The sequence below is a fragment of the Heterodontus francisci genome, chromosome 3 (assembly GCF_036365525.1).
Source record: "Heterodontus francisci isolate sHetFra1 chromosome 3, sHetFra1.hap1, whole genome shotgun sequence".
Classification (NCBI taxonomy): domain Eukaryota; kingdom Metazoa; phylum Chordata; class Chondrichthyes; order Heterodontiformes; family Heterodontidae; genus Heterodontus; species Heterodontus francisci.
The window spans coordinates 88,268,560-88,340,648 of record NC_090373.1 but is presented as its reverse complement, the minus strand read 5'-3'; the positions used below and the strand labels follow the sequence as shown (position 1 = coordinate 88,340,648).

At 44.9% G+C, this 72,089-nt stretch overlaps 1 protein-coding gene across 1 annotated transcript; it reads left to right on the top strand.

Moving 5' to 3' along the window:
* Nucleotides 1–15,693: 15,693 nt before the first annotated feature.
* LOC137367118 (retinitis pigmentosa 1-like 1 protein) lies at nt 15,694–52,950 on the top strand. The gene is made up of 10 exons (XM_068028555.1): nt 15,694–16,323; nt 27,914–28,091; nt 28,840–28,956; nt 35,130–35,387; nt 38,586–38,731; nt 40,130–40,231; nt 41,576–41,750; nt 42,050–47,953; nt 49,232–49,309; nt 52,898–52,950. Exons 1-10 carry the CDS (start codon nt 15,694–15,696, stop codon nt 52,948–52,950), a joined length of 7,641 nt encoding a protein of 2,546 aa, XP_067884656.1.
* The last annotated feature ends 19,139 nt before the right edge of the window (nt 52,951–72,089 follow it).

Here is a 72,089-nt window from a genome sequence, read left to right as displayed (position 1 = left end):
ATACTTACCTCTCCACTAAAGGAGACACAGAGAGGGGGTTCTTGTAGTTGTATATAGAATACTACATGAGACAATTTATTAACTTTTATAATATTTAGTTATGATATTAATCATATTTAAGTGGCAAGTAACATTCGTGCCACACAAGTGCCAGGCAATGACCATCTCCAACAAGAGAGAATCTAACCATCTCCCCTTGTCATTCAATGGCATTACCATCGCTGAATCCTAAAGGCTACCATTGACCAAAAACTGAACTGGAGTAGCCATATAAATACCGTGGCTACAAGAGCAGGCCAGAGGCTGGGAATCCTGTGGCAAGTAACTCATCTCCCCCAAAGCCTGTCCACCATCTACAAGCACAAGTCAGGAGTGTGATGGAATACTCTCCACTTGCCTGGATGACTGCAGCTCCAACAACACTCAAGAAGCTCGACACCATCCAGGACAAAGCAGCCCACTTGATTGTCACCCCATCCACCACCTTCAACATTCACTCCCTCCACCACCAATGCACAGTGGCAGCAGTGCATACCATCGACAAGATGCACTGCAGCAATGCACCAAGGCTCCTTAGTCAGCACCTTCCAAACTCACGACCTCTACCAACTAGAAGGACAAGGGCAACAAGTGCATGGGAACACCACCACCTGCAAGTTCCCCTCCAAGTCACACACTATCCTGACTTGGAACTATATCACCGTTCCTTCACTGTCGCTGGGTCAAAATCCTGGAACTCCCTTCCTAACAGCACTGTGGATGTACCTACCTCACACGGACTACAGTGGTTCAAGAAGCCAGCTCACCACCATCTTCTCAAGGGCAATTAGAGATGGGCAATAAATGCTGGCCTAGCCACCAACGCCCACATCTCATGAATGAATTTTTAAAAAAAGCGCGGAGGCTCATTCGAATCACGGCACCGAGCTGCCCTCCCCGTATTACGCAGGGAGAGGCGGGACATTCGGCACAGTGAGAGTCTTTGACAGCTGTGCAGCAGGCTCTGGGGCCCTATTTTAAGCGCCCCAGCACCTGCTTCCTGACAGCTGTCAAAGAAATACTTACCTGACTACTGAAGTGTGGGGCTGCTGTCAATCTGGCAGCAAAGCAGAAAGTGCTGCTGAAATCCAGCAGTTCAGGCAGCATCTGTGGAGAGAGAAGCAGAGTTAACTTGTGCAAGTTCACAAACCTGAAAGTTAACTCTGCCTGTCTCTCCATAAATGCTGCCTGACCTGCTGAGTGACCCCAGCACTTTCCACTTTGCTGCCACATACTTACCCTGCTGTGTCCCAGTGTCCTGTGAAGTTGCAATCCTCTTCTCCCACTCAAGTGTAACATTCCTTCTTGTAGGCATGCCGCATCTGGGTGAATAATCGTAATTTTGCACATTCCAGGACATGAGACTTAAATAGACCGATGTTGGGCCTTCAGAAGAGCCATCGTATCCAATAACATCATTGCCATGACACCATTACTCATGAGCATCTCCACTCAGTGACATGGCCATTGGCTCAGTCAGCTGCTGCCTCTAATGGTTTTCACAGGGATGCTGTAGATGTGGACTGGTGCACAGCAGGTGAGCGAGGGTGATGTCTGGCTTGCAGAGCACATGTCGGTTCCTATGGAGCAGACAGTCTTTGTCTGATAAGCCACTTCCGTACATCCCTAGGCCACTGCTAGCCCTGCGTGCAGAGCTTGGGTGCCATCTGCTCTCCGATGGGTGTTTCATGTTGTAGGTCCTCAGCGTCCTCATAGTCCGAGGAGGAATCCTGTGGACGTCTCTCCTCATCATGCCAGGCCTGGACGCTATTAGGTGTGTAGTTGTGCGGAGCAGCAAAGAAAGGAGCTGGCCTTTTCGGCCCGTAGTACAGGGAATCACCCTATCTATACAGGCATTGGAGGTGCTCTTTCAGCATGCCGATCTCCTGCTCAATGATGGCTCATGTAGCTCAGTGGCTGGCATTGTATCTCTCCTCTGCAGCAGTGGTGGAGTCTCTCACTGGTGTTGGGTGTCATGTCTGCAAAGGATAGCCCTTATCTCCAGACACCCCTCCATCTGAGCCAGTTCAGTGAAAAGCGTTGGCAGCCGGGACTGGCGCAAGACCCAGGTGTCATGGTAGCTGCCTGAGAAGCAGTCACACATTCAAATCAAGCATCTGCAGTGATCACATACCAGCTTCACCTAGAATGAGAGGGCTCCTTTAATGGTGACATCTGCAGGTGTTAGTCTGGTGGGAGGCTTGATGGCCACATGAGTGCTGTCTATGAACATTACCACCTATGGTTCTCCAGTAATGGTGCCAGAACCAATGCAATCTGGGCCTGGCTGTGAGAGTCCGTCCTCAAGCGGACATAATCATTGGTCCTCCGGTGCAGGGCATTGGTGACCTCCCTGATGCAGTGGTGCACTGCTGACTGTGTGACCCCACAAAAGTCTCTGGTGGGCCCCTAAAAGGCTGCAGAGGTGTCAGGCTTGAGAACCGCTGCCACTATGAGGAACAAAGGCATGGGATGTCCACTGGAACCCATGGGCTGCAGGTCATCCTTGAGCAGATGTGTCTCCACCCTCTCTATATGTGCAATCTCCTCTGACACTGGTGCTCTGACATCCAATGGCATGTCATGTGGGGCGTGTAGATGCACGGCAACTGTAATGGCGGGCTCCCCTTGGGGGCTGCTGCTCACGACCGGGGGCCTCTACATGGATCACACCTGCCTGTTGGCATTGCCTCTGGCGCATACGGATCCTCATGTGCAGAGGATCACACAATGTAGGATGAGCCATACCTATAACCATGTGATAGATAAGGTTGAACCCTGCTATTTTCAAAGGTTTAGTTCAGTTTTAGTTTAGAGATACAGCACTGAAACAGGCCCTTCGGCCCACCGAGTCTGTACCGACCATCAACCACCCATTTATACTAATCCTACACTTATTCCATATTCCTACCACATCCCCACCTGTCCCTATATTTCCCTACCACCTACCTATACTAGGGGCAATTTATAATGGCCAATTTATCTATCAACCTGCAAGTCTTTGGCATGTGGGAGGAAACCGGAGCACCCAGAGGAAACCCACGCAGACACAGGGAGAACTTGCAAAGTCCACACAGGCAGTACCCAGAATTGAACCCGGGTCGCTGGAGCTGTGAGGCTGCGGTGCTAACCACTGCACCACTGTGCTGCCCATAACAGCGCATGGATTGGTGTTGACGGGTACATCAGCTGCTTTCCTGGATCAACTATGTGGCGTGCCATGGCATTGCCCATCTTGGCCAACACTCAGATTGGCACAACATGACCATATCAAGATCCTACCAGCTAAAATGATTGCCCCCACCATCCATATAACATTAATGCTCCTGCCCTTTCTGGCACCCTCCCCACAAACAGGATGCCTAGTGTGCCATTGCCCCCTCACAAACAGAGTATACACTGGTACACAGTACCTCCCTTCATGCCAGCACAGCTTTCCCTCCAGTAATTCCTCCTGGATGGGTTGCATCTGGGCAGGACCGGGACCAATTTCCTCAGGGATGTGTGCTAGTGCTGTCGGGGGAAGGTTTAAACTAGAATGGCAGGGGATGGGAATCTGAACAGGGAGACAGAGGAGATGGAAACAAAGATAGAAATGAAAGACAGAAAGGTAAGAAGCAAAAGTGGAAGGCAGAGAAAACAAAGGTGAGAAACAAATGGGGCCGTAGTGCAAAATAAAGCTAAGATGACTAACAATATTGAAAAGACAAGTCTAAAAGCATTGTGTCTTAATGCATGGAGCATTTGCAATAAGATAGATGAATTAAGAGCGCAAATAGATATAAATAGTCATGATACAGTAGCGATTATGGGGACATGGCTGCAAGGTGACCAAGGATGGGAACTGAACATCCAAGGGTATTTAATATTTAGGAAGGACAGGCAAAAAAGGAAAGGAGGTGGGGTAGCATTGTTAATAAATGAGGAAATCAATGCAATAGTGAAGAAGGACTTTGGCTCAGAAAATCATGACGTGGAATCTGTATAGGTGGAGCTAAGAAACATCAAGGGGCAGAAAACGTTGGTGGGCATTGTCTATAGGCCCACAAACAGTAGTGGAGATGTAAGGGATGGCATTAAATTGGAAATTAGAGACACATGCAAAAAGGGTACAACTGTAATCATGGGTGACTTTAACCTACATATCGATTGGTCAAACCAAATTAGCAATAATACTGTGGAGGAGGATTTCCTGGAGTGTGTATGTGACAGTTTTTTAGATCAATACATTGGGAACCAACTAGAGAACAGGCTATCCTAGACTGGGTATTGTGCAATGAGAAAGGATTAATTACTAATCTTGTTGTGCGGGGTTTCTTGGGGAGCAGTGACCATAACATGATAAAATTCTTCGTTAAGATGGAGAGTGAAGTAGTTGAATCCAAAACTAGGGTCCTGAATCTAAATAAAGGAAACTACGAAGGTATGAGGCACGAGTTGGCTATGGTAGATTGGGGAACTTTACGAAAAGGGTTGACAGTGGATGGACAATGGATAATATTTAAAGAACGTGTGCATGAATTACAACAATTATTCATTCCTGTCTGGCACAAAAATAAAACCAGAAAGGTGGCTCAACCGTGACTTACAAAATAAATTAGGGATAATATTAGATCCAAAAAGGAGGCATATAAAATTGCCAGAAAAAGCAGCAAGTCTGAGGCTTGGGAGCCGTTCAGAGTATGAAAGTAAACTTGCAGGGAACATAAAAACTGACTGTAAAAGTTTCTATAAATATGTGAAGAGAAAAAGATTAGTGAAGACAAATGTAGGTCCCTTACAGTCAGAAACATTGGAAATTATAATGGGGAACAAAGAAATGGCAGAACAATTAAATACATACTTTGGTTCTGTCTTCACGGAGGAGGACACAAATAACCTCCCAGAAATGTTAGGGAACCAAGGGTCTAATGAGAGGGAGGAACTGAAGGAAATCAGTATTAGTAAAAAAATAGTGCTAGGGAAATTAATGGGGTTAAAGGCTGACAAATCCCCAGGGCCTGATAATCAGTGGATGCATTGGTGGTCATCTTCCAAAATTCTATAGACTCTGGAGCAGTTTCTACAGATTGGAGGGTGGCAAATATAACCCCACTATTTAAAAAAGGGAGAGAAAAAACAGGGAATTACAGACCAGTTAGCCTTACATCAGTAGTGAGGAAAATGCTGGAGTCTATTATAAAGGATGGGATAGCAGAACACCTGGAAAGCATAAACGGGATTGGGCCAAGTCAGCATGGGTTTACAAAAAGGAAATCATGCTTAACAAATCTACTGGAGCTTTTTGAGGATGTAACTAGTAGAATACATAAGGGAGAACCAGTGGATGTGGTGTATTTGGATTTTCAGAAGGCTTTTGATAAGGTCCCACATAAGAGGTTAGTGTGCAAAATTAAAGCACATGGGATTGGGGATAATATACTGGCATGGATAGAAAATTGGTTGACAGACAGGAAACAGACAGTAGGAATAAACGGGTCTTTTTCCGGGTGGCAGGCAGTGACTAGTGGGGTACCACAGGGATCAGTGCTTGGGCCGTTAATTTCCCTAGCACTATATGTTAATGACTTGGGTGTGGGAACTAAATGTAACATTTCCAAGTTTGCAGATGACACAAAGCTGGGGGGGAATGTGAGCTCTAAGGAGGATGCAAAGAGGCTCCGATGTGATTTGGACAAGTTGGGTGAGTGGGCAAATGCATGGCAGATGCAGTATAATGTGGATAAATGTGAGGTTATCCACTTTGGTTGTAAAAACAGAAAGGCAGATTATTATCTGAATGGTGATAGATTGGGAAAGGGGGAGGTGCAATGAGACCTGGGTGTCCTTGTACACCAGTCGCTGAAAGCAAGCATTCAGGTGCAGCAAGCGGTTAGGAAGGTGAATGGTATGTTGGGGTTCATTGCAAGAGGATTTCAGTACAGGAGCAAGGATGTCTTACTGCAGTTATACAGGGCCTTGTGCAGAGTATTGTGTGCAGTTTTGGTCTCGCTATCTGAGGAAGGATGTTCTTGACATGGAGGGAGTGCAAAGAATATTTACTAGGCTGATTCCTGGGATGGCAGGATTGACGTATGAGGAGAGATTGGGTCGACTAGGCCTATATTCAATAGAGTTTAGAAGAATGAGAGGGGATCTCATAGAAACCTATAAAATTCTAATAGGGCTAGACAGGCTAGATGCAGGGAGGATGTTCCCGATGGCTGGGGAGTCCAGAACCAGTGGTCACAGTCTCAGGATATGGGGTATGCCATTTAGAACCGAGACGAGGAGAAATTTCTTCACACTGGTGGAGCAGGCCTGAAGGGCCGAATGGCCTACTCCTGCTCCTATTTTCTCTGTTTCTATGTTTTTTAATCCCTGTGCCCCCTCCCTTTCAGAATGCAGAGTTAGACGCCTGCATATTAAGGGTAGTTAATGGCGTAGTGGTATTATCACTGGACTAGTAACCCAGAGACCCAGGGTATTTCTCTGGGGACAAGGGTTTGAATCCCACCACAGCAGAAGGTGGAATTTGAATTTAATTAATAAATCTGGAATTAAAAGCTCATCTAATGATGGCCATGAAACCATTGTCGATTGTTGTAAAAACCCATCTGGTTCACTAATGTCCTTTAGGGAAGGAAATCTGCTGTCCTTACCTGGTCTGGCCTACATGTGACTCCAGACCCACAGCAATGTGGTTAACTCTTACATGCCGTCTGAAATGGCCTAACAAGCCACTCAGTTGTACCTAACCGCTACGAAATCAATAAAAAGGAATGAAACCGGACGACCACCCGGCATCGACCAAGGCACCGGAAACGACAACGGCAAACCCAGCCCTTTCGACCCTGGAAAGTCCTCCTTCCTAACATCTGGGGGCTTGTGCCAAAGTTGGGAGAGCTGTCCCACAGACTAGTCAAGCAACAGCCTGACATAGTCATACTCACGGAATCATACCTTACAGACAATGTCCCAGACACTGCCATCACCATCCCCAGGTATGTCCTGTCCCACCAGCAGGACAGACCCAGCAGAGGTGGTGGCACAGTGGTACACAGTAGGGAGGGAGTTGCCCTGGGAGTCCTCAACATCGACTCCAGACCCCATTAAGTCTCATGGCATCAGGTCAAACAAGGTAACCTCCTACTGATTACCACCTACCACCCTCCCTCAGCTGATGACTCAGTACTCCACCATGTTGAACACCACTTGGAGGAAGCACTGAGGGTGGCAAGGGCACAAAATATACTCTGGGTGGGGGACTTCAATGTCCATCACCAAGAGTGGCTCGGTAGCAGGCCGAGTCCGAAAGGACATAGCTGCTAGACTGGGTCTGCGGCAGGTGGTGGGGGAACGAACATGAGGGAAAAACATACTTGACCTCATCCTCACCAATCCGCCTGCCGCAGATGCTTCTGTCTATGACTGTATAGGTAGGAGTGACCACCGCACAGTCCTTGTGGAGACGAAGGCGCGCCTTCACATTGAAGATACCGTCCATCATGTTGTGTGGCACTATCACCGTGCTAAATGGGATAGATGTCTAACAGATCTAGCAATGCAAAACTGGCCATCCATGAGGCACTGTGGGCCATCAGCAGCAGCAGAATTGTATTCAGCCACAATGTGTGACCTCTTGGCCCGGTATATCCCCCACTCTACCATTACCATCAAGCCAGGAGACCAACCCTGGTTCAATGAAGAGTGCAGGAGGGCATGCCAGGAGCAGCACCAGGCATACCTCAAAATGAGGTGTCAACCTGGTGAAGCTACAAGATAGGACTATCTGCGTGCCAAACTGCGTAAGCAGCATGCGATAGACAGAGCTAAGCGATCCCATAACCAACGGATCAGATCTAAGCTGTGCAGTCCTGCCACATCCACCCATGAATGGTGGTGGACAATTAAACAACTAACTGGAGGAGGTGGCTCCACAAATATCCCCATCCTCAATGATGGGGGAGCCCAGCACATCAGTGCAAAAGATAAGGCAGAAGCATTTGCAACAATCTTCAGCAAGAAGTGCCGAGTTGATGATCCATCTCGGCCTCCTCCTGAAGTCCCCAGCATCACAGATACCAGACTTCAGCCAATTCGATTCACTCCGCATGATATCAAAAAACGACTGAAGGCACTGGATACTGCAAAAGCTATGGGCCCTGACAATATTCCGGCAATAGTACTGAAGACCTGTGCTCCAGAACTTGCCGCGCCCCGAGCCAAGCTGTTCCAGCTACAACACTGGCATCTACCCTGCAATGTGGAAAATTGCCCAGGTATGTCCTGTACACAAAAAGCAGGACAAGTCCAACCCGGCCAATTACCGCCCCATCAGCCTACTCTCAATCATCAGTAAAGTGATGGAAGGTGTCATCAACAGTGCCATTAAGCGGCACTTGCTGAGCAATAACCTGCTCAGTGACGCTCAGTTTGGGTTCCGCCAGGGCCACTCAGATTCTGACCTCATTACAGCCTTGGTTCAAACATGGACGAAAGAGCTGAACTCAAGTGGTGAGGTGAGAGTGACTGCCCTTGACATCAAGGTTGCATTTGACCAAGTATGGCATCAAGGAGCCTGAGCAAAACTGGAGTCAATGGGAATCAGGGGGAAAATTCTCCGCTGGCTGGAGTCATACCTAGCGCAAAGGAAGATGGTTGTGGTTGTTGGAGGTCAATCATTGAGCTCCAGGACATCACTGCAGGAGTTCCTCAGGGTAATGCCCTAGGCCCAACCATCTTCAGCTGCTTCATCAATGACCTTCCTTCAATCATAAAGGTCAGAAGTGGGGATGTTCGCTGATGATTGCACAATATTCAGCACCATTCGTGACTCCTCAGATACTGAAGCAGTCCATGTAGAAATGCAGCAATACCTGGACAATATCCAGGCTTCGGCTGATAAGTGGCAAGTAACATTCGCGTCACACCAGTGCAAGGCAATGACTATCTCCAACAAGAGAGAATCTAACCATCTCCCCTTGACATTCAATGGCATTACCATTGCTGAAAATCCCCCACTATCAACATCCTAGGGGCTACCATTGACCAGAAACTGAACTGAAGTAGCCATATAAATACCATGGCTACAAGAGCAGGTCAAAGGCTAGGAATCCTGAGGCGAATAACCCACCTCCTGACTCCCCAAAGCCTGTCCACCATCTACAAGGCACAAGTCAGGAATGTGATGGAATACTCTCCACTTGCCTGGAATGGTGCAGTTCCAACAACACTCAAGAAGCTCGACACCATCCAGGACAAAGCAGCCCGCTTGATTGGCACCCCATCTACAAACATTCACTCCCTCCACCACCGACGCACAATGGCAGCAGTGTGTACCATCTACAAGATGCACTGCAGCAATGCACCAAGGCTCCTTCGACAGCACCTTCCAAACCCGCGACCTCTACCAACTAGAAGGACAAGGGCAGCAAATACATGGGAACACCACCACCTGCAAGTTCCCCTCCAAGTCACACACCATCCTGACTTGGAACTGTATCGCCGTTCCTTCACTGTCGCAGGGTCAAAATCCTGGAACTCCCTTCCTAACAGCACTGTGGGTATACCTACCCCAAATGGACTGCAGCGGTTCAAGAAGGCAGCTCACCACCACCTTCTCAAGGGCAATTCGGGATGGGCAATAAATGCTGGCCTAGCCAGCGACACCCACATCCCATGAATGAATAAAAAAAAACATCCCCCATCCCTCCTCCCTTTAAGAATGCAGTGTTCGACCCCTGACTATCCCCCCCCCTTCCGTAATGCAAAGTGAGACCCCTGAATATCCCCCCCTCCCTCCTCCCTTTAAGAATGCAGAGTTAGACCCCTGAATATCGCCCCCTCCCCCCTCCCTTTCATAATTCAGAGTGTGACCCCTGGATAACAGAACTTACCTTCACTGGTGACAACTTCTGCCTCTGAGAACCCGCCGGCTTTTCAATTCATGAGCGGGATGGCACGTGACAGCCGTCCATTCAGCGAAAAATCTGGAAGTGTCGGTGGAGAGGCAACGGGCATAATCAGCACAGGTAAGTACTCCTTACAATATGCTAATTGTGGTGCTGCCGCCATGGGGCGGGTGGGGGGGCCGCACCGAGGTCCCTCTGCCGCCGGAAATATGCGGCGGGCCCGTCTCGACATCGTGGGTCGAGGAAGGCCTCCCCCCACAGCATTTTACCGGCCCCTGCGCAGCGACCCACATCATCGAGGGGCCAGTAAAATCCAACCCCTTCAGTGGATACATATATCACAATATCAAATATCAATAAATTTAATATTATTAAAATCCATACCTTTAATTATCATTTCCACTTTTATCTGGTTAAAATATTTATAATTGTGTTTAGTTGACCTCTTGTTCCTGTGAGTACATTTTCTATAATTGCCTTTTTGTGTGGTACCTTAAAGCAACCTCTGGAGCTGACCTGTCTGCACAAACCAATTAAGTTTGTTGTTACCTCTTACTGACAGGATATTTCAATGTCTATGTTTATCTTCCAGGTCCCTGACAACAGACACACAAATGGATTTCCCAACTTGTTCATAACAGGGACCTTGAAATTTTCTGACTTCTTAAAAGGGAATTTCAGTGAGTTCTAAAAACTGACCATCCATTCAATCTTTACTTCTAAAGGCATAATACACTAACTATTTCCAAATGCTACCTGTTAAGCCAATTATATCTATATTCCATCACAGAGGTGCAACGAGCAAAAAAAAAATTAAGATTTGTTTTTCTGGTCAAGGCAGCCCTCTAAATTTGAAACTCATTCTCCACTCCCTTTGTGACATTTGATACGAGGATTGCAGGGCAGTCCCGATGCCTAGCGTTTCTAAGGCATTTTAAATCTTTTGGATGTTATTGTCCTGGCACTAACTTCTAATCTGAATGCAGCCACTCAAATCTGGGCAGATACATTCAACACCTACTGGCGAAAAAGTTTAAAAGTGATAGACACCAAGTTGGTGATGGAACACTTCCGTGGGTCATTGGGCAGCAGGGGTGCAGAAATTCCATCCCCTTGTGTAAATGCGTTGCAAAGATATCCACAAAAGATCCTTCAGATCTGCTGTAAAAATAAATCATACAAAACCACATAATAAAAGCTTTGAAGGGTAGCAGGGATAATCCAGGTAATTATAGACCGGTGAGCCTGACGTCAGTGGTAGGGAAGCTGCTGGAGAAGATACTGAGGGATAGGATCTATTCCCATTTGGAAGAAAATGGGCTTATCAGTGATAGGCAACATGGTTTTGTGCAGGGAAGGTCATGTCTTACCAACTTAATAGAATTCTTTGAGGAAGTGACAAAGTTGATTGATGAGGGAAGGGCTGTAGATGTCATATACATGGACTTCAGTAAGGCGTTTGATAAGGTTCCCCATGATAGGCTGATGGAGAAAGTGAAGTCGCATGGGGTCCAAGGTGTACTAGCTAGCTGGATAAAGAACTGGCTGGGCAATAGGAGACAGAGAGTAGCAGTGGAAGGGAGTTTCTCAAAATGGAGACGTGTAACCAGTGGTGTTCCACAGGGATCCGTGCTGGGACCACTGTTGTTTGTGATATACATAAATGATTTGGAGGAAAGTATAGGTGGTCTGATTAGCAAGTTTGCAGACGACACTAAGATTGGTGGAGTAGCAGATAGTGAAGGGGACTGTCAGAGAATACAGCAGAATATAGATAGATTGGAGAGTTGGGCAGAGAAATGGCAGATGGAGTTCAATCAGGGCAAATGCGAGGTGATGCATTTTGGAAGATCCAATTCAAGAGTGAACTATACAGTAAATGGAAAAGTCCTGGGGAAAATTGATGTACAGAGAGATTTGGGTGTTCAGGTCCATTGTTCCCTGAAGGTGGCAACGCAGGTCAATAGAGTGGTCAAGAAGGCATACGGCATGCTTTCCTTCATCGGACGGGGTATTGAGTACAAGAGTTGGCAGGTCATGTTACAGTTGTATAGGACTTTGGTTCGGCCACATTTGGAATACTGCGTGCAGTTCTGGTCGCCACATTACCAAAAGGATGTGGATGCTTTGGAGAGGGTGCAGAGAAGGTTCACCAGGATGTTGCCTGGTATGGAGGGCGCTAGCTATGAAGAGAGGTTGAGTAGATTAGGATTATTTTCATTAGAAAGACGGAGGTTGAGGGGGCACCTGATTGAGGTGTACAAAATCATGAGAGGTATAGACAGGGTGGATAGCAAGAAGCTTTTTCCCAGAGTGGGGGATTCAATTACTAGGGGACACGAGTTCAAAGTGAAAGGGGAAAAGTTTAGGGGGATATGCGTGGAAAGTTCTTTACGCAGAGGGTGGTGGGTGCTTGGAACGCGTTGCCAGCGGAGGTGGTAGACGCGGGCACGATAGCGTCTTTTAAGATGTATCTAGACAGATACATGAATGGGCAGGAAGTAAAGAGATACAGACCCTTAGAAAATAGGCAACAGGTTTAGATAGAGGATCTGGATCGGCGTAGGCTTGGAGGACCGAAGGGCCTGTTCCTGTGCTGTAATTTTCTTTGTTCTTTGTATTTATGGGCACAGTGCTATCATTCAAATGTTTTTCTATAACATATGCAGATTAATGTGTGAAGCAATCATACTCTAAGATATCTATGACACTCAGCATAAACCAGTCATGAACAGAAAAACCTTTCTTTACATCCTCCTTCTGCCGTGATACATTCTATCAGTGCATTATTGCACAAGAAATCAATTTGATGTGGTTAGCATTTTTGTCTAATTTTCTTCTCCCTCCCCCATTGAGCCATACCACCATAAACACTGACTCCCGGTGGAGTACAGCACTGAGGGTGCTGGCCACATTCTGCTGCCTTTCCCAGGTGGTCCTTCCTAACATGTGACAGTAGATGATGAATGCCAGCAGGCCATTTCACTGTGGATAGGCAATGTCGATCCTGGATACCCAAATAGGGCTCTTCCCAGCATGGCCACTGAATGGAGACCGATGTGGAAATCCTTTCTGATTTCTTTCCCCCCTCCCCTAACATTGGAATAATTGTGGTGCACCTGCTACCACAGTGATATTAATTAACTCTGTCCAAACTAAGAATGGAATATAGGGCCTTTCTGATCTGTATGGCCAGCTCTAGGCTGGGTAGTGCATTTCCACTTGTGCTATTGAGGGGACTCCATAGATTATATTTTATTATATGTGAAATGCAGCTTATTTGTGAAGTTGGTTTTAAAGCATGTTGTTGGACTGGTGTTGGGAGCTCCACTCTACAAGTAGCATCCACTATTTCTACTTTATCAATTCTTGATTCTGACATTGAATGCCTAATATTGCAATGTATTAATTTCAATATTATGCATCAACATCCCTCATCGTAATGAGCACAGAAAGAAGCATCAATTGTCACTTAAAATAGGTACAGTATGTTCCCCAACTTTCAAGAACCTTGATGTTTAAATTTAACTTAAAACTCATCTATTATTGATTATATTACAGACAAGTTCTTGCCAATCATGACAGCAAAAACCTCAGCAAGAGTAATATTTTGTGCAGAGATTTTCTTCATGATGAACCTACCGATGCAGTACTGATAGCATTTCAGCAGCAAAACAAAGGGGAAATAAGAGTCATACTGGCATTGGGGTGGGGTGAGAGAGTGCAGAACTCTACATGCACATTCAGATGCATGCAAGGTGCACTATTTGCACCAGAATAAATAAAACTGAGAAACATACAACCTGTGGCGGGCAAGTGTTCTGAATCAGCAGAAATTGAAAATCGGCTTACTCTAATACCAGCCTTTTTTGTGTGGGCTTTGGAGGATTCCCTGGCTCCTGTTCCCTGCAGGTATATATTGAAATACTTAACAACACTCACTGTTCAGACTAGCAGATGGAGAAGACCTGCTGGATCACTGCTGGAGAATATTCTGCTTGTAAAATAAATATCACAGCGGAACCAACAACTCTCCTTATGTTAAGACATGTCTGCTAGAGGACCACTGGTGTCTGTGGCACGGTATCTAAAGTAAGCCATCAAATTCAGAAGTTGAGTGGATGGTGATGGGGAAAGCAACTGGCTTTACTGGTGACGTCGTCAAATAGCTACACAGCAGCAAGCCAATACTGTTTAGATATGCTAGTTGTAAAATAATTATCACAGTTGGAACCATTAACTGTCCTTATGCTAAGACATGGCTGAATTTTTTCACATTTAATTGAGCAGTTGTATTGTAGAGCTAATAATTTTCATTGGCAATATCTACCCTTTGATAAAATGTAAAAAATGAAGCACAGCTTCTTATTAGCCTGTTGGGGCTACCATTGTCAGACTCACTTATCTAATTATTTCAACTGAACTTATAGCGAAGAAGGGCAGTTGGGTTAGGAATACACAATATTAAAGAATAAATAACAGATGTTTTAAAAAATGAGAGTATATTTCACCTCCCAGAAAATTCAGCCCACAATGATCAGGGTTGTCCAACATATGGCCCGCGGGCCAGGATCCAGCCTATCAAAAGTTTCCATTCACTCGCGGATGTAAATTGTACCCGGCCTTTCCTCATCCTCACCAGGGGTCCGTGACTGGTAATTTCAGGGATGAGAAATTTCCTCTTGGCTTCTTCTTCCAGATGGGCTTTTAAAAAAATTTGCACTGTCCATTTCACAGCTGAATTGAAATTTCAAATGCTCATTAACATTCCTTTCCACATTCACAGCTGGCAGGTGCTGGGAGTGGGAACAGCAGTTTCCGAACTTTGGACAGTTTCAGTGTTTCCTGGCGGGTTCCGATTTTTTTTAAAAACCCGTCGGAAAACCACGAATCTGTTTGAAATTCGGAAAATGCAGTCCCTGTTCTCAGCAATGGTCAGAGAGAGAGAGGGACAGAGAGAGAGAGGAGGCAGAGAGAGAGAGAGAGAAGGGGGCAGAGAGAGAGAAAGGGGGGCAGAGAGAGGGAAGACAGAGAGAAAGAGCGGACACGGTGGGGGGGGGGGCGACACACAGAGAGGGGATGACACACAGAGGGGGCAGTGACACAGAAAGGAAGGAACAATACAGAGGGGGGATGATGGGGAGGGAACTCAGAGAGACAGAGAGGGGGAACACAGAGAAGGAGGACAGAGAGAGAGAGAGGAGGGAGATAGAGAGAGAGAGGAGGGAGAAACGCAATCTAGATCACTCCTGACAGATGGACATCTATCCAGAATACTCCGCATCGCTACAAGAAGTGTGCGGGCAGACATTGACTACTTGTGCAAGCAAAAAAATGCCAGGTATCTCACTAAATCAGTGTCTAACATAGTGACGAGTAAGTAAGTCTTCTCATTTAAAGATTCTTTACAAAAACACACATTTGTTATGTTTTGATTAATGGTAAGATAAATCTTTATTGCCTTTATCTTTCCAAAATTGTCTCACCGCCCTCTATGTAAGACAAGAATTCTAATATGGCCCCTCACATGAAAAGGTTATACAACCCTGGTCTAGGTTCATGTCTGAACAATGACCAATTGAGCAAATTACTGATGGACTACTGGTCCAAGCATGAGTCAACACTGTTTAAGAGAAGAGAAAAACAATTGGGGTAAAATCTACTAGTAAAACTGGGATTCACAGAAAGTGACTTCTTTTGAATTAAGATCTAAGAGATGTAACTCTGTGTTTCTGTTTTCAGGTCTATATAGCAGAGCAAGATGAACCAAGCTTCTCTGGGTTACTCTCCTGCTATCTATCCATTCAATTTTAAGAAGCCTCTGCCTTCGGCTACCAAGGTCACCAACCTGACTGAGGTAACTCCAGCTAAGAAAATAACCTTCTACAAGAGTGGTGACCCTCAGCTCACTGGAGTGAAAATGACCGTAAACAAACGGACCTTCAAGACCTTTGATGCCCTCCTGGATGATCTCACCCAGAAGGCTTCTCTTCCATTTGCTGTGCGGACAGTGACAACTCCTCATGGAGTTCACAACATCAACAGTTTGGAGCAGCTGGAAGATGGAGGCTCATATATCTGTTCCAATAAAAAGCATGTCAAGCCAATCAATATGAACATAGCTGGGAGAAAGCCAGCTACATGGCAGGACAATAACCCAATGAGTGCCAGCCGACATACCACACAGAGGGCAAGGCAGGAAGAGAGTCACATGCATCATACTCATATGGCACATAAAAAAATAATACTTATAAAAAATGGGAATGTTGACATTCATTACTCCATTGTTTTGCACAAGAGAAATACACACAGCTTCAGAAGTTTTCTCGATGAAATCTCTGAGCTCATGCAGTACAGTGTGAGAAAACTTTATACAGTGGATGGAAGAAATGTAAGTATTTACTTAGTTATTCCAAATGTTACAGTTTACAGTTGCAGTGTAAATGCTGAATATCACTATTCACTTAATAGAATTAAACAGAAATATGAGGAATGGGATGGAAGGTAGAAAATAGTTATGCTGACAAAGGTACTTGATACATTAGACAGCAACCCAGACTTTGGGAGCAAGGATCTCCATGCTTCCCAGTCCTGGATGCTGATCCTAGTTTTTCAAAGTAATGGATGAGTCGACTGCAACAGGGTTAACTGAATGTTACATAGCCAGAGCAGATATTGGTTTCTTTTGTTTTCTTTTGGAACCGCAGATCAATGTTCAGGACCAATGTGGATGTAAAATATCATAAGAATATAAGAAATATGAGCAGGAGTAGGTCATACAGATCCTGGAGCCTGCTCTGCCATTCAATAAGATCATGACTGAACTTCTGCATCAACTCCAGTTTCCAGCCCGATCCCCATTTCCCTTGATTCTTTTAGTGCCCAAAAATCTATCGATGGCAGTCTTGTAGATAGTTATCAAATGAGCATCCACAGCTCTCTGGGGTAGAGAATTCCAAAGATTCACAACTCTTTGAGTGAAGCAATTTTCCTCATCTCAGTCCTAAATGGCCGATCCCTCATCCTGAGACTATACTCCTTAGTTCCAGCCACTCCAGACAGGGGAAGCAGCCTCTCAGCATCTTCCCTGGAAAGCCCTTGAAGAATTGTACATGTTTCAATGTGATCACCTTTCATTCTTCTGAACTCCAGAGAATATAGGCCTATTCCACTTAATCGCTCCTTCTATCATCCCAGGAATCAATGTGGTCAAATTTTGCTGCACCCCTTCTAAGGCAGACTTCTTTTCGGGATGCTTTGGAGGCCTACCACCTTTATTGGTGTGTCCTTCACCACCAGCCACTTCCTGCACAGCATACGCATCATTGCAGCAGGAGATAGGTGCACACGTGTGTGTCCCCTGTGTGCACTGGAAGGCATTGAATTGGCGCTTTCCTGATATCACACAACCCAACCGGCTGATGTGATGTCAGAATTCCAGATTTGGGTATGTATTCATTCATCACTTCAAAGATCAGGTGTGAAGCTGCAAGTTGGGCCTGAACTCACATTCCTTAAAGGGCCAGGCACCCAAATTGCAGGTAAGGTCATTTTTCACAACTTTTTCTATTGAAAGGTGTCTGGCAGTACTCTGGAGTGTTTTGGAAGGTCTTTTGTGTTGAACCTCTGGATTTGTTGCAGAGTGTAGCTCCATCCTCACAAAGGTTGCAACAGGTATGGGGGCAGTATTTGCAGTGCCTCTGGGTCTGCAGGACAACAGGGAGATGGAGCAAAGGCTGCGGAGAGGGCAAGCTCTGCACAACACCCTCTGTCAATTTGGAGCCAGACTCTTCCATTCTCCTTGACAGTGATAGGAGGCTGTCTGGAAGGCCAACCAATGTACCCAGTATCTTGGTGTGCATGCTCATCAGCGTTCAATGCATGCCACCCCGTCAAGGTCCTCAACTGAGTCCTCTGCAGCAGAACCTGTCGGCAACCTCAATCCCCCAACTCCCATCCCACCCATCCAGCCGAGCTAGCAAATGAACCATCCTTTACCCCTGACCTTGCTGCAGGTCACCTGCGCCCGATGACTCACCAAGTACTGATGCCAACTCTATACCAGCTTTCAGATTACATGCAGTAGCACGAACTGAGCCGGTGGATGCAAGTGTCAGATCAAGTTACGGGGCCGCATCATCAGTGATGTGCTGTTGTTTTTTCTCTTCCTCCTTGGACTGCTGAAGCTGGGCAGGCAGCAGATAATGGGTGTCTGAAAGCAGGAAATCAGAAGGGGAAGCATGGTGTGAGGCAACTGAGGGGTGGTGTGGTATAAAGCAAGAGGTCCATGATCGCACTATCAGCATCTTGCTCATCATGTCAAAGAGCAGGATGAGGGTGTACTAAGAGTTGAGAAGGAGCATAAGTCAGGAACATACCATCATTCTCAATGTTCTCAGTGATGTAGGATGCCAGGGGCCTTACTGCAGCTGGCACTATAGAACTCAGGAGCTGCAGGCCTCCTTCTCCCCCACTGGTTCTGCTCTGCTCCCTTCTGCTGTGTCCCACCTTGTCCTGGAAGAGAGAGGGCAGAATGTCAGTAGTTGTCTCGTGCTGCGTTTGAGAGATGTGTCTGCCATAGCTGAAAAGATGGAGATATGTGGAGGCAGTGAGAGCTGGATGTGAGGCTGACAGCATTGGTAGGTGTGTAAGGGTGAGTTGGAGTATCTGGGTGTTAAGCATAAGTGCCAGGGAGTGCTGCTGAGTGAGAAATGGGGTGTATTGATCAGTGTGAGAGGTTGGTGTTGTGATGGGTAGGAGATTTCATGTGAAGATGCGTTCACTGATGTTAACCACAGTGAGGTCATTAGACCTCTTGTGGCACTGCTACCAGGTCCTCAGGTCCATACTCCAGGAATTGACCTCCTTGGCCACCTACTCCTATGCCCTTTTGAGGTTGATGCATGTAAGCCTCCTGCCCACTTCCACCAATAATGCCTCTAGTGTTGCATCCATCACCCTTTCTGTGCCCTGGTGTTCAATTTTCTATGTTTTAAGTTGCAGCAATTTTCTTCAGTGCAGCTTCTCTTTAAGGGAAGAGCCTTGAAGAAGAGCAGGCTGGCTGCACCACGTAGTTGTGAATAATGCCACTTGACTCCCCTGCTGCGTGCTGAAGAGGTCGGCAGCATTAAGAGGAAGGAAGCAACACGGGACCCACTCGCCCAGACACTAGAAGCATGCAGATGAGCTGGGCACATCAAGGCTGGGATTTTATGGGCAATCAAGGCTGGGATTTTATGGGCCCCCCCCCCCGCCCCCCGAGGCAGAATTGGAGGCGGGGGCATGGAGTATTACAATGAATGGCAGGGGTGCGGTGGGTGGAGGGCCTGTCACCTCCTCGTTGCCAAGGTCTTCCCAGGGGCGGGATAGGCCAAATATGGTCTTCCTGCCCAGAGGCCAATTAAGACCCTTAAGTGGCCTATTAATGGCCAATTTGGTCCCACCAACGCTGGGATCTTTCCAGAGGCGGGGTGCCTCCACCGTGTGGGGAGGACGCCTTGCAACATGAGGCACCCTCTCTATGGGCTTGGTGGAGGGTCCCTCTTCCGTGTGCAATTTGTGGCCCAGGGAGGATCCCCACCAGGAACAACTATACCCCCAGGACACCCCTCCCACTGGACCTCACGACATTGCTCCCTCACCCCTATCCCCCTCGCTAGGGCCTTCCGGGCTGGTCCTGGCGACCCCACCTCACCTACCTCAGGACTGGGGTTCCAAAGCTGGACCTGTGTCGAAGGCATCTGCAGTACCAGCAATGGCCACCACTACCGATAGCACTGCCAATACTGCTGAGTTGCCGATCCTCTGATTGGCCGGCAGCTCATGAAGGTGGGATCACTGTCTTTAAAGGAACGAGGATCCCGACTCATGAATCTTTAATTGATAAATGCCAGAGAGCTGTTCCGGGGAGGCTGCGAAAATGCAGAGGCAGGGCTCCCCCCGCCTTTTCAGCCTGGTGCCGGGATGCCCTGCCTCCTACACAAAATCCAGCCCCAAGTTTGAGTGTTGCCAACCTTGATCTGAACGGGTGCGGGCAGGTTGCAAATCGCAAACCTCACACACAAAAAATGGGGCAAACCAATTTTTAGCCCCTTTATTGTTATACTCCAAGCCCCTTGCAATAAATTATATCATACCATTTGCCTTCCTAATGGCTTGCTGTACCTGCATATTCTGTGATACATGTATGAGAACACCCAAATCCCTCTGTTTACTAACATTTACTAGTCGCTAAGCATTTAAAAAATATTCTACTTTGCCTTGCAACACGAGGCGCCCTCCCTGCAGGCTTGGGGGGAGTGCGGGGGTGGGGGCAGGGGCCCTCCTCCATTGCCAATTTGTTGCCCATGGAGGACCCCCACTGGGAACATCTTTTTTTCCCAGGATCCCCCTCCCCCCGGACTTCACGACCACCCACAACCCCACCCCCTCTTGCTGGGGCCTTCCGGACTGGCCCGGGCGACCCACCTCACCTACATCTTGTCCAGGGTTGCAGCACTGGGCCTGGGTCCAAGGCCTCTGCAATACCAGCAGTGGCCACCGCTTTCACATTTCTCCACATTATACTCCGACTGCCTCCACGCATAATTATTTCACCTGTCTATATCCCTTTGCAAACTCTTTATGTCCTCATCGCAACTTACTTTCCGACCAAGCTTGTATCATCAGCAAACTTGGATATGTTACACTTAAACCTCTCATCCATGACATTGGCATAGATTATAAATAGCTGAGGCAGAAACGCTGATCCTTGCAACACTCCACTAGTTACACCCTGCCATTCTGAAAATGACCATTTATTCCTAATCCCTGTTTTTAGTCTATTAACCAATCCTCAATCCATGTTAATACAATACCCCCAATTGATGAGCCCTAATCTGGCGTTAAAAACCTCATTTTTGGCACCTTATCAAATGTCTTCTGAAAATCCAAATATGCTACATCCACTGGTTCCTCCTTACTACCCTGCTAGTTGCACCCTCAAAAAACTTAATAGACAATGAGAGGAGCTCACTGGTAAAAAAAAATTATACTGCTGGGGAAGCTAGCGAAAACCATACTATAATTTTTAAAAGCAACCAACAAAGGTTTGGATCGGGTGAAAAATGTCCATCCTTGATTTTTGATAAAGCTTATCTGATTATTTCAGTTGAGTATGTTTCACACAAAATGTATTTTTCCATGAAGTCCCTGAAGTGTGATGAAGTTATGGGGATCCAACAAATTTCGTAGAAGTTTCCTAAAATGTATGCAAAAGAGTTCTATAAAATTAATCAGGTTCCCTGACTGTGGAACTTTAGGCACACTGGAAAAAAATACAGCCCTATCTATCCAGAAGCTAGATGGATATTATCTTCAGTCTTCCATCCAACACTTTAACCTAATGTAAAAAATAGTTTTTAACTTGCACAGAATTAGAGGACACAATGCTAAATTAATAAGCATCCATCAGAACCAGTTACTCGGCAGATTATGGAGTGACAAATTGCTATTTTAGTGCACTTAGCTATATATTGGCCTTGTATCTTTCTCTGCTTCAAATATTTATCTAATCATTTAAAAGATTCAATTGTCTTTGCTCAACCATTCCCTTTAGAAAAGCATTCTAAGCTCCAACAACTTTCTGTGTAAAGGAATGTCTTCCAATCTCTCGTCTCATTCTTTTTGTGACAACTTTAAATTGATGACCCCTCATCACTGCCTCTCCAAACAGAGGAAATAATCTTACCACCTTCACTCTATTAAAAATGTGCAGGGCACAATTTCAAAATTTGCTGATGACACAAAACTTGGAAGTATTGTAAACTGTAAGGAGGATAGTGATAGAGTTCAAGAGAACATAGACAGGCTGGTGGAATAGGCGGACACGTGGCAGATGAAATCTAATGCAGAGAAGTGTGAAGTGATATATTTTGGGAGAAAGAACGAGGACAGGCAATATAAAATTAAGTGTAGAATTCTAAAGGCAGTGTAGAAGTAACGGGACCTGGGCGTATATGTGCACAAATCATTAAAGGTGGCAAGGCAGCTTGAGGAAGTGGTTAATAATGCATATGAGATCCCGGGCTTTAGAAATAGAGGCATAAAATACAAAAGCAAGGGGGTTATGGTGAACCTCGATAAAACACTGGTTCAGCCTCAGTTGGAGTATTCTGTCCAATTCTGGGCACCACACTTTAGGCAGGATGTGAAGGCATTAGCGAGGGTATGGAAAAGATTTACGAGAATTGGTCCACGGAAGAGGGACTTCAGTTGTGAGAGTGGACTGGAGAAGCTGGAGCTATTCTTCTTAGAGAACGCTAAGAGGAGATTTGCTGGAGGTGTTCAAAATCATGAGGGTTCTGAACAGAGTAGATAGGGAGAAACTATTACCATTGTTGGAAGGGTCGCGAACCAGAGGACACCAAATTAAGGTAAATGACAAAAAAAAAGGAAAAACACTTTTACACAGCGAGTGGTTCAGATCTGGAGTGCACTGCCTGAGAGTATGGTGGAGACAAACTCAATGGTGGCTTTCAAAAGGGAATTGGATAATTATCTGAAGAGAAAAGATTTGCTGGACTACGGGGAAAAGGCAGGGGAGTGGGACTAGCTGAGTTGCTATCACAGAGAGCCAGCATGTGTATGATGGGCCGAATGGCCTCCTTCTCTGCTGTAACCATTCTATGATTCTGTAAAGCCCTTCCCAATTTTAAAAACTTCTATTAGAGTTCCTCATAGCCATCCTTGCTCCAGAGGATAAAATACACCCAGTATCACAGGTTTCTCTGCATAAATATAACTTTCCTTCCATGCAATTGTCCTGCTGAATCAATTCCAAATGCCTTCTATGTCTTTTGAGCCTTTCCAAAGGTTTTTTAAGAATTATTGTTAACCTTTTTAATTGTTCCGATTCTTTAAACTTCACTTACATTTAATTTTCTCCTTTCATCACATGTGCTTCCGATATGGGCCCAAATCTGCACCTGGAACTTTGCATATTGATAATTTGTGGCTAGTGTCACACAGTAGAGTTATACATTCAGTGAATTCAATGGCTATTTGTGTGTTTGTGTTGAAAGTACTGGAGTGAAATGTTATGATTGCACTGTTGTGTTCCACGTAATGATTGGTTGACCTTGTGTTGGTGTGAGAACTATTCTGAACAATGTGTGGCACTTCTAGTTTTGTTTTTATATAATTACATATATTGAATAATCATATCAAAAAGTAATACATAGCATTCAAATCATGGTCCGAGTCATTGCATAAATCCAGAATAGCTGAATGATGCTGTACAGTGTGTGGGTTCACATCCTCAATCCAGTGACTTCCCACTTCCAGCTACACTGCATGAGTAGACAATCTGCCTTAGGGGAAAGGCTAGGAAAGTTCAGAATGGGCCCTGAAGTTCAGTGGGCCAGGGAAGGCAGAAATGTGACACTATTCTGCTAGTGGCCTGATCTGCTAGATTTTGCCCACATAACTCTTGCTGGAAATTGCACCCGAGAGGGAAAGGTGCTCCTTCTACCCGTTATGTTCAAGGGTACACCTGTGTAGGGGCCCCAACAACCCCACTGCCTTGTGGGCGTCTCGGGAGAGACCAAGGCTAAGGGAGTAAACCCTAACAGAAAATCGGGAGCGGAACCCCGTAGGCGGTCATGTGTCACCTTTGGCATGTTTCCGGCAGTTCCTGCAGCCATACTGGTGCCAAACGTCGTGTCCTGCACTCCTTTGGACCCCACCAGAAAGGCCGAGAGGGGGGTTTTGACGACTGGGCAACTCTCAACCTCCATAAATTTGCCCAGGCATGCGCCATGGAGAGGTCACTCCATAGTTGCCTCACAGCGACTAAAACAACACGGAAGGCAGCAGTTACGGGTTATAAGTCCAGATAAATTGGCGTAGAAACTGGGCGCCACGGGTTGCCTTTGTCGGTGGGAGAGGTCATTGCACCTCACTGGACAGCTACCGCCCGCCTCAAACCGGGCAGCCCCCGGTCAATAAGGTTCTGTCCCGCCACAGTCTGCCTGCTTCAATGGGTGCTTGGAGCTCAGGGTCATTGCCCGAAAGGTGGACTGATACACCGCACCAAACAACATGAAAAAAGGAAAGAAGGTACCAGCCCTTCGCTTTGCAAGCTGGAACGTCAGAACTATGTGTCCTGGCCTGTCGGAAGACCTTACACAAATCAACGATTCTCGGAAGACCGCCATCATTAACAACGAGCTCAGTAGATTCAATGTGGACATTGCAGCACTTCAGGAGACTCGCCTCCCCGCGAGTGGCTCTCTAGCAGAGCAAGACTACACCTTCTTCTGGCAGGGCAGGGATCCTGAAGAACCAAGACAGCATGGAGTGGGCTTCGCCATCAGAAACTCCTTGCTCAGCATGATAGAGCCTCCCTCAAATGGCTCGGAACGCATACTGTCCATCCGACTGCTCACCACCTCTGGTCCAGTACACCTACTCAGCATCTATGCTCCAACACTCTGCTCCGCACCTGAAGCTAAAGACCAGTTCTATGAACAACTCCATAACATCATTAGCAGCATCCCCAACACCGAACACCTATTCCTGCTGGGGGACTTTAATGCCAGGGTTGGGGCCGACCATGACTCATGGCCCTCCTGCCTTGGGCGCTATGGCGTTGGAAGGATGAATGAGAACGGGCAGAGACTGCTTGAGTTGTGTACCTATCATAACCTCTGCATCACCAACTCGTTCTTTCACACTAAACCCTGTCACCAGGTTTCATGGAGGCACCCAAGATCACGTCGTTGGCACCAGCTAGACCTCATTGTCACAAGGCGAGCCGCCTTAAACAGTGTTCAAATCACACGCAGCTTCCACAGTGCGGACTGCGACACCGACCACTCCCTGGTGTGCAGCAAGGTTAGACTCAGACCAAAGAAGTTGCATCATTCCAAGCAGAAGGGCCACCCGCGCATCAACACGAGCAGAATTTCTCACCCACAGCTGTTACAAAAATTTCTAAATTCACTTGTAACAGCCCTTCAAAACACTCCCACAGGGGATGCTGAGACCAAGTGGGCCCACATCAGAGACGCCATCTATGAGTCAGCTTTGACCACCTACGGCAAAAGTGCGAAGAGAAATGCAGACTGGTTTCAATCTCATAATGAAGAGCTGGAACCTGTCATAGCCGCTAAGCGCATTGCACTTTTGAACTACAAGAAAGCCCCCAGCGATTTAACATCCGCAGCACTTAAAGCAGCCAGAAGTACTGCACAAAGAACAGCTAGGCGTTGCGCAAACGACTACTGGCAACACCTATGCAGTCATATTCAGCTGGCCTCAGACACCGGAAACATCAGAGGAATGTATGATGGCATGAAGAGAGCTCTTGGGCCAACTATCAAGAAGATCGCCCCCCTCAAATCTAAATCGGGGGACATAATCACTGACCAACGCAAACAGATGGACCGCTGGGTTGAGCACTACCTAGAACTGTACTCCAGGGAGAATGCTGTCACTGAGACTGCCCTCAATGCAGCCCAGCCTCTACCAGTCATGGATGAGCTGGACATACAGCCAACCAAATCGGAACTCAGTGATGCCATTGATTCCCTAGCCAGCGGAAAAGCCCCTGGGAAGGACAGCATTACCCCTGAAATAATCAAGAGTGCCAAGCCTGCTATACTCTCAGCACTACATGAACTGCTATGCCTGTGCTGGGACGAGGGAGCAGTACCCCAGGACATGCGCGATGCCAACATCATCACCCTCTATAAAAACAAAGGTGACCGCGGTGACTGCAACAACTACCGTGGAATCTCCCTGCTCAGCATAGTGGGGAAAGTCTTTGCTCGAGTCGCTCTGAACAGGCTCCAGAAGCTGGCCGAGCGCGTCTACCCTGAGGCACAGTGTGGCTTTCGTGCAGAGAGATCGACTATTGACATGCTGTTCTCCCTTCGTCAGATACAGGAGAAATGCCGTGAACAGCAGATGCCCCTCTACATTGCTTTCATTGATCTCACCAAAGCCTTTGACCTCGTCAGCAGACGTGGTCTCTTCAGACTACTAGAAAAGATCGGATGTCCACCAAAGCTACTAAGTATCATCACCTCATTCCATGACAATATGAAAGGCACAATTCAACATGGTGGCTCCTCATCAGAGCCCTTTCCTATCCTGAGTGGTGTGAAACAGGGCTGTGTTCTCGCACCCACACTTTTTGGGATTTTCTTCTCCCTGCTGCTTTCACATGCGTTCAAATCCTCTGAAGAAGGAATTTTCCTCCACACAAGATCAGGGGGCAGGTTGTTCAACCTTGCCCGTCTAAGAGCGAAGTCCAAAGTACGGAAAGTCCTCATCAGAGAACTCCTCTTTGCTGACGATGCTGCTTTAACATCTCACACTGAAGAATGCCTGCAGAGTCTCATCGACAGGTTTGCGTCTGCCTGCAATGAATTTGGCCTAACCATCAGCCTCAAGAAAACGAACATCATGGGGCAGGATGTCAGAAATGCTCCATCCATCAATATTGGCGACCACGCTCTGGAAGTGGTTCAAGAGTTCACCTACCTAGGCTCAACTATCACCAGTAACCTGTCTCTAGATGCAGAAATCAACAAGCGCATGGGTAAGGCTTCCACTGCTATGTCCAGACTGGCCAAGAGAGTGTGGGAAAATGGCGCACTGACACGGAACACAAAAGTCCGAGTGTATCAGGCCTGTGTCCTCAGTACCTTGCTCTACGGCAGCGAGGCCTGGACAACGTATGCCAGCCAAGAGCGACGTCTCAATTCATTTCATCTTCGCTGCCTTCGGAGAATACTTGGCATCAGGTGGCAGGACTATATCTCCAACACAGAAGTCCTTGAAGCGGCCAACACCCCCAGCTTATACACACTACTGAGTCAGCGGCGCTTGAGATGGCTTGGCCATGTGAGCCGCATGGAAGATGGCAGGATCCCCAAAGACACATTGTACAGCGAGCTCGCCACTGGTATCAGACCCACCGGCCGTCCATGTCTCCGTTATAAAGACGTCTGCAAACGCGACATGAAATCGTGTGACATTGATCACAAGTCGTGGGAGTCAGTTGCCAGCATTCGCCAGAGCTGGCGGGCAGCCATAAAGACAGGGCTAAATTGTGGCGAGTCGAAGAGACTTAGTAGTTGGCAGGAAAAAAGACAGAGGCGCAAGGGGAGAGCCAACTGTGCAACAGCCCCAACAAACAAATTTCTCTGCAGCACCTGTGGAAGAGCCTGTCACTCCAGAATTGGCCTTTATAGCCACTCCAGGCGCTGCTTCACAAACCACTGACCACCTCCAGGCGCGTATCCATTGTCTCTCGAGATAAGGAGGCCCAAAAGAAGAAAAGAATGTCTGATTGGCCCAGGGAAAGGAAGGACCCATTGCTGCAGCAAAACAAGGTAACTAGTCCCAGAGGGATCAATCACATTTCTAAGCATTTCCTTATAAATAAATATTTTAGTCCCTTTTCTTCAGTGTTTGGAAGCTTCCTAGCAGAGCAGCAGGGTGTCACTCTGATTTCCACCACTTTAATGAAGTGGGGATCTCTGTCGCACCCCTCCACAAGGATGGAGCACTCATTCTGCATATTTAAATTACTTCATCCCTGGGATTTTGGATAGGATAAACTAGTGGTAATGATAGTAGTAGTAATGACAGGTTAAACTAGTGGGCGGAAGTCCTGCCTCTCTGCACTTCTGGCCCTTGAAAGGCTCCATGGAATTTTAGGCTGATGCTGTGTCCATCAAGTTTCTTTCTGTGTCTCTTGGCTTCTGGCCAACAGCAGTTTTGGCTGTGGCCTGGAGTAGGCTGCTAGTACCGGAGGTTCTGTGGCTTAGGATGGTGGCGGTGGGGTGCGGAGGAGAATTGGATGGAAGATGGCACTTCATTCATTAAAAGGTAACTTATCGTCAAAGAAAAAAAAACTGTACCAAAATGTCAACCATTTTCAAGAGACAATTATTTCCCAATCTGAAAACAATAATGCTCGTATTTTACAGATTGACACCCTGCAGGCTCTTTTTCATTGCCCTAGTGTTCTAGTGTGTGCTGGACATGAAGCATTCAAACCAATTGTAAATGAGAAGTTCAGAAGAAGACTTTCTGAAAAGTTGCCAGACCTGTCAAGGCGATCTCGTGCCAACGTTAATAACGTATCAGTTGATATGAAGAAAAACGGTTAGTGATTTTCTTTCATTTCATTTTATAAAAACGTAAAAATGGAATGCAACTGTGAACAAAAGCAAAGTTTACATTCAAAGAGTAACATCTAGCCGACATGGCTTTAATTCTGAAGTAGTGGAATCGATAGCCCCGATTGTCCAAGTCTAGCAAAATCAGGGATACGCTTGCCCTTTGGCTGAGCATACTGAATTTTGAAATTCCTTTCATTTCATTGCAAGTGGAAAATGTGCTCAGGGAGTCTAGCTTAATAGCCGGTTTGCTAAAGTTGCAAAATTACGTGCGCTGGCAATTCTTAAAGGACTGCTGTCATCTTTAGTAGTAAGTTGTCTATAATTTTTTTATTCATTCATGGGATGTGGGCATCGCTGGCTAGACCAGCATTTATTGCCCATCCCTAATTGCCCTTGAGAAGGTGGTGGTGAGCTGCCTTCTTGAACCGCTGCAGTGCTTGGGGTGTAGGTACATCCACAGTGTTGTTAGGAAGCGAGTTCCAAGATTTTGGCCCAGCGGCTGCTGGAGACTGAAGGAAGCAGCAGAGTTTGTAGTATCATGTAAAAAGAGACAGGAGATTTTGCTGCAGTGAATGCAATGAAGTGCTGGTCCTGTTTGGATTTTAAATTGTGCTCACAGTAAGTGAGGGGAAGGCCTGATTAGTGGGAGGCCTAGCAGCAGATTCGAGGCAGGAGGTGCTGACTGGCCAAGATAACTGTTGAAGATCAGATTCTTTTAGCATTTATGGTAGGTCAGGAGGAGCAGAAGTGCTCCGACCGGGTCACACGAGGAAGCCTTTGGCTTCTCTCAGCCACAACAGGAACCCCGATATTCTCTCCCCTTCCCACTGTTGTGGATAGTTGGAAAGGTGAGTGGGTGGATTCCACTGTTCACCTCCTAACTGACTGCAATCGTGTTTTGTTAAAAATGATGCATTAGTCCCTGAGCGTCTTTCAGGTCAAAATAAACAGACAAATGACAGGTTTTCTCATTGGTTAAAAAATCTATTTATTTTTATACAATTTCCGAAATGGTCATAACCTCACCGACATACACATTCACCCACAAACACATACACAAGAATGGATAGTTAGAGAAAAAAGGGTAGGATGTAGTTTAAAGTCCAAAATGAGGTCAGTGTTCATGGTTTACAAACAATCTGTTGAATCTTCTTAGGAGGAAAGTCTTTCTAAATGTGCAGGCCTGGATTTTTTTTTTATTCATTCATGGGATGCGGGCGTCACTGGCTATGCCAGCATTTATTGCCCATTCCTAATTGCCCTTGAGAAGGTGGTGGTGAGCTGCCTTCTTGAACTACTGCAGTCCATTTGGGGTAGGTATACCCAAGGTGCTTTTAGGAAGGGAGTTCTAGGATTTTGACCCAGCGACAGTGAAGCAACGGTGATATAGTTCCAAGTCAGGATGGTGTGTGACTTGGACGGGAACTTGCAGGTGGTGATGTTCCCATGCGTCTGCTGCTCTTGCCCTTCGAGGTGGTAGAGGTCACGGGTTTGGAAGGTGCTGTCTAAGGAGCCTTGGTGTGTTGCTGCAGTGCATCTTGTAGATGGTACACACTGCTGCCACTGTGCGTCGGTGGTGGAGGGAATGAATGTTTGTGGATGGTGTGCCAATCAAGCAGGCTGCTTTGTCCTGGATGGTGTTGAGCTTCTTGAGTGTTGTTGGAGCTGCACCCATCCAGGCAAGTGGAGAGTATTCCATCACACTCCTGACTTGTGCCTTGAAGATGGTGGACAGGTTTGGGGAGTCAGGAGGTGAGTTACTCGCCGCAGGATTCCGAGCCTCTGACCTACTCTTATAGCCATGGTATTTATATGACTACTCCAGATCAGTTTCTGGTCAATGGTAGCCCCCATGATGTCGATAGGGTGGAATTCAGTGATCGTAATGTCAAGGGGAGATGGTTAGATTCTCTCTTATTGGAGATGTTCATTGCCTGGCACTTGTGTGGCGCAAATGTTACTTGCCATTTATCAGCCCAAGCCTGGATATTGTCCAGGTCTTGCTGCATTTCTACACAGACTGCTTCAGTATTTGAGGAGTTGTGAATGGTGCTGAACATTGTGCAATCATCAGCGAACATTCCCACTTCTGACCTTATGATTGAAGGAAGGTCATTGATGAAGCAGCTGAATATGGTTGGGCCTAGGACACTACCCTGAGGAACTCCTGCAGTGATGTCCTGGAGCTCAGATTATTGACCTCCAACAACTACAGCCATCTTCCTTTGTGCTAGGTATGACTCCAACCAGTAAAGAGATTTCCCCCTGATTCCCATTGACTCCAGTATTGCTAGGGCTGCTTGATGCCACAGTCAGTCAAATGCTGCCTTGATGTCAAGGGCAGTCACTTTCACCTCACCTCTTGAGTTCAGCTCTTTTGTTCATGTTTGAACCAAGGCTGTAATGAGGTCAGTAGCTGAGTGGCCCTGGCGGAACCCAAACTGAGCATCACTGAGCAGGTTATTGCTAAGCAAGTGCTGCTTGATGGCACTGTTGATGACACCTTTCATCACTTTACTGATGACTGAGAGTAGACTGATGGGGTGGTAATTGGCCGGTTTGGACTTGTCCTACTTTTTGTGACCTGGGCAATTTTCCGAGGGGTGTGGCAAGTTCTGGAGAACAGGTCTTCAGTACTATTGCCGGAATATTGTCAGGACCCATAGCGTTTGCAGTATCCAGTGCCTTCAGTCGTTTCTTGATTTCACGCGGAGTGAATCGAATTGGCTGAAGTCTGGCATCTGTGATGCTGGGACTTCAGGAGGAGGCCGAGATGGATCATCAACTCGGCACTTCTGGCTGAAGATTGTTGCAAATGCTTCTGCCTTATCTTTTGCACTGATGTACTGGGCTCCCCCATCATTGAGGATAGAGATATTTGTGGAGCCACCTCCTCCAGTTAGTTGTTTAATTGTCCACCACCATTCACGACTGGATGCGGCAGGACTGCACAGCTTAGATCTGATCCATTGGTTATGGGATCGCTTAGCTCTGTCTGTTACATGCTGCTTATGTAGTTTGGCATGCAAGTAGTCCTGGGTTGTAGCTTCACCAGGTTGACGCCTCATTTTGAGTATGCCTGGTGCTGCTCCTGGCATGCCCTCCTGCACTCTTCATTCAACCAGGGTTGGTCTCCTGGCTTGATGGTAATGGTAGAGTGGGGGATATGCCGGGCCATGAGGTTACAGATTGTGGTTGAGTACAATTCTGCTGCTGCTGTTGGCCCTCAGCACCTCATGGATGCCCAGTTTTGCATTGCTAGATCTGTTCGAAATCTATCCCCTTTAGCACAGTGGTAGTGCCACAAACACGAGGGACGGTATCCTTAATGTGAAGGTGGGACTTCGTCTCCACAAGGACTGTGCGGTGTTCACTCCGACCAATACAGTCATGGACAGAAGCATCTGCGGCAGGCAGATTGGTGAGGACAAGGTCAAGTTTGTTTTTCCCCGTGTTGGTTCCCCCACCACCTGCTGCAGACCCAGTCTAGCAGCTTGTAGTCTTGAACTTGTTGAGGTGTTATAGAGTTCTAGTGGTTACATCTCAGCACAAAGCTGAGTGGTGTGGATTGTGTTAACTTCACAGATGGAGAGTTTCAAAGTCACATTGTGATGTTTCTGCTGTAGTGGCTGCTCCAGTTGTTGTTCAGCAGGGTTCTACTTGCTTGACTGGATCTCTTGCAAAGCCTCTGGCTGGACTGGCTTTCTGAGGTCTTGACTTGATCTCCCATCTCTCTCCAGAGGGCTACCTTTTTAACATAAAAATTCATCATATTGGAGTTTCTGTTAAGTGACAGATGGCCTTCTCCCCTGCTGTAACCACACAACTGACCAGGATATAGAAACCATGGCTATCGATTGATGTCTGAATGAGGGCCATGCTGTTAACACAGTGCTACAATGACATCTATTCATTTGGTTTGGACTGTGAGTCCATCTGCCTCCAGAACCCTTTGTTAGTTCAATCACGCTGATAGGAATCATCAATATGCAATAGTACTCCTTTCAATTTCTTTTTTTTTAGAATTAGAACATTACAGCGCAGTACAGGCCCTTCGGCCCTCGATGTTGCGCCGACCTGTGAAACCATCTGACCTACACTATTCCATTTTCATCCATATGTCTATCCAATGACCACTTAAATGCCCTTAAAGTTGGCGAGTCTACTACTGCTGCAGGCAGGGCATTCCACACCCCTACTACTCTCTGAGTAAAGAAACTACCTCTGACATCTGTCCTATATCTATCACCCCTCAACTTAAAGCTATGTCCCCTCGTGTTTGCCATCACCATCCGAGGAAAAAGACTCTCACTATCCACCCTATCTATCCCTCTGATTATCTTATATGTCTCTATTAAGTCACCTCTCCTCCTCCTTCTCTCCAACGAAAACAACCTCAAGTCCCTCAGCCTTTCCTCGTAAGACCTTCCCTCCATACCAGGCAACATCCTAGTAAATCTCCTCTGCACCCTTTCCAAAGCTTCCACATCCTTCCTATAATGCGGTGACCAGAACTGCACGCAATACTCCAGGTGCAGTCTCACCAGAGTTTTGTACAGCTGCAGCATGACCTCATGGCTCCGAAACTCGATCCCCCTACTAATATAAGCTAACACACCATATGCCTTCTTAACAGCCCTATTAACCTGGGTAGCAGCCTTCAGGGATTTATGTACCTGGACACCAAGATCTCTCTGTTCATCTACACTACCAAGAATCTTCCCATTAGCCCAGTACTCTGCATTCCTGTTACTCCTTCCAAAGTGAATCACCTCGCACTTTTCCGCATTAAACTCCATTTGCCATCTCTCAGCCCAGCTCTGCAGCCTATCTATGTCCCTCTGTACCCTACAACACCCTTCGGCACTATCCACAACTCCACCGACCTTAGTGTCATCCGCAAATTTACTAACCCACCCTTCTACACCCTCTTCCAGGTCATTTATAAAAATGACAAACAGCAGTGGCCCCCAAACAGATCCTTTCGGTACACCACTAGTAACTAAACTCCAGGATGAACATTTGCCATCAACCACCACACTCTGTCTTCTTTCAGCTAGCCAATTTCTGATCCAAAGCTCTAAATCACCTTCAACCCCATACTTCCGTATTTTCTGCAATAGCCTACCGTGGGGAACCTTATCAAACGCCTTACTGAAATCCATATACACCACATCCACTGCTTTACCCTCATCCACCTGTTTGGTCACCTTCTCGAAAAACTCTAAGGTTTGTGAGGCACGACCTACCCGTCACAAAACCGTGCTGACTATCGCTAATGAACTTGTTCTTTTCAAGATGATTATAAATCCTGTCTCTGATAACCTTTTCCAACATTTTGCCCACAACCGAAGTAAGGCTCACAGGTCTATAATTACCAGGGCTGTCTCTACTCCCCTTCTTGAACAAGGGGACAACATTTGCTATCCTCCAGTCTTCCGGCACTATTCCTGTCGACAATGACGACATAAAGATCAAGGACAAAGGCTCTGCGATCTCCTCCCTAGCTTCCCAGAGAATCCTAGGATAAATCCCATCTGGCCCAGGGGACTTATCTATTTTCACACTTTCCAAAATTGATAACACCTCCTCCTTGTGAACCTCAATCCCATCTAGCCTAGTAGCCTGAATCTCAGTATTCTCCTCGACAAGATTTTCTTTCTCTACTGTAAACACTGATGCAAAATATTCATTTAACGCTTCCCTTATCTCCTCTGATTCCACACACAACTTCCCACTACTATCCTTGATTGGCCCTAATCTAACTCTAGTCATTCTTTTATTCCTGATATACCTATAGAAAGCCTTAGGGTTTTCCCTGATCCTATCCGCCAATGACTTCTCGTGTCCTCTCCTTGCTCTTCTTAGCTCTCCCTTTAGATCCTTCCTGGCTAGCTTGTAACTCTCAAGCGCCCTAACTGAGCCTTCACGTCTCATCCTAACATAAGCCTTCTTCTTCCTCTTGACAAGCGCTTCAACTTCTTTAGTAAACCACGGCTCCCTTGCTCGACAACTTCCTCCCTGCCTCACAGGTACATACGTATCAAGGACACGCAGTAGCTGCTCCTTGAATAAGCTCCACATTTCGATTGTTCCCATCCCCTGCAGTTTCCTTCCCCATCCTACGCATCCTAAATCTTGCCTAATCGCATCATAATTTCCTTTCCCCCAGCTATAATTTTTGCCCTGCGGTATATACCTGTCCCTGCCCATCGCTAAGGTAAACCTAACCGAATTGTGATCACTATCACCAAAGTGCTCATCTACATCTAAATCTAACACCTGGCCGGGTTCATTACCCAGTACCAAATCCAATGTGGCATCGCCCCTGGTTGGCCTGTCTACATACTGTGTCAGAAAACCCTCCTGCACACACTGGACAAAAACTGACCCATCTAAAGTACTCGAACTATAGTATTTCCAGTCGATATTTGGAAAGTTAAAGTCCCCCATAACAACTACCCTGTTACTCTCGCCCCTGTCGAGAATCATCTTCGCTATCCTTTCCTCTACATCTCTGGAACTATTCGGAGGCCGATAAAAGACTCCCAACAGGGTGACCTCACCTCTCCTGTTTCTAACCTCGGCCCATACTACCTCAGTAGACGAGTCCTCAAACGTCCTTTCTGTCGCTGTAATACTCTCCTTGATTAACAATGCCACACCCCCCCCCTCTTTTACCATCTTCTCTGTTCTTACTGAAACATCTAAATCCCGGAACCTGCAACATCCATTCCTGCCCCTGCTCTACCCATGTCTCCGAAGTGGCCACTACATCGAGATCCCAGGTACCAACCCATGCTGCAAGCTCACCCACCTTATTCCGGATGCTCCTGGCGTTGAAGTAGACACACTTTAAACCATTTCAATGGGTTCTCCCCAGAGCTATTTCAGATGAGGTTAATGAGGTTCATCTTTGTCGAGAGGTTTGTTGATTTCCAGTACAGGATGGGATCATGTGACTGCTATTCCATTTTGACTGTGGTACAAGTGTCCATGTTCTTGTGGTTTTGTTTAACAGTTAACTTTTTAATTCATAATTCTTCCATTTCATTGTTTATTTCATCTGAGCATGATACCCCCAATAGTGACCCCCAATGTCCTCACACCAACCCTCCCCATAGCCCCAACTGTGGCCTGGTACCTTCAGCCTCTACTGACTATGAGGGACCGTCCAATGGGTCCGCAGATCTAGCCTTCTGCTGCGTGTCTGCATTCCTGCCCAGCGGCCAGGCTATCAATTTGGTCAGCGGGCATCTGCAACAGATTATTTACATAGGTTCCTGCCATTAAGATCCTCTGCACCCTCCCCACTTCCCCAGTAATAATTTGGTCTATAAGTCTACCAGATGTTAATAGTTCTGTGCCCTTTTCAGTTGGTGTCTCCTTTCCACTGGGAAAATAACAAAGGTGTTCAAATTGTCAAATGCGTCATTAATTTGTTGTTTTATACAGGTTTCAGGTTTCTCTCAGAGGGTTGTGTGACTTTGTAACTCTCTGCCTCAGAAGGTGTTAGAGGCAGGGTCATTGAATAATTTTAAGGCGGGGGTAAATAGATTCTTGTCAGTTCCGAAGAAGGGTCACTGACCCGAAACGTTAACTCTGCTTCTCTTTCCACAGATGCTGCCAGACCTGCTGAGTGAATCCAGCATTTCTTGTTTTTGTTTCAGATTTCCAGCATCCGCAGTATTTTGCTTTTATTTTAGTAAATAGATTCTTGTTAGGCAAGGGAATCAATGGTTATCAGGGGTAGATGGGAGTGTGGAATTTGAGACACAAACAGATCAGCCATGATCTTATTGAATGGCGGAGCAGGCTAGAGGGGCCGAATGGCCTACTTCTACTCCTATATCGTATGTTCGTATGTCTTGCAAACTAGCTTATCTGGTAAATGTCCTCTGTGGTGGCCGAGAGGATCCTGCTTTACAGATGCATAATATCATAGTGACAGTCACAAGAAATGGGATGAAGCTATTTCAGTATGTCTTTAAGATGCTGGCATAAATCTGACACTGCATTTATAGTAAAGCAGAGGCGGTGAAGAAAGTTCTCATCTGACATAACAATAGTGTGACTAGAGTGGTTGATAAATATGATTGCTTAGGTTATACGAACATACAAACATACGAATTAGGAGCAGGAGTAGGCCACTTGGCCCTTTGAGCCTGCTCCGCCATTCAATAAGTTCATGGCTAAACTGATTACTCCACATTTCCACCTACCCCCGATAACCTTCCACCCCCTTGCTTATCAAGAATCTTTCTACCTCTGCCTTAAAAATATTCAAAGATTCTGCTTCCACCGCCTTTGGAGGAGGAGAATTCCAAAGACCCATGACCCTTGGAGAGAAAAAATTTCTCCTCATCTCTGTCTTAAATGGGCGACCCCTTATTTTTAAACAATGACCCCTAATTCTAGATTCTCCCACAAGGGGAAACATCCTTTCCACATCCACCCTGTCAAGACCCCTCAGGATTAGATTAGATTAGATTAGAGATACAGCACTGAAACAGGCCCTTCGGCCCACCGAGTCTGTGCCGAACATTAACCACCTATTTATACTAATCCTACACTAATCCCATATTCCTACCAAACATCCCCACCTGTCCCTATATTTCCCTACCACCTACCTATACTAGTGACAATTTATAATGGCCAATTTACCTATCAACCTGCAAGTCTTTTGGCTTGTGGGACGAAACCGGAGCACCCGGAGAAAACCCACGCAGACACAGGGAGAACTTGCAAACTCCACACAGGCAGTACCCGTAATTGAACCCGGGTCCCTGGAGCTGTGAGGCTGCGGTGCTAACCACTGCGCCACTGTGGAAGGTTATCAGAGGTAGGTGGAAATGTGGAGTAATCAGTTTAGCCATGAACTTATTGAATGGCGGAGCAGGCTCAAAGGGCCAAGTGGCCTACTCCTGCTCCTAATTCGTATGTTTGTATGTTCGTATAACCTAAGCAATCATATTTATCAAGTTTATATAAGTTTCAATCAAGTCGCCTCTTACTCTTCTAAATTCCAGCGGATAAAAGCCGAGCCTGTCCAATCTTTTCTCGTAAGGCAGCCCGCCTATTCCAGGTATTAGTCTAGTAAACCTTCTCTGTACTGCCTCCAATGCATTTACATCCTTCCTTAAATAAGGAGACCAGTACTGTACACAGTACTCCAATGTGGTCTCACCAATGCCCTGTACAGCTGAAGCATAACCTCCCTACTTTTGTATTCAATTTCTCTCGCGATAAATGATAACCTTCTATTAGCTTTCCTAATTACGTGCTGTACCTGCATACTAACCATTTGCGATTCATGCACGAGGACACCCAGATCCCTCTGCATCTCAGAGCTCTGCAATCTCTCACCATTTAGATGATATACTTCTTTTTTATTCTTCCTGCCAAAGTGAACAATTTTCCACTTTCCCACATTATACTCCATTTGTCAGGTCTTTGCCCACTCACTTAACCTATCTATATCCCTTTGTAGCCCCCTTATGTCCTCTTCACAACTTACTATCCTACCTATTTTTGTGTCATGTGGAAATTTAACAATCATACTTTCAGTCCCTTCATCTAAGTCATTTATATAAATTGTAAAAAGTTGAGGCCCCAGCACAGATCCCTGTGGCACATCACTTGTTACATCTTGCCAACCAGAAAATGACCCATTTATGCCTACTCTCTGTTTCCTGTTAGCTAGCCAATCTTCTATCCATGCCAATACGTTACTCCTTACACCATGAGCTTTTATTTTCTGCAATAACCTTTGATGTGGCAACTTATCAAATGCTTTCTGGAAATCTAAGTACAATACATCCACAGCACATGTAACTCCCTCAAAGAACTCCAATAAATTGGTTAAATATGATTTCTCTTTCACAAAACCATGTTGACTCTGCTGATTACCTTGTATTTTTCTAAATGCCCTGCTATAACGTCTTTATGGGTATAATGTCTGAGGTGTCCTTGCAACTGATGATGTATGAAATTAATTTATTCATTAAAGCAGGTTAGGCAGTTCAACTGTTGTGCAATAATTTTATGTGAGTGAGCTGTGCTCTGGCAAATTCTTCATCCAATCGTATGAAATTCAGCGTGGATCCTTATTAATATAAGTAGCCCATTTAAATGAGGCTCATGTTTGCTTATAGTGTGGCCTCGATCTGCCCCACAGATGTTACCTTGCAAGATGCAACGTACTGCAAATTAGGCACACGATGTATTTGAGACTCTGTGCCACTGGTGATGTTCATAAAATTGAGGCTAATGAGATGCTTATTTTTAAAATTTAAAAAAATCAAAAGGCCAAAGACTAAACTCAAAGTAATCTTCCTCAATCAACTACATGGCAATTCATTGCAGTCCAGTATTCTACAAATATGAAACTTGAAAAAACAAATTGGTTCTCCTCTTCAGCTTGCTCTGCTGCAGCCAGCCTCATTCCATTGAGGCTTGCAAATCCTGTCTCCATCAGGACCTGGCCCAGGTAGGAATCCATCTGGAGACCTGCCCAATTATGCTAACCCCAGAAAGTATACCAATGTCAGTCAAGAAGTCACAGAGCTAGTGGAAAATCTGCACTTTGTCGGATCACACATGAAAAATGACCATTTGGACAAGGTACCAGAAGCCCCTTGGAAAGATGCCCCAGCAATAAGTTAACTTGTTCATGAGAGAAGAGAAGGAGGGAGAGAAGATACAATTGGCATAGAAAAAGATTTTAAAATGTATCTCCCAATTCAAGCGATATATATAAATGTCACACAGGAATAAATAGTCAAACAAGTTAATTGCTGCTGTAAATCAGGACAGCATTGTATTTAAATGCATGCAAGATCAAATGTAACATAGACATTAGATTAAATGTAACTGATTTAGGACAGAGAGCACAAGAAACATTTTTTTACACAGAGTTGTGAGGCTGTAGAATTCATTATTAGAGTGAATGATTGAAGCAGAGAATATGTCAACATTTAAGAACAGATTAGATGGGTGGTTGAAGGAAAGGGACAAAAGAACAGGGTAGGCACTTGAGATTAGGACTACTGCACATATGGAGGACTGCTGGGGCCAAATTCCTGTTCCTGGAGGTTCTGATGAAAGGTCACAGACCTGATACATTAACTCTGTTTCTCTCTCCACAGATGCTGCCAGACCTGCTGAGTATTTCCAGCACTTTCTGTTTTTATTCCTGTTCCTGTGCTGCATTTGCTATGTAATTCTCTGCACATATAATTGCAGCTCATTTGACTCAAGTAAAGTTAAGCCATCGCATGCAATTTACCTGGATTCTTTTAACCCTGTTCTATCACACAATATAAGCACTTGTAGCAATGTACTTTGTGGTTCTATAAAAAAGTCCATTGCCTGTTCAAATATTCACGTATGAATATTAATACACTTTTGATACTTCTCTGCTTTTTTAAAGAATGTGTTACCTGTTTATTTTAAATGCCTTTATTACAATTTCAGGCCACAGAATTTCCTATAAATGTGTTTAGTGTTTGTATTCTAATACTTTAACTGCCAAATTTCAAGGCAAATGTCTTAGGGTAAAAAATATATAAATGCCAGGATAGTTCACACTTCAATATGTACCAGTGTAAATTTTCAGCTAAACTGAGTTTATACAGTGTTTATTTGAAAAACTGCCTAACTAAAATGAGAATAATTACACATAAACCATATCCCTGCACTCAAATTACATAAATACATTGGATTGATAGCTGTTGAGATGGGTATAAGGTTTTCAGATATATTAATACCAGTTTGATTCTTTTTTCAGTCTATGTAGAGAGAAGGAACTTAGGTCGCAAAATTTAGCTCTGTAGCACCACTGGAGCCAGCACTACAGAAGCCAAAGAAACTGAAAACTGCAGGCGCACCACTTCCAGCCACTTCTGGCGTGGCCCAGGTGGTATTCCATGCTTGTAGGGGCACTAGTGTGGGCATGCGCTGGAAGCATGCAGAGTGGGAAGATCTAAAACTGATTTGGCTCTGTCAATTTGGACCATGCAGGTCCAGTTAATGTCCTCTCCTGTTCACTCTCAGCTGAACATGCAGAAGGGACACCTCCCTCCACCCCAACTACCATTATTTAAAGGGCCAGCCAACTTGCAGGTGAGGTGCTTTTGACTTACTTTTGCTCTAGCAAATATTGTGGAAGTGCTGTGTTGTGTTCAGCATCCTCTTGGCCTCGTGGCGCAGTGGTTAGCACCGCAGCCCCACAGCTCCAGCGACCCGGGTTAAATTCTGGGTACTGCTTGTGTGGAGTTTGCAAGTTCTCCCTGTGTCTGCGTGGTTTTCTCCGGGTGCTCCGGTTTCCTCCCACAGCCAAAAGACTTGCAGGTTGATAGGTAAATTGGCCATTATAAATTGCCCCTAGTATAGGTAGGTGGTAGGGGAATATAGTGACAGGTGAGGATGTGGTAGGAATATGGGATTAGTGTAGGATTAGTATAAATGGGTGGTTAATGGTCGGCACAGACTCGGTGGGTCGAAGGGCCTGTTTCAGTTCTGTATCTCTAAATCTAAATCTAAAAAAGTCACCAACAAAAAAACTGTGCAGAGTGTAGCCTTTGTCCCTGATGAGCCAACTTCTGGTTCGCCATGGAGGCCTGAAGACTCTGGGTAAGGCTGACTGGCACAGGATAAATGCATCATGGCAGCTGCCAGGATAGCAGGCATTCACTGGCATCATGTTGTTGGCGGGTTCGCACACCAACTACACGTTGATAGAATGCTCCTTTCCCTGTTGCAATCCCACTGTCATGGTGAAGCTCTTTCATCCTGCATCCCTGATGAGTGAAAAAATGATGTACGCTCCTCTTCTGTAGTAGATGTTTCCGTGACCTCCCAGATGCTGCAATGGATGGTGTACTGGAATACATTGGAAATGTCGCCCACTCCCACCTGGACGCATGAAAGTTCAATGCCACATTGACCTTTTTGGGCATGAGCAGGGCCAACCTCACCCTGGTATGAGGCTCCAGGATGGGTTGTAGTAACCACCTCCTTGTTGAACCAGAGTCGCCTCAAGCACTGCTCCTGGCTGAGGTGGAGGTAGGAGAAAAGCTTCCGAAAAATCCTTGGTGGGTTAGGCCTCCTGTGAAGAGCCCTCCTCTTCCTCCCACCTCTCCAAGCTTCCCCTTTCTGCAGCCTTTACTCCATTTGATGACCCTGTACACCAAGAGGCACTGCAACCACGGTTCCCATTCCTCAGTCACCAAATCCTGTTTCCTCCCTGATTTTAAGCACCAGCTCTCCAAAACACCTCCAAAAATACACACAGTAGTTTCACAAACTCAGCCTAAGCAGAAGTAAGTCAAAAGCACCTCAGCTGCAAGTTGGTGCCTGGACCTTTAAATAGTGCTGTTTGTGGCAGGAGTAGGGGGTGGGCTTTCCACTGCTGAATGCCTAATCAGCTGGGAGTGATCAGAACAGACATTATTTGGTCATGTGCAGACAAAGTTGCTGAAACTAAAGTCAAATCAGCCAGAATGGATATTTGATATCATGATAGAATCGGTCCTGTTGCTTCCGGCGCATACTCAGCACACCCACGCTAGCGCTCTTCCCAGCATGGGGAACCAAAAGGACCACGCCAGAAGCCCAATGGCAGCACCATTTTGTTGCCTCTGTGCTTCCGTAATACCGGCAGCATCAGTGCTATGAAAACCAATTTCATGCCCCTTAGCTGCTGTTTTTTTCCCATGTTTCACTTTACAATATATATCAAATTATTATATCATGAAAGATTTAAACATTAAGAAAGTTAATTATGATATGATTGTTTCCCAAATTAAATATATATTTTTTTTCCTTTTGTCTTTTTCTCTCCCTTTGTCATGTCAAATTGTGCTCGGCAAACATCTTCCCTCTATGCTACTTTTGGGATTCTTGGATTATTCTGGTGAAATGCCATTCGATATTTTACAGTTAATTTTGGATTGGAAGCCAAGAAAAGTGTAATTCATCCCAGATCACCATCTAGGTCATCCAGATTTTCACTATCTCCAGATAAATCTTATACTAATGGCTTGAACATGCCATCAAGCAACAGTGGTTGTGCTTCATTTCTAGATTCGCTCCCTCACACAACAAATGGAGAATTTATTGATTCTATGATAGATGATGACATTGAGAAAAAGGTTCATGTGAACAAGGATGGCAGCCTTTCAGTGGAAATGAAGGTTCGCTTTCGTTTGCTTAATTGTGAGACACTTCAGTGGTCCACACAAATCAGGAGGTCTAGTTTAACATGGAAAACTAATAATGAACATTTATGTTCAGTAGAAGACTGTGCAACAGAACAGGTTGAGCAAAGAAATACTGACAATTGTTTTGATGGATCATTTTATTCATGCGACACTGATGGTTTCTACGTTTCAAAGCTCAATGGAGCAGAACCTGGTGAGAACTGTTGCAAACATGGTCAGGAGTACGACATTTGGAAAAATCCAATGTTTGCTGACAAAATTACACAAGCGAGCTCTAGAAATGGCAGACAGACTCATTCCTCTTTGTCAAGTGCATCACCTTGCCAGGGAGTTGTGTACCAAAGGAAATCTGTTGAAAGCATACAGACAACAACTAGCGAGGAATATTCACAACATTTTGTACAGCAGATGGAAAACCGCTCAGAGACTGTGGAAAATGAAGACGGAGAAGTAGAATATTCTGTCAGTCACTGTCGTAGCCTAAGTAGTAGCTGTACATCTGCTAAAACTGGAGGATATCACAAAAGTAGAACATCAGTTTCTGGGAGTCATAGTGCCATTAGCCACAGTATTTCATCACATTCTTCTACAAACATTAGTCGCCAAAACTCAAATGATGGACACCTCTCTTGTGTTTCACCAAGCAATTTCACAGCTTCTTCAGAGAGGAAGGTTGCAGTTAAAACAATGGATATAACAGAAAATGTCAGGCCAGCAACATTATGCACCAACTTAGAGGTTTCAGTTGATTTAAAAGAAGTTGATAGTACAGAAGCAGCTTATAAACCAGTGAGCAATATCTCTGAATCATTCCATTGTTTGAAATGCAACAAACAAATCAAAGGTGAGGGTAGTTCAGAAGGAAAAGCTCAAAATGTATCTTCAAGCTCTTCAAAACATTCGATTGATGGTGGTGAAGAATCGGTTGCACTGAACCATTTACGTTCAAGCACCACATCAAGCTGTTCCAACCAATTCGGTGGGAAAACAAATGCCATAAGGAATGTTGGATATGCTGAAGATGGCAATGCATATTCAGTTGTAGCCAGTTGCTCCCTCCACAATGATAACAATCCAAATAGAGAAATTTATGAAGAAAATAGGCCAGGTAGTGATGTTTCATTATCTTCAGGAAAATGCAAAACTGACAGTCATATTAAACAAAACTTAAATAAATCAGAAAGACAGTCTTCTCCAGAGGTCCAGGGCATTAATCATGAACTGCATTTCCAAGATAATGACACTAATGGAAGACCAGTAAGCAACACAACTTGCCCATCTTCCAGAAAGAGCCATAAATGTACAACAAATATGGATGCAGATGATAACTGCACACATTCTGTTCTGTCCTGGTCATCTACATCCTCAGCAGCACAGAAGATACCACCATCACTCACTGCAGATAAAGAAGGTAATGCTTCATGTTCAGAAAACTTTAGTGAAAAGAACAGAGTGAAACCAAGATATCAGCCAGCTACTTTCATTCATTCTGAACAATCATCACTGAGTGAACATGCAAAAATTATTGTGTCAAACACCACTGACAAAAATCAAAGAGACTCAAACTCTGAATTATTAAATTGTAGCAGTTCTAGCAGTACAAGTAGATGCAAAATAGTCAAGTCAGAGGGTGAATGCAGGCCTTCCTCATCTGTCTCTGGTAATTCAGAACCAAATTTAAAAGCTGGCGATGAAGGAAAAACAAGCAATGAGGATAAAACACCAACTTTACAAACATCAGGTTTTTCAGAGGTTTTACAAATAGAAACCCATATAAAAATGGAGCATGAGAGACGGGAAACAGCTCAGAGCATATGCTCTACTGTTTCTAAAGCATCGAGAGACAAATCTGAAGCTGAAAGCCAAGAACAAAAACAAGTTGAAGATGAGTTAGGTCAAACCAATATTTCAAAATTGTCAAATGTAGTGGAGGTAGAACTTTTGTCTTGTAAAGTAGATGAAGATACAATAACTCAAACAAACTCAGTTAGAAAAAGTGCTTCAGTTCCGAGCATGCCTCAATCTTTTGCACAAAGGGGAAAGGCTGGTGGTAAAAATACCAGACAGTTATTAATGGATCCTGGTCTCAAGTCTAAAAGCAGCATAAGTACTGATAACGTGGCAGGCAAAAAAACTCCTGCATGTAGGCCAACCACATCAGCTTCCAATTTAAGCAAAGAGAGTACCATTGATAAACCTCACAAAGAAAATGTCAATAAAAGTGACAGTGATAAAAACAGTGAAAATGTCAGTAGCAAGGAAAAATGTAAGGCTAGCAATAAAAGCAAAAGGAATAAAAATAAAAAATCCACATATACTGGTGCAGTTGCCTGTGGGAAGAATGATCTTATACCCGGTGTACTGCCAAATGCGTCATTTGAAGAGATTGTTCATGAATGGCTGAAAAAAATTCCATCCGAAAACATGCTCATGAAATATGACAGCACAGAGGAATTCCAAGATAAGTGTGAAAAATATGCAACAGATGTGATGCCAGAAGGGGGACAAAGTGAAGCAGAGCTTACTACAAAATTAGAAAAGAAAACATATGAAGAGGAATCTAATGTAAGTAATCAGGAATCAAAAGAGAAAAACGATTCCAAGGTGGTAATGTTGGAAAACAGTGGAAGCCCAATAGCGGAAGATAAGAGTGCTGGCCAAGATGTTGTCAAAGAGGTCGATGTTTTACAATCAAAGCCAATTAGTTCTTTCTGTTCTGTATTGCCTACGAACAATGAGCTGCATGAGAAAGTTTTGCCGAACAATGTGCTTTCTTCTGTACACATTATAAAAGTTCTTCTTTCCTCTAAACAGAGAGTAAAATTGGATAGATCAAACAGTCTGCCAAGTTTAAACCTTACACTCGAAAGAAAACTAAGCCATTCAGCTAAGGCTCTGTTGACATGCCTTGCCAGTCTGCAATTTTTTGACAAAGAATCCTCGGATTCTGAAAACAAGTCGAGTAATAAAAACAATTCTGCACAAAAAGAGCTCCTAAGTACCCTTAAGTCACTCTGGTTTACTGACATTGTGAAAGAAGATGATGGAGAGATTTCGCAAACTGCTAGAAAACATTCCAAAACATTTAAAGGCCATAATTCAGCAGATGATAATGTCACACCACTATCTTCCTCTGGAGTGGATGTGAATAGTGGGTCAGGGGGTTCAGGAGATGGTAGTATGGGTGGGACAACTGATGTCCTGCTAGCAACGGAGAGAAAAAAATGTAACTTAGATTTAAAAACCTGTATGAACAAGAAGGATAACACATCAAAACAAAATCAACCTTCTTTAATGAACAACTCATTTGATGAGAATTCTGACATATTTATTAAACTAAATGAGAAAAATAAAGAATACCCAATATCATCTGCAGAATCAATAGTGACTAATGCTTCCTGCAGGAAACTAAATTTAAGAAACTGCAGGAATGCAAAGAACAAATCAGAAGATAATGATAACTTTGAAAAAAGATCCCTTTCAAGAAATTCAGAAATATCACGATCAGATATTGCACCGTCCAGTCCGGTCACTCCAGACATAGCATATCGTGTTCAGTGGAGCAGTGGTGAACAAAGTAATAATGATGAAGATTTGGATGAAAATGTAAACAACAACACTGGGAAAAGCCCACAGGATACAAACCAAAACATTAAGGAACAAGCTGCTCCAAAGATAGAGGGAATGAAACCATCAACTGGGAACAGCTGTGACATGGAAGAAATAGTTTATCAGACCAAGGCAAAAGACCATAATGAGGCGGTAGATGTAGATTATTCTGAGGAAGAGAAAATTGTGCTTAACAAAATAACAGAAAAATACGATAATGCTGGAATAATAAAAACACCACAGCAAATAACATCAGATCACCATTGTCCAGCTCAAGCTGTCATAGCAGACCAAGAGCCTGAGCCAACACTAAGGAAATCATTGAATGCAGATCCAGCATGGTTACTGAAACTGCTGAAAAAAATGGAAATGCAGTTTATTACACATTATGTAGATGCAATGAATGAATTTAAAATTAAGTGGAATTTAGAAGCTGATGATAGATTAGAACAGATGATTGAAGATTTAAGAGAAGATGTTAGTAGGAGAATCCAAGGAAGCATTGAAAGAGAACTTAAAAAAGTCCAATATAGAGCAGGAAGAAAGAAGCCTTCACCTCCATCGGAACCACGTAGCCAATCATCTGAGCAAACAGAACAAAGACGGAAACGGCTGAAAGCTATATATAAAATGCAAACATTTTCTCCACAGTTTGATGAACCAAATCATGAACATAGCACAAAAGATATTTCATCTCCAATAAGTGATGAGGAGTTGATTTTTAGTGAAATGTTAGGTGATAATGTTGATCCACGTGAACAATTTATCCTTGATAAATTTTGTCCTTGTGATTCATGCACGGAAAAAAGTAAGGCCCCAAAACTTGCAACAAATGCCATGCAGAGAAATATTCCTATTGTGAAAGATTTTGACCTGAGAGAGATACTTAGGGTGAAAATTAATAATGAACAAATAAAAAAACATGTCACTGGCATAGATGAGACTAAGGAATTGTTGGATTGGAAAATTAATAAGTATGACTGCGGTGAGAGTGAATCCATGGAACTTGTTCAAAATAAAATAGAACAAGTGAGTCAATATGATGAATCAGTGAATCAGGATCAAGAAAATGGCAATGTGAATAATGAATGTCAAAATCACAAATTAAATAGAATGTTGGATCAGGATAAGGAAAATGTGCCCACTGGTAACCATACAGTAGGTCTGAATTTGGAAGACACTGATGAGAAGAAAAAGCAAGTGGATAAATGCAAAGATGATCTAGATGCTAAAAGTGAAAAAGGTGGAGAATCACTAAACATATCAGATGATACTCTAGAACCGAATGAAGATAAAGAGAATGATGTTTATAAAGATGAAAACAAACACAAAAATGACAAAGAGGATTCTAAGCATATCAAGTGTGAAACTGATAACACTAAACACAATAATGAAGTGGTCAGCACTGCAACTGAGGAATACAAGGAGCAGAATGAAGAAAATAATGTATTGTGCAACAACACAGATTCAGAGACACAAAACAAAAGCAAATTAGAAGAACTGCATTCTGTTGACAGTCCACAAGAATACAACATGTCAGAAAACAATATAAGATACACTGTGGAGAATAACATTAGAGAGCTACACGATGCTAAAAATTTGGATAATGATGTTTCAGAACTTTCTGATGAGAATGTAAAATCTAATGCTATTAAAAGCCAAAAGGAAGAGGTGGTAGAAGTCAAGAATTCAAAATTAACTCCAGAACGGACTGATTCTTTAGATGTTATTAGTTGCCCACAGCACTCTGGTGAGGGAATACCAGATGATTCTGCAAAGATGGACACTGATGGTGATAATGTTCAGATTTGCACTAAAGAAGCTACAAGTAGCAGCTCAAACAGTCCAGGAAACAAATCTTTTCAAATGTACCCAGAAAGCTCATCAGATGAAGATATAAGTATTTGCACAAGTCCAGAAGCACGTGAAGATCAGAAAGAAGCAGGGAACAATTCAGATCCAGATGCAGATCAAAAAGCTTCTTTGAGAAACAAATCAAAGATACCTGGTAACAGTGAGTTCAATGAGGATGATTTAGATTTTTAAGTATTCAAAAAAGCAACTAACAGTGATTCTAATCAGAATGGCTACATATATTTAAACAATTTTAATTTAACAATTGAAAAACTGATTTCAGCAGATAGGAGAATATTTATTTGTCCTGCAAAGAAAGTTCAGTAAATGTACCTCAAAATTTGTGTAATTTAAACAGTGGATGAAGGGACTTTAGCACAATATAGCTGTGGATGGAAGCTCCAGTCCTGTTCAATTTATTTATGAGCAAGCAGCCAATGAAGTTGCAAGAAGAGCTGATAATAATGCTGATAGAGTTAGATGAGGAAGGATGGGAAAAGGCTCAAGTGGGGCATAAATGCCAGGATGGGCTAATTGAGCCAAATAGTCTGTTTCTGGGCTGTATATTCCATGTAATTCTAGTAGATTAGGCTGTAGCATTTCCAGACATATTGGGCTGATCTTTCCCAGGTCATTGGGGGTGGATATGGAGGCAGGAGAGACAAGCAAATTCTGAAAAAGGGCATTGGGCCAGTTTTTCAATGAGTTTCTGCTTCTGGCTGCTTTTCTCAGGAGCAGGATAGGTCCGATGCCAGCAACACGCGGATCCACGGCAGGATGCTATTTAATGTTGTTGAGTGACTACCTATTGGGAACATTCACATCACATGGCAGTTTTTCCAGCGTTGTGCGAGTCCCCCGTTGTGTCAGCACCCTAGCAACTAAGAGGAGGCGGCTTCACAGTGGGAGGTCGGAGCTGCATGAGAACTGAAGGTGTTTTCATGATTACTAGCAGAAAATGGCAAGGCTGCTGTCTTCCCATGTCACAGGCTTGCCACTGACTGTGAAATTCCTGGAGATGAATGTCTCTGATTGTCATAGGCCTGATGAGGTCTCAGCCATTCCCCGAAACTGATGGCGCCTCCAGTGCTTCCCTGCCACTCATGCTGCTTGGGCCTCAGCAGCGCTCTCACTGATCACACAGTAAGGGCTGCTGACTTCCCTTGCAGGAGGCTGTACTGTCGGCAGCCTCTGCCTCCGGAACCCACTCACCATCCCTCTCGTAAAATTCAGCCAGAAGGCATGCTGCCACTTCGAGCAGGTTAACGACCTGGAAATTACCCTGATGTTGGGCTCATGGCAAAATTCAGTCCATTAAGGCCATTTTTTCTCTTCCATTAGGCCTCCCAGCACTAGATAGCTGCTCTGCACTCCAAAGATGTTTAATTTGTCAAGACCTCAACCCACCTGATTTTGCTGTCTCATGAACACTATAAAGGGTCCCATTGGAACAAGGGATTAAAACAGGAGTGCGTGCAGCCAACGCAAGAGGAGTGCAGCAGCCAGGAGGCCCCAAGTAAGAAAGAATTCTTACCTGACATGCTGCTCCTTTACCGTTTGCTCCCGGCACCCCTCAAATACTCCTACCTGAGTTATTTCCTGACATATGTCCCATCACCAGCTTTTTGGTTCACCTTATGTTTGGTGTCCCATAAACATACATATTAGAAATTGAGGTCAGAGGACCAGCAATGTTCCCTCCTGCCTTATTTTCTGAGGACCTGTGCCTATTGCAGGTACAAACCCAGATTCACCCACTGGGAAAGCCCTAGGAATCTCGAGGCAGTGTAGTGGAGAAGTAGCAAGTCTCTCCCTGCTTTTTTCTCCATTGCATTTAAGAATGTAAGAACAGAAAAACATAGGAAATAAGAGCAGGAGTAGACCATATGACCGCTTGAGCCTGCTCCACCATTCAATACGCTCATGGCTGAATTTCGACCTCAACTCCACTTTCTGCCCACTCCCCATATCGCTTGATTCCCTGAGACATCAAAAATCTGTCTATCTTAGTCTTGAATATACTCAATGATGAAGCATCCATAACCCTCTGGGGTAAAGAATTCCAAAGATTCACAACATTTTCAGTGAAGAAAATTCTCCTCATCTCAGCCCTAAATGATCAACCGTTTATTGATTATTGATTAGAGATACAGCACTGAAACAGGCCCTTCGGCCCACCGAGTCTGTGCCGAACATCAACCACCCATTTATACTAATCCTACACTAATCCCATATTCCTACCAAACATCCCCACCTGTCCCTATATTTCCCTACCACCTACCTATACTAGTGACAATTTATAATGGCCAATTTACCTATCAACCTGCAAGTCTTTTTGGCTTGTGGGAGGAAACCGGAGCACCCGGAGGAAACCCACGCAGACACAGGGAGAACTTGCAAACTCCACACAGGCAGTACCCGGAATCGAACCCGGGTCCCTGGAGCTGTGAGGCTGCGGTGCTAACCACTGCGCCACTATGCCGCCCATAATTCTGCGGCTTTGCCCCCATGTTCTAGATTTCCAGCTAGGGGAAACAACATCTCAGTGACTATCCTTTCAAGAATCTTGTATGTTTCAATGAGATCACCTCTCATTCTTCTAAACTCCAGAGAGTATATGCCCAATTTACTCATCATAGCGCAACCCTCTCACCCCAGGAACCAATCTAGTGAACCTTCGCTATACTGCCTCCAATGCAAGTATATTCTTCCTCAGATATGGAACCCAAAATATCACGCAGTACTCCAGATGTGAACTCACCAAAGCCCTATACAATTGAAGCAAGTCTTCCTTGCTCTTGTATTCCAGTCCCCTTGCAATAAAAGCCAATATGCCATTTACCTACCTAATTTCTTGCTGTATATGCATGTTAACTGTTTGTGTTCCTTGTACGAGTACACACAAGTCTCCTGAGCATCAACATTTAGATATTTCACACCTTTTAAAAAAATTCTGCTTTTTTATTCTTACTATCAAAGAAAATAACCTCAGATCTCCCTATAATATACCTCATTTGCTACCTTGTTGCCCACTCAAATAACCTGTCTATGGCCGGAATTTTACATTGGGCAGGCGGCCCTACCCACTGGTCGAAAGGTTGGGGACGAGACTTAAGTGGCAGTCAATTGGCCACTTAGGAGCCTTGATTGGCTTGGGACGGGCGGGCCGTCTCTCGCCGCTGCTTCCCCACGAAAAATTGCAACAGAGGCGGGAAAGGGTCAGGAACGGCAACCCCCACCTCCCACAGAATTCTATGCCCCCCCCCCCCCCGCCACAAGCCCACGTGTGTGGGTGGCTGTAAAATTCCGGCCTATATCTCTTTGCAACCTCTTTGTGTCCTTGTCACAGCCCACATTCCCATCTAGTTTTGTATCGTCAGCAAACTTGGATACGTTACTCTCAGTCTCTTCGTCTAAGTTATTAATATATAGCTGAGGCCCAAGCATTGATCCTTGCGGCACTCCACTAGTTACAGCCTGCCAACTTGAGAATGTCTCGTTTATCCCTGTTCTCTGCTTCCTGTCCGTTATCCAATCCTCCATCCATGCTAATATATTACCCCCAACTACATGAGCCCTTATCTTGCGCATTAATCTTTTATGTGGCACCTTATTGAATGCCTTTTGGAAATACAAGTATACTACATCTACTGGCTCCCCTTTATCTATCCTTCTAGTTATAGCCTCAAAAAACTCTAATAAATTTGTCAAACACAATTCCCCTTTCGTAAAACCATGTTGATTCTGTATGATCATACTATGATTTTCTATGTGCATTGTTAAGACTTTCTTAAAATTTCTCAATGACTGATAGCAGGCTAACTAGCCTGTAGTTCCCTGTTTTCTCTCTCCCTCCTTTCTTGAATAGAGGTTTTATATTTGCTTACTTCCAATCCACTGGGACCATTGTGGAATCTAGGGAATTTTGGAAAATCATGACCAGTGCATCTACTTTCTCGGCAGCTACCTCTTTTAGAACCCTAGAATGTAGGCCATCAGATCCTGGGGATTTGTTAGAGACTGAGCAATCCCTCAGTACTGTAATGAGGAAAAATAAACCTATTTTCTCTCAGTGTATGGCCCTATTGACATTCTTCTCTTCCATACCATTCCACAGGCCACCAATATGATTATCTCAATACCACCCAAGCTTCTAACAGCAAGTGCTACTCTCCCCAATGCTGGCAACTGCCCAGCCATCAACACCACTGCTCACTTTTGTGCTCCTATACAACACAGTCTTCAGTATCAAAATATCACAAAATCTAACAATTCCTGTGGTGTTTGGAGGTATCAGTATCGAATGACCATGATGGATTTTTTTTAACCTAAAAATAATTCACATCCCTGCTTTCCTTGCTTGTTGTGTATGAAGAAATAATAATCTTTGGATACAAATATCCAGTTTACCCAAATAAAGAGTCAACTGCCCTTAAATAGAAAGTAACAAACCCAACATGATAGGTGCATGTAATTGTGCTGCTGAGGTTTAAAAGCAATCAAAATCTGTTAGCAGAAATGAAAGGAATCTGGCTAATCATGATCTACCTATAATCAAGTTTTTTCCACACTTTTCCACCAGCAGAAAAAACCATGGACTGAGCAGAGGCCATTCAACTTATTGAGCCTGTTCTCTCCACAGTACTGTGATGACCTCCAACTAAGTGAATCCAAAATTCCTAAGAAAAGACAAAAGCAATGAGCTTCCTCCATAATTATTTAATCACTATGCTTAAATCTATCCCCAGAAACCTCAACCCCACTTACTGTCAAAGAATTATCCAATTTATTTTTAAAAGAGTGTGATCAATTAGCACACAAGTTAATTTGCATCAATCACGCTGAGAAATAAATTCCTATTAATCTCCAGCTTCACATGGGAACTGAGTTTCTGCACTGAAATTTGCATTAAAATTCCATAATCTGAGAAGGTCGGGATGAAAATTGAGGTGGGGCCCAGTTAAATTTGAGTTTTTCCCAACCATTACAACTTGCGTTGTATTTTGGGGTGGTGAAATATACACAAATATGGCACCATATTATGACACCATTTAAATGAGGGCAATATATCATACAAATACATTTTCTTCCTTTTGCATCTTAGCACTGCTGGGTGAAGCGGCTGTCTTTATGCCCCCTGGCATCCAGAGTTGCTAAGGAAATATTTAGAATCATGGAATCATTACAGCACAGAAGGAGGCCATTTGGCCTGTCATGTCCATGCCAGCTGTCTGTAAGAACAACTCAGCTAGTCCCAATCTCCCTGTCCTTTCCCCATAGCCCCGCAAAATTTAAAAGGCCGGTTTCCCTAAAACAATTGGTCACAGAACAACTGGTTGCAGTCCAGAAACTGGTCCACAGGCAATTTGGGATTCTTTTTAAAGTTCCAGTTCTGGTCTCTGAGATCTGCCTGCATGTTGATGCAGCAAGTTTCTTCACCTGTGCCATCAAGAGTGGGTGCCCTAGTTAGCCTGGAAATGGCATGGGGCACTCAAAAACAGATTCTAAATATCCCTGAACTGAGATTATGAGCTACCTTTATAAAATTGTTAGTATTTTTCCACCTCCCTTTCAATTATTTTTGATCCATCCACTTTCTCCCTGGGGGATTGAAATTCCCCCATCATTACTACATTAACATTTCTTGTGGCTTTTTTATTTGCCCAATCATTTTATTATTTATCATTTTCATATGTGCTGGAAGTCACTGTATTTGCTAAAATTTACTTTGTTGGTTTTCAATTCATAAATACTTATACTTCTATAAATTTAAATAAATGTAATTATTAATATTCTTTTATATTGCTCCTTATTGACATTTTTGAGCCTTTAGGTGACAGGGCAGCGTCAAGTGCTGATACCCCTACCTGCTCCTGTAGGCTTTGGCTCCATGAAGCAGGTTTCCCACCCATAACGCTTCCAACCTGCTAATCATGCTTCCTGTGGATGGGAACCCCACTTAAAGGAGCCCTCCTGTTAAATTCTGCAGACATTCAGGAAAACTGCCCTTCCAGATTTCCTGTCCTCACAACAGCCCCTCACTCTGCATCGAACATGCCTCTAGGTCAGATGATATAGTCCATCATTCTTGTGTCATTGATGTCCTGCTGAAGCTATGGATGATGCTGCTGTCTACTGCACTGTGCTCCGTCCAATGATATTGTGCAGTTAGCAGCACTTGATGCTGCCCTGTCACCTACAGACTCAAAAATGTCAATAAGGGGCAATATAAAAGGATATTAATAATTACATTTATTTAAATTTATAAAAGTTTAAGTATTCATGAATTGAAAATTGGACAATTAAACATTAAACATGATCAAAGAAATAAATAATTAATTGAAAAGAATTATTGGAGGTGATAACATTAATAACTAATAACAAATAATAAATTATAAATGTATATTAAAAATAACTATGCATTGAACATTGAAAATTAGATACAAAAGGTAAATCAGTTATAAATATTCATGAATGGAAGTCTTAAAAATAGTGATTAAATGAGTACTGATAAATAGGACAGAGGATACAATGAAATGGCTGCAGATGGAAAAGTAGTTTGGGGGAGCCCACGCAGTGAAGAAGAGAGTCTTGAAGACTTGGTTTCTGATGTCCTGGGAGGCAGCAATCAGGGTTCAGACGAGGGGGGGATGGAGTAAGGGCGGGGCTGCCTCGAGTGTCAATCTTAAGTACAAATATTGCTCAGTAGTGGCAGAACAGTGTAACAAAATGTCTCCAGCAGTGCTATGTACCCTGGAGCAGTAAAAAAAATTAGGGAGAGGTCTGACTGATGCAGAAGAAGGCCTTGGTGGGGTGAACTTGGATATCTGTAAGAGGAGGCAGGGTTAGTTGGAACAGTCCAGAGGCCTGATCTGCTACACCAAAAGACTTGGTTAAGTGCTGAAATGGAGGAATAAAATCTTTACTGGAGCCAAAAGGACCTGATGAAAGTTTGTGAAAAGTTGGGAAGAGACGAAATGGTTGCAAGCGAGGATATTGAAGGTCCAAATTTGGAACGTCCCTGAGGTGGCAGTCGAGGAATGGGAGCTAGCCATAGGCCAAAAAAGTAAATGTTCCATTTACTAAAAACACTTAAAGAGGAGAGGAGGTCCAAAACATTAGAGATATTTAAATGAATATTTAAGAACAACTTTAAGAATCAGTAGGCTATGGTGGGGGAGGGTATGACAACCAGAGGCTTTCACCATCTGGTCTGTACAGTAGTACACATACATAACCTCAATTGCCAGCTTTATTAATGCCATCACATTCAATATAGTAAGGAGAGCCTCTGCCTGCTGAAAACAAAACTAGCAGGGTAGGAAGGGGGCAGAGACAGGGGCTGGGAATCCCAATGCTAGCAGTTCCTGTCTCTCCGCCCTTTCAGAGGATTAGTGAAATATAGGACTAAGTTTTCTTTTCCCACCACTGGGAGCGGCGGCAGGCAAAAGAAATGGCGACCAGCACACACGGGCCGCACACCGCCGCGATGTAGAGCGCGGTGTCTCATTTAAATACACAGGGCGGGCCGCCCAGCATCCCCCCCCACCCCTCCCATCCCCCCCCCCACTAATTAAGTGGTGGGAGTGGCCTAAGTTCCCCCTTCCCCATCTTGGTGGTGCCAGCTTTCCCTGGACGGGAAAGTGAAGCCACATGAGTTGCACAGAAGATCCCAGACAGCCGGGAAGTTCGCGGGGAATTGTAGGTAAATGCGATCATGAGGTTTATTTAAATATTTAAAGTCGGGTCCCATCGCCGAGCAGCGGGTGGTGGGGGTGGGGGAGAGCGCGCCATGGAGCCTTACTGCCACCGGGAACATCACCCGGCAATCCCGGCGTCGGGCTCCGTGGCAGACTGCTGCCACTGCGATCTTCCGGCCCACACCACCCTCTCCTCCTCCACCACAGAGCCCAATGCCAGGAGCTCAACAAAATTCAGCCCTTAGCCTTCAGAACAGCGAATGGTAGCTGTGGGCCATACCTGGAGGAGTGCAGGTCCCAGAACCCTAATTATTTTAATATATTTTTGGTTTCCTTACAAAGGACAAATATTAAAGGCTAAGGGATTGCTAGTCTGTGAGAATATTTTTGATTCTGAACTCTCAGGCCTTCTCTGGTCTCTCTGGGAGTGAGCCAAACACTGGTCCCCACCCCAAGCACTCTGATGGATGGAAACTCAGAAACACATCAACATTCCAAGACTTTAAACAATCATGTAGAAACTTGATGACTTTTTATAAATGATCTAATTCTACTGGAATGCTGTTTCCCAAATATTTTATTTCAGAGTAATTATGTATGATTTTATAACATTTCATTTGGCAGTAGACACTTCTCTGATTAGCCATTAGTGATGTGTTGGATTGGATTTTATCTCCATTACTGTTACATTCTTACATCATCTATGATAATGTATGTAACATCATTTTAAACTAATAACAGTGACAGTTCTTGCAGCTTTGTCTTACTATTTTGCCTAGAATTTGCATTCCATTTTCAGGAAAGCCTAATGAATTCTTAAATAAATACTTTGGTGTATCTTTGACTTTTTATTGTCTAATGCTGTTTGAATTTTCCTCATTAGCTCTGACAGAGAGTTGTTATTTGACTTGAACAAATACCAGGGTGCCAACAATTATATTTCATGGCTTCTACAATTTGAAAGTGTCTCATCAAAGAAAAGAAAATTAATTATCACATTAGCACATACATTTTTATTTCATAACTCATTTGGTTGTTGGGAGAATACTGACCAGTGAGGGAAGAAAGAACATGCATTCATATGGCATTTTGTTATATCAATGGGACATCTGAAAGCATTTCACAATCAATGAATTACTTTTGAAACGCAGTCACTGTGTTGTGCAGGCAAATACAGCAACCAATGTACACATAACAAGGTTCTACAAAAGACAATGAATGCCCAGATAATCTGCTTTTGGTACAGTTGGTTGAAGAAGGAATCTGGCCAGGACACTGGGGAACTTTCTGTACTTCTCTAAATGATCTTGTTGGGTCTTTTACATCTACTTGATAGGTAGATGGATCCTCTATGTAAAACCTCGTTCGTAAACATTTCCGACAATGCCACACTCCCACACTTCACAGGTTTTTCTCAATCGTTCCCATTGCTTTGGCAGAAGAGCCTCAGAAACCCTGGAAATTGGTGTAAACACAATTTTCCACTTATCAATAAAAGAAAGAAGAAAGACTTGCTTTTTTATTATAGAGTGCCTTTCACAACCACAGAACATTACAAAACATCTTGCAGCCAATGAAGAACTTGTGAAGTGTAGTCACTGTTGTAATGTAGGAATAGGAGCAACCCTGTGGAAATTCACCCCCTTTTTGCTTAAGCCCTGTATCATGCTAGGCCCCCACCGTCCAAGAATGAGGCACATTTTGTCATGAACATTGATTTTTAACTGTTGTTGGAGCGAGGAAATGACTTGCTAAACAGATCAGCCATGGCTGGAAAAAAACATTTACATACTAACAGATATCGAAGGTGAGGAAGTGCATTCCAGGGCCTGCTAAGGAGGAAACAATCCACAAGGGCCAGGACTGGTTAGACCAGCTGGTCACATGACTAACTGGCTGTTCCAAGGTTTTCTTTTGAACTGGCCACAGAGAGTTTGAACTCAGAAAGACTGTTCGCTCTTGGACTGAGAAGACTTGGACGCTCTCTCCTGTCTGCTCCCATCTCTTTCGCACAAGCCTCTGAATCCACTGAAGACACATGAACCTCAAGAGAGAAAGGTCTCCTACACCGAACAAGGTTTAAAAAGAATACTGGGCCCCAACGAAAAGCAAGATCTACCTACAAGCAAGGACTCTACAGTGAGCTCGAAAGTCCGGAACAAAAACTCTTCAGATATTGCCTCAAACCTTTCCACTTTATTTTTCTTCTGCTCTTTTCTGTCTCTTTTTGCATGTGTGTATCACATATGCATGCTAGCGTGGGTGCGTCGTGTATCCGCAGGCCTCAACCCAATTAGAGTTTAAGTTCAAGTTTAATAAATTTCAACTTTTCTTCTTTTAACCTAAGAAAACCCGTTTGTGCTGGTTGTTTTGCCTTGTAATTGGATTCACCCAGGGGGAGCTAAAAACACGGTGTATTTAAAATTAAACCCTGTTACGGTAAAACCAGGTGAAGGCTGAGAGGGACCCCTAGACCTCTTTCTCACCGGGTCATAACACCTGGGATGGGTCTCGAATCCACAATCTTCAGACACAGAAGCCTGAGTGCTGTCAATATAAGCCAAATGATGCTTCAAACACTACTTATAGCTGACTAGGGCTAAAGCTATCTTCGATCCCATATTGTGTTATGAAGCAGGGTTAATAAGCAAGGTCATAGTTAAAAAATCCACTGGAAAATAATGATCATAATACCATTGAATTTCATGTTAAGTTTGAAAGTGACACATTGCAATCACAAACGAGAATTTTAAACTTAAACAAGCCAATTACGAAACTATGAGGGGAGGACTGGCTAAGGCTAATTGGGTAAATAGACTGGAAGGTATGGTGGTAAACGATCAGTGGGAAACATTTAAAGAAACAATTCAAAGGGTTCAACAAAAGTACATTCCATTCAAATACAAAAACTCATCAAGAAAGACCCATCCGTGGATCACTCAGGAAGTTAAGGAAAGTATTACACTAAAAGAAGAGGCTTACAATGTCGCAAAAAATAGTAGCAAGTCTGAGGATTAGGCGCATTTTAGAAATCAGCAAAGAGCCACCAAAAAGTTGATTAAAAAGGGAAAAAATAGAATGAGGGTAAACTAGCTAGCAATATAAAAACAGATTGTAAGAGAGCTTTTATAAATACATAAAAAGGAAGAGAGTAGCTAAAGTTGGTCCCTTACAAGCAGACACAGGAGAAATCATCATGGAGAGTGAGAAAATGGCAGAAACATTCAACAAATATTTTGTGTCTGTCCTCACAGTAGAAGACACTATTTCCACACCAAAAATAGGCAATAACCTAGGGGCTAAAAAGAGTGAGGAAATTAAGAATATTGATATCAGTCAAGAAAAAGTATTGGAAAACTTGAGGGACTAATATCTGACAAGTCCCTGGACCAGATAGCCTACATCCTAGGGGTCTAAAAGAGATAGCTGCAGAGATAGTGGGTGCGCTGGCTGTGATTTTCCAGAATTCCTTAGATTCAGGAATGGTCCCGTCAGATTGGAAGTTGGCAAATGTTATGCTGCTTTTCAAGAAAGGAGGTAGAGAGAAAACAGGGAACTACAGGCCAGTTAGCCTAACATCAGTCATTGGGAAGATGCTGGAAACTATTATTAAAGAAGCCTTAACATTGCACTTGAAAAAGCATAGTATGATAAGAACAAGTCAGCATGGTTTTACTAAAGGAAGATCCTGTTTGACAAATTTATTAGAGTTTTTTGAGAATGTAGTTTGTCAGGTAGATAAAGGGGAACCAGTAGATGTAGTATACCTGGATTTTCAAAAGGCATTCAATAAGGTACCACATAAAAGATTAATAGGCAAGATAAGGGCTCATGGTGTTGGGGGTAATATATTAGCATGGATAGAGGATTGGTTAACAGACAGAAAGCAGAGAGTGAGCATAAATGGGGCATTTTCAAGTTGGCAAGCAGTGAATAGTGGGGCGGTGCAAGGATCAGTGCTGGAGCCTCAGCTATTTACACTCTATATTAATCACTTGAATGAATAGACAGAGAGTAATGTATCAAAGCTTCGGGGAGGATGTAGAGAGGCAGCACAGAGATATAGTCAGGTTAAGTGAGTGGGCAACAAGGTGTCAAATGCAGTATAATGTAGTGAAGTCTGACGTTGTTTACTTAGGTCATAAAAATAGAAAACCAGAATATTATTTAACAGGTGTGAAACTGGTAAGTGTTGCTGTTCAGGGGGACTGGTACAAAGAACACACAAAGATAACATGCAGGTGCAGTAGGCTATAAGGAAGGCAAATGGCATGTTGGCCTTTATTGCAAGGAGATTGGAGTACAGGAATAAAGAAGTCTTACTAAAATTGTACAGGGCTTTGGTGAGACCACACCTGGAACACTGTGTGCAGTTTTGGTCTCCACATTTAAGAAAGGATATGCTTGCACGAGAGACAATGCAGTGAAGATTTACTAAATTAGTCCCTGGGATGAGGGTATTGTCCTATGATGAGATGCTGAGTAAATTGGGCCTATATTCTCTGGAGTTTAGAAAAATGAGTGGCGATCTAATTGAGACATACAAGATTCTGAAAGGGCTTGATAGGGAGAAGCTGAGAGATTGTTCCCACTGGTCAGGGAATCTAGAACATGGGGACACAGTCTCAGGATAAGGGGTCAATCATTCAGGACTGAGATGAGGAGAAATTACTGCACTCAAAGGGTTGTGAATCCTTGGAATTCTCTCCCCCAGAGGGTTGTGGATGCTCCATTATTGAATACATTTAAGGCTGGGATAGATAGATTTTTGGTCTCACAGGGAATCAAGCGATATGGCGAGTGGGCAGGAAAGTGGAATTGAAGCCCAAGATCAGCCATGATTGTATTAATGGAAGAGCAGGCTCGATGGGCCATATGGTCTACTTCTGCTCCTATCTCTTGTGTTCTTGTGTTGGTAACATGTTTACCTGGATTAAACATGTTAGTTCTCTTTGAAAGCTCCTGGCTGTCAGTTCATCAGCACATTTGCCTGCTGCATTTGGGGATAGATTTTGAAAATCAAACCAAAACGTGGCACTGTTAGATTAACCTGTCACACTGTAAATATTTGATAGAAATTAAGGCAGGAGTGTGACATGCAAAAAAACTATGTTGCATTTAACATTGCACTTCTGTTGTCAAATGCATACATTAAAGTATGTTCTTATCTTGCACAAAATGCCAAATTAGACTCCATGACAGTCAGAATTTCTTCTCAACATTTCCTTTGGACAAACATCTAAATGGATGCAGGGCAGTTAAAAACATAGCTTATCTGAACATTTAATATCATAATCAAAATACATCATAAGGTTGGTGTCCCTCAAAATAAAGAAGACTAATACTGATCAGAACTTAAATTTTCTTCTTTGTGACTGACAACACATCCAAGCATTCTTACTATCGTCATATTATGTATGATTCTGATTCAAGAGCAAAATTCCAAAAGAATTCATAAAGTGCCTGAACAAAGCCTTAAAATAAATAATGTACTTATTAACACTAAGTTGATATCTATTCTGGGTGTCATGTGCAACTGCATGTATCTCTTAAAAGTAGGTGTCCTGTAAGATAGCCAATCAAAATTCCACAATCACTGCCCGTACTGCATCTACATAGTCAAGCCTAGGCAATTAATTTCTATTGAGGACCTTTACAATCAAGCAGCACAGGACCTGTTATGTTAGAATATCTGATCATCTTTTTCGACATTTATTTCCATAACCTTCAATCAGATATCATGCAGCTGCTTTGACGAAGTTCATAAACATCATGGCCAGAATTTGCTGAAGTGGGGCATCAACGACATTTTGTTAGTTAGACTTTTCCCTGCACTAGTCAGCTCAAAAAATCTTTGCCCTGGAAGTTGCTGAAAGTGTGAGCTGATAAAGTTGCAGTGAGGGTAACAGTGAAGGACCTTGATGAACAAAGGGACCAACAATGTAGCTACTTAACCAATGAGATTTAAGGAATGAGAAATAAACAGAGGAAGGACTAAGGAGTGGGTGAATTCAATGTCAAATCAGGTACAGAAAGCAAGGTAAAGAAAGATGGATTAAGAGAGAGACAAAAAAAGACAAAAAGGAAAAGGAATTGTCTTTAAAAGTTTTAAAATTTGGCATTTTAAAAATCTCTAACAATTCACTAGCTGAATGAATAAGACTCCATAGGCGGAATTTTATTTATTTTTTTATTTAGAGATACAGCACTGAAACAGGCCCTTCAGCACAGCGAGTCTGTGCCGACCAACAACCACCCATTTATACTAACCCTACAGTAATCCCATATTCCCTATCACCTCCCTACACTAGGGGCAATTTACAACAGCCAAATTACCTATCACCTGCAAGTCTTTGGATGTGGGAGGAAACCGGAACACCCGGTGAAAACCCACGCAGACACAGGGAGAACTTGCAAACTCCGCACAGGCAGTACCCAGAATCGAACTCGGGTCCCTGGAGCTGTGAGGCTGCGGTGCTAACCATTGCGCCACTGTGCCGCCCATTTTATGCTAGCAGTGGGGGAAACCGACGCCAAGATCCGCATAACGCCTTTTTTCCGGAAGGCTCACCAAGTTTAGTGCCAATCAGGCATGTAAATGGACAGTGGCAGGCCTTCCATAGGATTTAGGACCCCTTCTCTGGAAGTCCTGATCTTGCAGTGCCACCATGAAGGGAGCCAGGTCTCATGTAGGTCAGGGCGGGGGTGATCTCACAGGGTGGGGGTCACGGGGGAGCGGGGTCAGCAGCAAGGGCAGGGGTGCAGCTCGCAGCGGCCCCCCCCTTCATGTTTCCGGGTTCCTCGCTCAGGCACTAAGTGTCTTTTAACAAGGGACCCCGCACACCCCCACCAGAGCCAGGAAGCAGCCCACACGGTTTTTCCTACCATGCATCCCGTACAGTAACAGGGCTGCCTGCCGCATAGGTTATTGTGGCTGTGGCGGGAAGTGGCCTTTAATTGGGGGTAAATTACCCAGTTAAAGGCTTCAATTGGCGGCAGGGTGGGAAGGTCCATTCATAGGCCTTCCTGCACGGGATGACATTTTGGCAGAGGCGGTATGGTGGCAGCAACACCACCCCCCACCCTCCCACCTGTCACACCTACCACCATCCCACCCGATTTTATACTCTTCCTGCCTCCAAACCTACCGCAGAGGAAAATGTAAACTTCCACCCCATACTTTAAATTGCCCACTTTCTGGGCAAGAGAGGTTGATTGGCAGCCATTAACAATTATCACATTTTTATAAGGGTAATTATGCTATTAATTGTTAGACTTAACTTTCTGTAGCACGTTTAATGGGCAATAAGTGTGCAAATGCAGCAACTTCATGGGGCGATCAAAGGCAAGATGCTGTTTTCATGAAGTTAACGCCGGAGTAGAACAAATTGTCCTCCAACTTATAGTGATTCGCAATTCACAAGGTATCTCTGTCTTGCTACAATTGCTGGGCAATTTGCAAATTACTAATGGAGTGCCTTACCCACACAGTTGGCTGAATTTTGTTGAGCTCCCACGTCTGGCTCTGTGATGTGGGTGCCCGGAAGATTGCAGCGGCAGCGGCCCGCCATGGAGCCCGATGCCAGTGTTGCCGGGCCCGATCTTTCCAGCGGTGAGGCTCCGTGGCAGCCCCCCGCCGCTTGGCAGCAGGGCCCAACTTCAAATATTTAAATAAAGAGACAAGAGACATTAACATACAATTCTCCGCAATCCTACCGGCTGTCCGCGATCCTCTGTGCGACAGCCGGCACTCACGCACCTTCACTTTCCTGTCCAGGGAAAGCCAGCACCATTGAGGTGAGGATGGGGGGATCTTAGGATTTTTAGTGTAGTGGGGGCAGGGGGACGGAGTCAACTGCATTTCTAATGTGATGGGGGGAAGGGGTAGCCTCTGCACTTTGTGCAGTTGTGGGGGAGAAGAGGTCAACTATTCAATTTAAGTGTTTGGCGGGGGGGGCGAGGTGGGAAATGGGGCTACCCTTTACTTTCTGTGTATTGGTGGGGGATGATAGGGGTGACACATTTCTGTACACTGTAATGAGTGGGGCGGGGGGTGGGGGGGGGGTTCCAGGGATGAACTTTGTATTTGTACTCTCTGTGCAGGTCTGGGAGTCCTTTAGAAATGGCACCAGTGCCTGCACAGAAGCAGCTGATGCTATCGTGGGCATCGCAGAGCACCCCCTCATCACATGATTGGGGGGGGGGGGGGGGTGGACCACCCTGCATATGGAAATGAGCCGCCACATGCTAGATCGCGGGGGCATGGCAGCGCCATGCGAGCCACCATTTTATTCGCCCACCACCACTCCTAGCGGTGGGAGAATAAAATTCAGCCCAGTATTTTTTTCCAGCAATATTTGACCCAATATTAACTGGCTTTGCTGGGAATCTAATTCACATATCCACCATTCTATGTGCAGTATAAGGGTATCAAGGGGTATTTTGAGAGAATGTAAAGATTACCACCCACAATAATGATATAAGAGACCATGTGGCAGAGACTAGAGAATAAAGATTAATGTTTAACATTACAGTCTAAGAACCTCTCTGGCAAGACTATACAGTGGCAGCATACTGAACCAAACATATAACACTGTGGAACAATTTTCTTTCCTAGTTTCCCTTGAGGCTTATTAATTCTGTACTTGTATCCTCTATTACAACACATAATGCAGTTTAAACATTAGTTTCGTTTAAAAATGCCAAGAAAGTATCCATAGCAATTTGATGGCTTCTTCCATTCAGATAGCCAGGAAGGAAGATCTAGAAAATGTGTTTACAATAAATTAGTATTTACTTCCTCAGCCGATCAGATCAGCTTCTTACTGTTACCTACCCAGCATCTCTTTTAATTACTTTATTTACAGTCGACAAGGATTATTCTTTCCTCACAGATAAAGCAAATTAGAGCCATGGGTTACGCAAGAACGCGTTTTAAAGTATAATCCCAAGCTAGTGCTTTTACATTAGCAGTGTCTCTAATAGTTGACTTTGGCATTTGATTAAGGGGGGATTTTAACCCTACCAAGCCGGGTAATCACCTGGGTGATATACCCGCTGATATCCTGGCCTGGATTCCACATTTCCAATTTTTAATGGTATTTCTGGACAGGCAGCAAACCCAATCATCTAAAGAGGCAGGGTCCTCCTTTAAAAATGCAGATTGGATTCTGATGACATTATCAGGCCCCAGATTTAAACTCCAGACTGGGCAACAAAGCCATTGTGGCTTTCCTGTTAAGTGGGGCCTGTCGGAAGACGGTTGGAAGCAGAAGTTTTCTGACCTTCTTTGTGGTGCCAGGAAGTTCAGCAATGTCTTCCCTGACCTGGACCTGCCCCACTCTGCCTACCACACGACGCCACCAGAAACCCCCATCCCCACCTGAGTACCAGCAGGCAGCCCTTGGTTAACTTATCTTAGGAGTCCTCGGTGGCTTGCTGACAGCTTTACCTGGCAGAGGTGGTTGTGGCAGTACATTCTGCTCATGGGCTATTAAAATTCCATTTGGGTCCCATTTTTGTCACAAGGCCTCGATTTAGAGTTTTGAATGAGGAGTCTGTCAGGAATCTCGCCAGCCACCAAAATCAGCTGTGTTGAAATGGGGAACAGAGTGGGAAATGGGGCTGCTCCATTTTAACTGCATCTCCATTCCTTTGCTGCTGAGTTAAAATTCCTCTTGCTAGCACAGTTTCCTGTTGGAAATCCACAGCAAGTTAAAATCAATCCCTAAAATATCGTAGCCTCTTTAGCAATAGATTGATATATTTTCTAGTAACATTTTAAAACTTAAATGCCATGTGGTTATACTAATCAAGATGATGCGCAACTAAATGACTCTTTTCTGTGTATCAGGCATCCATTGAAATCACTTGAGACAAATCAGATTTTAAACATTTTAGAAGGAGTCACTTGGGTGGCATCAATTACACCCTGGACATGGGAATTTGACCAGTCAGTAAAATTCCAGTGCTATCTCTGCTCTGGAGGGTCCATTGGGAAGGAGATGAAAACCTGTGGTCACAGGTTTAATACAGTGGTGCACTGCTGATTGATTTATATGACTTATATCAACTGAAGCTAGCTGGATATGTCAGTTGGCATTAAAACTGCCTTGGTTTGTAGACCCTCCAGCATAGGTATTTACATTTTGGGTGGTGCTGATGCATGTGATGCTAGATTCTCTGGGCTTCCCTCCACTTTTCCTCCCTGGCCTCAACATCTTTTTCCCCAGTGGAATTTCAAGAAGGAAATTGAATTTTTAAAAATTCTTTCATGGGATGTGGGTGTCGTTGGCAAGGCCAGCATTTGTTGCCAATCCCTAATTGCCCCTGACAACTGCATGGCTTGCTTGGCCATTTCAGAGGGCAGTTAAAAGTCAACCACATTGTTGTGGATCTGGTGTCACATATAGGCCAGACCAGGTAAGGACAGCAGATTTCCTTCCCTAAAGGACATTAGTGAACCAGATGGGTTTTTACGACAACCGATGATAGTTTCATGGCACCATTATAGAGACTAGGGCCCGGATTTTTCCCTTGGTGGATGGGAGCCGTCCACCGACTGAAATGTCGGTGGCGAACCTGCTTCTGCCTGGCTTGGGGATCTGACTCGCATTTTGCGGGTCCCCAGGCCTTTAATTGTTCTGAAGCGGGACTTCCAGCTGCTTGAGTCAGGATGTCCCGCCTAATGGAGCTGCTGGCCAATCAGTGGGCTGGCAGCTCTTAGTCCCAGCAGCGCCACCAGGAGCGGTGGCCACTGTTTGGACTGCAGACCAGCTTCACGAAGATGTCAGGGAGCCCCAGAATCAAAGTAAGTTTTTGTTGCCTTGCCGGGCTGACAGGTCGGGCCCCGGCGAGGCAGGGGTGGTCAATTGGGGGATGGGGGGCATGTCGGGTATTGGGAATGGTTGGGGCAGCGGGCGTGGCCCTCCATCAGGCACAGAGTGCCCAAACACGAGGGCCTCCCCCAGGCCGTCAGAGAGCCACCTGCTTTTATCAGGTGGCCTTTCTTGGGCCTGGGCAGCCTGAATAGCCAAGGGTAAAATCCCCGTGGTGGTGGGTGGAGGCACTGAAGTGGCCACTTAAGGGCCTTGATTGGCCTGGGGCGGGTGGACCGTTTTTCGCCGCCGCCGCCCTGCATAAAGTGGTGGCGGAGGCGGGAGTGAATCGGGATGGGCCCGACCAAACCTCCTACTCCATTTTACGCCCGCCTCCCACCACCTTCCCGCTCTTTGGGGGTTTGGGCATACAATTCCAGCCTAGCTTTCAATTCCAGACTTTTTAAAATTAATTAAATGAATTTATTATTTAATTGAATTTAAATTCCACCAGCTGTCTTGGTGGGATTTGAACCCCTGTCATTGGGACATTAGCCTGGGCCTCTGGATTACTAGTTCAGTGACATTACCACTACACCACTGTCTGCCCTCCAAATTGATTATTTACTTACAAGATTATTCTGACTTTATATTTTTTGCAGATACCAGCAACTACCTTTAAATCATGATATCACGATGGAAGTCACGTACAGTGTTCAAAGTCCTGTAAGAACACTAATTTTCTTTGACTTCTGGCCGTCATCATCTTTTCCTGCATCTGGGTCATTGTACTGATTTCAACACCACTTTTGTAGAGCTGGTGCTTTCTGGAGACAGGAACCTAATGTAAAAACAGGGAAATGTCTCCCATCTACAGTGACATAATGTGGGGTTAATATTACATTTTCCTTTGATATGTGAACTATTGTAAGATTCACAGGACTGCAAGTAATATCCAATGAAAACACGGGTTTTTATTATAATTTAACTGGAACTTATACAGCTACTGCAAGAGCCACACCAACCCACATCTTACTGTGTCAGGCGACACCCACAACTCCCCAATCATGTGTGACATGACATCATTTCCTCCGATGACTTTCATTTACAGCTTCTTAAGATGGTCCTCTTAAGGTCATCCCATGTCCCACAACATCCCCTTTTTTTCCAAAGATAAAAACATATCTACAATAAACTGTGAAGTTGTGGTTTGGACACACTGTACATGATTAAAACAAAATGTTATTTACAAGTAAGCAAGTTTAACACTCTCTAAAACGTAGAGGAGGTTTGCTTATTCGTCCTGATCTTGTTATCGTAAACCCCTTCCCAGAACTGAGCTCGTCTTAACAACTCCTCTGAGATTTGGGTGACTCGGAACTCTGATTTGCACGTTCTTCCTCTGTGCTTATAGCCTCTGTACGTTCATCTTCAGAATTGGTCTTTGAATATGTCCACGATGTCACAGGGTTGTCACACATAGGGCTGAATTTTGTGATCTCGTCTAAGGCGGGTTTGGTGGAGTGGGGTACAGAGAATCAGCACGGAGCCATCCGCCATGAAACCCAGCGCTGTACCGCAGTGCGCCAATCCTATCAGAGGCTGGGAAGTACCATGGTGGTACTGACACCCTGAGACTATGGCATCATAATAAAAGAGCTTGAAATGCTGCTTTTCATAAATTTTAATTTAATTCACGGTGATCCAATGAATGTCCCACAATTTTGTGGATGACATGTGGCAATCAGGTGCCTTCAGTTTGGTGACCCTGAAAAGCTGGCGGCACCGGTGAAGAGGAAGGTAACAAAACCATAGTAGCATCGGGAAAGTGGGGATACAGTGGCCATTGCCGCTACGCTGAGTGTCAATGGGGGTTATGCGTACTGGGGGAACTCTGCAAGGGGCTTGTGTGTGAATGGGGGGAGTTTTGCAAGGGGCTTGTGTGTGAATGGGGGGAGTTTTGCAAGGGGCTTGTGTGTGAATGGGGGAAGTTCTGCAAGGGGCTTGTGTGTGAATGGGGGGAATTCTGCAAGGGGCTTGTGTGTGAATGGGGGGAGTTTTGCAAGGGGCTTGTGTGTGAATGGGGGGAATTCTGCAAGGGGCTTGTGGGTGAATAGGGGGAGTTCTGCAAGGGGCTTGTGTGTGAATGGGGGGAATTCTGCAAGGGGCTTGTGTGTGAATGGGGGGAGTTTTGCAAGGGGCTTGTGTGTGAATGGGGGAAGTTCTGCAAGGGGCTTGTGTGTGAATGGGGGGAGTTCTGCAAGGGGCTTGTGTGTGAATGGGGGGAATTCTGCAAGGGGCTTGTGTGTGAATGGGGGGAGTTCTGCAAGGGGCTTGTGTGAATGGGGGGAGTTCTGCAAGGGGCTTGTGTGTGAATGGGGGGAGTTTTGCAAGGGGCTTGTGTGTGAATGGGGGGAATTCTGCAAGGGGCTTGTGTGTGAATGGGGGGAGTTCTGCAAGGGGCTTGTGTGAATGGGGGGAGTTCTGCAAGGGGCTTGTGTGTGAATGGGGGGAGTTTTGCAAGGGGCTTGTGTGTGAATGGGGGGAGTTTTGCAAGGGGCTTGTGTGTGAATGGGGGGAGTTTTGCAAGGGGCTTGTGTGTGAATGGGGGGAGTTTTGCAAGGGGCTTGTGTGAATGGGGGGAGTTCTGCAAGGGGCTTGTGTGTGAATGGGGGGAGTTTTGCAAGGGGCTTGTGTGTGAATGGGGGGAGTTCTGCAAGGGGCTTGTGTGTGAATGGGGGGAGTTCTGCAAGGGGCTTGTGTGTGAATGGGGGGAGTTCTGCAAGGGGTTTGTGTGTGAATGGGGGGAGTTCTGCAAGGGGCTTGTGTGTGAATGGGGGGAGTTCTGCAAGGGGCTTGTGTGTGAATGGGGGGAGTTCTGCAAGCGTAGACCAACAGCAACCTTTACTCTTGAACCACATCAGGCATCCAGACGAGCAAAGATTGACAAATATATTTGGCTGGACAGGCTCATCTCAGCATCAGAAGGGGCCAAAGGGCCCAGGGCACCTGCCATGGGTCTCATTCACCCGGTGTTTTTGGATCCCCTTGGCATGTTGAGGCACCTCCATGGGAGGTGGGCCCAAGAGACAGCTGCGGTTCAGCCAGAGGCTCCAAGATGTGAACAGCAGCAGCCAGCAAGGACAAGAAGAACCCCAGAGAGTCTACAGGACTCACATCACCTACCTGCAGATGTCCGAAGCACACTGTTAGCAAAGACTATAGCTGTCCAGGGAGGCCGTCACAGACCTACGCATCCTTCTGCACGATGGATTGCAACAAGTGGGATTTGGTGGTCACCCTATGCCTATGGCCCTAAAGATAACGGTGGCACTCAACTTTTATACATTGAGATCTTTCCAAGGGTCCACCAGGAACATGTGTGGGGTCTCCCAGGCCGCAGTGCACCACTGCCTCAAGGAGGTGGCCAATGACCTGTTCAAGAGGGCCAGCGACTATGTGCGCTACCGGACTGACCCTGCCAGTCAAGCAGAGACAGCCATCGGATTCAAGGCCATCACTGGATTTCCACAGGTGCAAGGTGTAATTGATTGTAAGCATGTGGCCATCAAGGCTCCCAAGGACCAGCCAGCCACTTTCAACAGGAAGGGCTTCCATTCAATCAACGTTCAACTGGTCTACGACCACTGAAAGCGTTTCCTGCAGGTGTGTGCCCACTTCCCGGGAAGCTGCCATGACTCTTCTATACTTAGACAATCCCAGGTGTCACAGTTTTCACTCCCCCTGCTTGCCTTCAGGGGGGTTTCTCAGAGATGAGGGCCACCCATTGAAGACATGGCTACTCACTCCTGTAAGGAACCTTCGCAATGAAGCGGAGGCTAGACCCAAGCGACCATCGAGCAGGCCATTGGGCTGCTGAAGATGAGGTTCTGCTGCCTTGATTGATCTGGTGCAGCCCTGCAGTATGCCCCAGAGAGGGTTGGGCATATCATGATGGTCTGTTGTGCTCTACATAATCTAGCACTTCAGAGGGGGGAAGCCGTATATGAAGAAAAGATGCATGAGCAACAAACATCCTCTGATCAAGAGGATGCAGAGGGTGCAGAGTAGAAACAAGGCTAAGCAGCTATCGAAGAAGACAACATGGCAATGGAGGCAAGACATGGTGAGCGATTTGCAAAGGAGGCAAGAGACAATCTCATAATGACCCACTTTCTGCCACCCTGATGTCTATTCAATAACAATGCAATAAATTCAGACCATCATGCATATAGTCTTCTGTCTCCTTTCCATCTGTGTTACCTGAATGAAAGCACTGACATTGTGCAGTAGGGCCCATGGGAGAGCCTATGTTGATTACTTTTTCACTAACATTGCCATGACAATGAGGTCGGTGGTCGCATTGGCACTGCTCTAAGGGGTTGTTGGACTTCAGAGAGTCACAATGTCACAATGAAGGCATGTTTAGATTAGATTAGAGATACAGCACTGAAACAGGCCCTTCGGCCCACCGAGTCTGTGCCGACCATCAACCACCCATTTATACTAATCCTACACTAATCCCATATTCCTACCAAACATCCCCACCTGTCCCTATATTTCCCTACCACCTACCTATACTAGTGACAATTTATAATGGCCAATTTACCTACCAACCTGCAAGTCTTTTGGCTTGTGGGAGGAAACCGGAACACCCGGAGAAAACCCACGCAGACACAGGGAGAACTTGCAAACTCCACACAGGCAGTACCCGGAATCGAACCCGGGTCCCTGGAGCTGTGAGGCTGCAGTGCTAACCACTGCGCCACTATGCCGCCCTTGGAAGCTGATTTACACACAATGAAGGCTAATGATTGGCAAAAACATCATTTAATTAAAGTTAACGTGACATAATTGTATCACCTGTGAAAAGCCATAAGTGGCGAGGTGGGTTTTTTATATGCTTGCAGATGCTCCTACGTGGTGTGACCCCTGTGCTAGCAGCTGTGTAGGAGGTAGGCTGCCATCAGGATAACCCATTGGCCTGAGATAACTTCAGTGGTCGTCCTCTGGGTGCCTGAGGCCTGGAGGGCCCTGGCTGCCGGAAGGCCTCCTGCACTGGTGCAGGACTGTCTTCAGGTGTCACGGCTGCTGGAGCTGGGACTCAATGCCAGAGGGGCTGAGAAGCTGGTGTCCACACTCGAATCACCCTGTGGGGAGACCACAGATGTGGAGGTCATCTCTCTTCCTCCCTTGTTTGAACCACCCTGCCCTCTGAAGAAGGATTAGGAGTGGGAAAAAATCTCCAGGCTCCTAGTCCTTCTGTTGCCCTGACATTGTTGAATTGAAGTCATGGCCAAGGTGAGGGTTTGCAGGTCATTGCACATCTGTGGAATGTGGCTCTCCGTGAGGGTTGCCAACCTCTCAATGGATGAAGCTATTCATTCATATCTCTGTGACATGGCAGCAGTCATGGCCTAGATGGACTCCCCCACCTTCCACTCAAGGCTACACATGGCCTCTGGCATCTCTGCCAGATGTTGCCTTACTTCTGAAATAAAAAGAGTTCTGAAGAAGGGTCACTGACCTGAAACGTTAACTCCGTTTCTCTCTCCACAGATGCTGCCAGACCTACTGAGTCTATCCAGCATTTCTTGTTTTTATTTCAGATTTCCAGCATCCGCAGCATTTTGCTTTTATATTATGTTGCCTTACTTCTCCCTGCAACTCCAGCATGCCCTGTGTTGTCGACACCAGAGTCTTGTCATCAGCCTGAGCCTCAGCATAAGCCCGGTCACCCACAGTCCTCTGACTATCAGTTACCTCGGCTATCTCAGCC

What these genes read in the sequence shown, in the direction of transcription:
- LOC137367118 (XM_068028555.1), top strand. Translation starts at nt 15,694, where the DNA reads ATGAACCAAGCTTCTCTGGGTTACTCTCCTGCTATCTATCCATTCAAT. An exon ending in TGTTGTGGATAGTTGGAAAG is followed by an intron (nt 28,957 to 35,129) that starts GTGAGTGGGTGG and finishes TTTGTTTAACAG; the next exon opens with TTAACTTTTTAATTCATAAT. An exon ending in AAAATGACCATTTGGACAAG is followed by an intron (nt 38,732 to 40,129) that starts GTACCAGAAGCC and finishes TGGACCATGCAG; the next exon opens with GTCCAGTTAATGTCCTCTCC.